General features: G+C 45.3%; 3 protein-coding genes across 4 annotated transcripts; 1 reads left to right on the forward strand and 2 right to left on the reverse strand.

Annotated features, from left to right (window-relative positions):
• Window positions 1-333: 333 nt before the first annotated feature.
• On the reverse strand, window positions 334-10,128 carry TAL1 (TAL bHLH transcription factor 1, erythroid differentiation factor). 2 transcript variants are annotated; one of them, XM_082483544.1, is made up of 5 exons: window positions 10,039-10,123; window positions 8,486-8,635; window positions 6,697-7,125; window positions 5,791-5,882; window positions 334-1,355 (listed from the first exon to the last, which is right to left on the reverse strand). In XM_082483544.1, coding segments are annotated over exons 2-5 (942 nt in total). In that variant the 5' UTR covers window positions 8,488-8,635; window positions 10,039-10,123; the 3' UTR covers window positions 334-936. The 2 variants fall into 2 exon arrangements, with proteins under 2 accessions (XP_082339670.1, XP_082339669.1); XM_082483543.1 differs by lacking the exon at window positions 8,486-8,635 and having other exon boundaries at window positions 10,039-10,128.
• Window positions 10,129-14,682: 4,554 nt separating this feature from the next.
• Window positions 14,683-35,223, reverse strand: STIL (STIL centriolar assembly protein; the record flags this gene model as incomplete). The annotated part of the gene is made up of 16 exons (XM_082483597.1): window positions 35,201-35,223; window positions 34,000-34,107; window positions 32,416-32,531; window positions 32,119-32,306; window positions 30,889-31,136; window positions 29,998-30,081; window positions 29,788-29,874; window positions 27,988-28,135; window positions 25,714-25,823; window positions 24,772-24,886; window positions 22,904-23,962; window positions 21,382-21,547; window positions 20,393-20,618; window positions 18,274-18,466; window positions 17,414-17,667; window positions 14,683-15,511 (listed from the first exon to the last, which is right to left on the reverse strand). Exons 2-16 carry the CDS (start codon window positions 34,089-34,091, stop codon window positions 14,683-14,685), a joined length of 3,915 nt encoding a protein of 1,304 aa, XP_082339723.1. The 5' UTR covers window positions 34,092-34,107; window positions 35,201-35,223.
• Window positions 35,224-36,247: 1,024 nt separating this feature from the next.
• CMPK1 (cytidine/uridine monophosphate kinase 1) lies at window positions 36,248-50,726 on the forward strand. The gene is made up of 6 exons (XM_082483795.1): window positions 36,248-36,461; window positions 44,932-45,078; window positions 45,977-46,129; window positions 47,648-47,724; window positions 47,810-47,906; window positions 48,381-50,726. The coding sequence occupies exons 1-6, from the start codon at window positions 36,387-36,389 to the stop codon at window positions 48,420-48,422; spliced, it is 591 nt and encodes a 196-aa protein (XP_082339921.1). The 5' UTR covers window positions 36,248-36,386; the 3' UTR covers window positions 48,423-50,726.
• The last annotated feature ends 19,814 nt before the right edge of the window (window positions 50,727-70,540 follow it).

Genomic DNA, 70,540 nt, shown 5'->3' on the forward strand with positions numbered 1-70,540 from the left:
AATTTCTGCCCCCCCCCCCTCCCCCCCCTTACCAATTCTGAACTTCATCTTCCTTGAGAGAAGCTCTGGCCCTACAGAAATCACTGGGAAAACTCTAGGAGAACACAACAGGCTCGGAGCTCACCTGCTGAGCGTTAAAACAGGGACTGGGAGGGTGACAGAAAACACCTATGTACCTTTTTGTTCAGTGGATACTGCATGACAGCGTTAAACAGAAGCAATCCCACGTCATAAATACAACAACCCCAAACGAGCCAAAGTTAGGCAGAAGGGAAAGGAAGAAAGGGGGGGAAAAAAAAAAAAGGGAAAGAAAAAAAAAAGAGAAAAAGAAAAAAGTCTTAATCCTTTTAATAGTTCTTTTGCTGAGGGTATTTTTTCACCTCTTTAAAAAGATACAGTCAATAGCTCTCAGACAACAGGAACATGTGGCCCCAGCTCCTGCTCGGACCACTTGTATATGCCACAGGCTGGAGAAATGCTGCAGCGCTGGCAGGTTTCAGCAGTCTCCAGTGCCACGTGGAGCTGGAAAGCGTCAGTGGCCTCCACCAGCAGTGAAAGAGGAGCTTCATGTCTCAACCAGGCGACTGTTTAAAAAGCAACAGTCGTCAGAACGGTCTGAAAACCCTCTAAATGCTGGAGAGGTGCTGGCCGCATCTCCCGCCTCTCCGCAGAGTCACATCATGAGCAGTATGTACAATGAAGATGACTTCAAGGCTTTTCTTCTTTGTACGATCACGTACCTAAATGCCGAACGTCCATCTGGTTTGGTCATGTCCTCAGCCAACGCGCCGGCCGCTCCATCCCAGGCTGGGGAGAACGGGGAGCCCGAGCCCCCATGGAAAGACAGAGTCACAAATCCCACGGGCACAAATTCCAGCATCCGTACGCTTGGGTTTCGCCTCCCCCTCGGCGCTTCGGGAGCGATGCGGAAGGTCATCACCGCTGCGCGTTGCCTTCTACGGGGAGAATGGCATGGTGGAGGCTCCGCGTGTGCTTCGAATCTAGTGTTTCGTGCTCTTCCGTGAAGCTGTCCGGGCTCGCCGCTCCGTCTAAAGAACTTCCACAGCTAGAGTTAGGAGACAACATGTCCTGCAGGAGGTCTTCCTGGACTATCCCAGAGTCTTTGTTCACTTTGCCCCTTTGGTTTCCTTCTTCCTCCTGGTCGTTGAGCAGCTTGGCCAGGAAGTTGATGTATTTCATCGCCAGGCGCAAAATCTCGTTCTTGCTCAGTTTTTTGTCAGGAGGGTGGGTGGGGATGAGCTTGCGAAGCTCTGCAAAGGCGCCGTTGACGTTCTGCTGCCTCCACCTCTCCCGGCTATTGGTAAAAATGCGACGAACCACTTTGGTGTGAGGACCTGCAATTGCAACCATGCAGAATTAGGAGCTGGGCGTAACAGGTCATTTATTACTTTGCTGGGTAGGTCAGCGTTTCCCAAATTAACCGATTTATTTTAGTGAGATCAGCAAGGCAGCGAAACAGGAGTTCCCAGCTAACCGGAAGCTAACTTGATGAACTGAGGTAGCCGTAATTTCTGTTCAATCCAGTGGAAGGGAAAAATGGAATTGTGTCTTTTCAGGTGTCTCCCAAAATGCCCAGATTTACCTCTCCAAGGAGGAAGGCTTAGGCCGTGACACGTGTGCAGAAGGCTGCTATAAAAATACCCTAAAAATAGGGTGTCTCAGCAACAAAGGTCCTATTAGGTCCTAAAAGGTTAGGTTGCAAGATGGTTTTATTTTCTATCCCAAAAGTGTCATAAGGACATACCATTGGGACAGGAGGAAATGAGCTTGAGCAGGGGCTTTGACAACTCTAAGATCCAGAGATCTTCCCTGATGCAGGCGGGATCCAGACTTGGCAAAAACCATAGGATCGCCACCAGCCCTCTGGGTGGTTTGTATGAAATGAGGTGGCGGGATTCACCCCGTGGCAGTGAGGACAGGTAGCAATGCGACCCACAGAGTGAAAGCAGTGTCCTTGCTGGAAGGATGACCACGGGTGGAGGATGAAGCAGTTTCCCAGCTGACCCAAGGACTGCCTGCTCTCTCTGCGCATCATGGCAAAAACTCCCCATCTGACAGTAACGGGAGAAGGGACTCTAAATTGCTAGAGGTGTCCGTTTGGCTCAGTTACATATAAACTCCAGTTAGATCCCTGTAATTTTACAGCCCTATTCCTGATGGGGCATGTTACATAGGATGGAGGCACAAAACGCACCAGTTCTCCTTTCAGATCATCGGGGTAACTCCTGCTGGCACAAGTGAGACATTATCTTGGCACGAGGAGAGACCCAAAAGCTTGTCTACCCACGAGTACTGTGCTACAGGAGTAGCAACACTATAAATCAGGACTGCATGTCCTTGGGTCCACGGAAACCAGTTCATGTTAGAAGACACTACCACAAGATGCTTTTATTATCACATCCTTTCCATCCTCACCTCCAGGAGACACCAACAGTGGAAGGACACAGCAATCTTGTGAAACTCTGGGACAATGTCCATGGCCGAAACCCCCATAGGATGGGAAGCATCACATACAGTGAAAATCATCACAAAGTATGAAGCAAAGACTTGCAGGCAACACATCCGTGAGCTGTATGCCAAAGGACAGGCTGTGGATATTCCCGTCCGCACTATCTGTCCCCTGTAGCCTCACTCTGAGACACTTTCCTAACTACTCCCTCCTGGTGGGAGCAAATCCCTGGCTGTGTTGAGCAGTTTAAGCCATAGCTCTGCCATCACCCAGTGAAACCAGCATCCTGAGGGGGCATCTAAACATCATTATTCTTATATAGCAAAACTCTAGGCTGCTTTGACTGTGGCAGAGCAGCTGTGATTCTGGAGGCATCCTAGTCAGGCTGCACCTTGACAGATCCCACCTTGCACAACACAAGGAGAGGAATCCCACGTTCCAGCTGATTAAACACCATCACACTTTCCTCCCTTCAGGGGAAACTGAGCCCCTTCGGTCCAGCACGTCACACGCAATAGCCCCCACCACAGAGTTTGCGTGGGGACACACTCCCAAGCCGGATTAAAGCTACCAGCTTCTCCAACGTGCGAGCATCCATACAACTCCTCGTGGCACGCTCAGGAGCGGGAAGTCCCCCAAAATCACAAAAAGCCCCTGGGATAAGCTGGGGGATGTCGGAATGAGAAACTCATCTCCAACCTCTAAGATCCCCTTCTGATGCTTTAATAAAGCAAATTTTCCAATCCCAGACAGCAAGTAAATTCCCTTCCCTATGAATTAATGTGCAAGAGCTCATGGAAAGGGAAGGTTTCTTGTCCCTGATATGCACAGCCCACTGTGCCATGGGGTGGTGGGGACTAACAGGACCTCAACAACACTGGGCTGCCCAGCACTGCTAATAAGGCAGTGGCAGAATGTGCTGCAACCTGCTACAACAATACAACGGTTTCAACGTTTAAATGCTCTTTCCAGAGCAAACAAAGCCACCAGCCTTGAAACTAGGAGGAGATGGAGCTTAAAATCTTTTTACTCCCTTAAGGGTAGGAGGGAAAAAAAAAAAAAACAAACCAAACCAAAACAAAAGCAATAAACAAAACACTGAGATGCTATTTATTTTCTAAAAATCTCAAGAGAATTCCATCCTTCACAGGCTTCAAACACACATCTCTATTCACTGAAAGTTGCCAACTAAGAGGCATCTATTCCTAAAATCTTGAAACCAGAAACAAGACCTGTTCATCTTCACCCGGGGGCACCCAAATCAAGCTCCACTATATAACACAAAGTCTGACACCAGTCAGATTTCTGATTCCTGCATCAACCGAATTAAACATATCTTTTAGAAAGAGATCAGGTTTTGGCCAAAACATGTCAAGCGATGGAGAAATTTAAAATGCCCCATAGCTGTGTTATGACAGAAGAAATTTATTTCTCATAAAGAAACTTGCCTCATAACTAATTCAAGCAGTCGGCTGAGAATTTTTGCCTGGATTTTGTTCCAATTGATTGACTGATGCTTTTTTTTTTTTAAATTCTAATTAGAGGTCTGAGGAAAACTAGCAAAACGACGAGCTTCCAAAGTTACAGAATATCATTGCAGATGCTTTTTTTACATTTTTATCTCCATTTATATCTATTTTTTAAGAAGATATTCAGTGCACCATAGTTTCCCAAAAATGGACAAAGAAATAGTTGCAAAAAAACACCACTCGCTTCCTTGTGAAAGAAACCAAACACCAAGTGCTCAGCGCGACCCTCCTGCCTTTCTGCACCTCCCGAGGGCTGAGGACCCACAGGAGTGATGCTCAGAGCGACGAGCAAAGCGCAGCAGACAGCCCAGATGCCTCAGCATGGGATGCTCGCCCCTATGAATTGCTCCTGTTTAGACAGCATCCTCTGGTACCTATCCCCCCCCCCCCAAAAAAAAAAAAAAAATTTTGAGCCTAATTGTGGAAATTCACCTGAGCCAGAACCTTCAGGATTGGACCCAACGTATACACCTGCATTAAAGCACATATCCAAAAACGTAGTACAACCAAATAGCTCTGTAATCCTTAATACCTAATTTAACAGCAAGTCAAAAGATTTAGTCAGACGCCGTGATTTGATGGACTTTCAACCACAGCCGCTAAGCCTCCCAGCTGAAACCCGGACAAAAAGACCTTCTGGTGCCGGGGGCTGAGGCGACCCCTGTCCCACGGGGCTGCGGTCTGAAGGGACCCTGAAGACGGAGGGGAGAGAAGGGCTGATAAACGCAGATAATGCCCCGAGCCCCTCATTTCGTACCGTATTATTTTAGAGCGATGCGGATTACGATTTGATCAGATTTTAGCTCAGCCGGGTGGAAGGGAAGGGAAGCGAGCTATGAAAGAAGGAAAATTAATTGTCTGGCGATTGAAATACGGCGTTTACAATTGCTAAAGAGAAAACGCATTTCAACGGATCTCGTCTGTACGGGCTGTTAACTGCAGATAAAGGCGGCAGCCACATCGTCCTCGCAGACACCCTTTTGCGTGGGCAGCGCCGCCTCCCGCAGCCCACGCCGGCTGCCGGGGAGCGGGCAGCGGGATCCCGCCCTGCCTTCTCCCTCCCTCCCTCCCTGCCTGCTTTCCCTCGATACCATCCTGCCGGTCCCGCAGGCATCTCCGCGCCTGGCATCTCCTCTCGGACGCCGGACTGTCACCCTCCCCGCCTGCTCCCAGGCGCCGCCGCAAGAACCGGCGCGGGGTATTTCTCCACGGCAGACTTTGGGTGCGGATATCTACCGAATCAAGGTGCGGAGAAGGTGGCAAAGGGACCGGCCACGATGCCATTGCGACCCTGCGGACCTTAGTATATAGCTCTTCTCTTCTAGGCGGTTTGAAGGCGGGTGGGATCTCTCCTCTCTCCGCCCGAGGCTGCGGTCTCTGCCTCCAAGCCTGTCCCCTGACTCGAAAGGGTTTGCAAACACAGCGTGTCACTGCGGTGGCCCTGACCCAGCCCTCCGCACTTCAACAAGGACTTCAATTTAGCGCCTTCCTTCGGATTTAATCTCTAAGCAATTTGCAAGAAACAGGGATGTAATTAACCATACGCTGAACCGCTTTGCTGCGTGAAAGCGAATCCACCGAGCAGTCTGCCGGTCATTAGTCGGGACAGAGACCCTCACCGGGGGGAGGTACCCCGCCACCGCAGGCGTCCTAATTTGCCCTTTACGATTTAGGGCTTTAATCCCTGCGGGTGGCACCGTGCAGCAACTTGCCCCTTTCAGCAGATGGGGACACCCCCCCTCCCAAAAAAAAAAAAAAAGAGAGCCAGCGCAGGGGGCGAAACGCTCTCACCGTCGGTGATCTCCATCTCGTAGGGAGAGGGTCTCCTCTTCACCCGGTTGCTGCCGTACATGGAGAAGGAGTCCGGTTCGCCGAAAAACCCGCTGCAAACGAAACGGCAGAGTGGCCGTGAGGACACACCGGAATCCTCCCGGCACGACACGGCCCCCGCGGGGGATGGGGGGATTGGGGACCTCCCGGCGCCGGTAAGAAGGCGAGCAGCTCCGTGACCTCGGAGGGAACTCACGGCTCACGAAGCACAGCACGACACGACACGCGGCCGCCCGGGGGACACGCACGGAGGGACCAGGGGGGATGCGGGCGGCGTGGGGCAGCCGCGGTGGCGGCTCCCGAGCAAAGCCCACTCCCCTTCCCCGCGGTTTTCTGCCCCCGAGCCGGGCCGGGTCCGGTCCGCACCGCAGCATCCCCCCGGAGAGGGCAGCGGGGGGTTCCGTCCCCGCACTTGCGGGCCGCGCTCTGCCACAGCGTTTTCTGTCCCTTGCGGGGATAGAAGGGGACATCGGAGGACAGAGCGAGCCCGGGGAGCTCCGCGGGTCTAACCCAGCTCTATCCCAGTGCCGCGTTTACTGACGGACCCTTTGCTCTGCCCGGGGCATTTCTACCGTTAACATTTTTTTTCCTTTTTTTTTTTTTCTTTTTCTAGGAACGACAGTTTTTCGTTTCGGGTTTTTTTGGTTTTTTTTTTTTTCCTCCCCCTTTCTTCCTTTGCAAAGTTGCATGCAAAACCCGCGATGACTAAGCCCCGAGCCCCGTGCAGAGGAAGGGCTGATGATGATGATGCCACTCTCCCTTCTCTCCCTCCCTCCCTCCCTCCCTCCCCGGCACCGAGCCCCGCAGCCGAGCGGGGGTCCCCTCGGGGATCCCGACCGGGGATGATGGGGTGGGGGACACACCAACCTGTTGATGGTGGCCAGCGGCTGGCCCAGGTTGTAGAGCATGGCCCTGCCGGGGGGCTGCAACGGGAGGGCGGGGGGGCTCAGCTGCACCATGCGGGCCTCGCAGGCGGCCTCGGCGGCGCGGCACGGCTCGGCGCCCGGTGCTCTCTGCATCGCCTCCCCCGCCGCCTCCCGGCTTTTTATGTCCAGGGAACCCCCCCGCCGCACCAGCTCGATGACGGGCACGGGGGCGGCGGGGGGCCCGGGGGAGGGCCGGCCCGCCTCCTTGGACGCCCCGTTGAGCAGCAGCTGGGGGTCGGACGGCGCCTCCATGCCCCCGCGGCTGCTCTCCGGCTCGCTCGTGGTCTCCGTTTCCGAGTCGTGCCGCCGGGGGGGGCGGGCATCGCGGGGGTCACTGGGGGGCGGCGGGGCGGGAGGCCTGTCCATCGTCCTGCGGAGAGAAACAGCGGTGAGGGGCGGCCCTGGTTTGGCGGGGGGGGGGAGGGGGGAGTACACCGCCCCGGGCACCGCCCCGACGGGGGGGAACACTTCGGGACTTGGGCTTCGCCGGCGAGAAAGGGGGGGGGAACGACGACAGGGAAGGCACTAATCACCCCAAATCAATTAAAATTTGCCGGTGGGACGGGCCCCGGCACCTCTGCCAGAGGGACAAGGGGTCCGCGGGGCCACCCCGCCGAACCGTGCGGCGCTGTGACGTCACGGAGCGCCCCGGCCCCCCGACGTGACGTCACGGAGCCCCGCGGAAGGCTGCGGCGCTCCGACGTCGCGCAGCGCCCCGGTTCCGCACGACGCGCCGCGCAGAGGGCGGCCGGGCCGAAACCCCCCCCCCCGCACCCCCTCCGGCTCCGCAGCCGCGCCCGGAGCCCCGCGGTGATTTACGCGGCGAGAGGCGGAGGTCCGACCCCATCAGGGCGGCTGATGCAGCCAGAGGCGCTCGGGCAGCACCGGGCGCGCCGCGGCGGCTGTGCGTTAAATTCCGGTCGGGAGAAGCCTCAGCACTCCGCCCTACCACCCCCACCCCCCCCATTTGGGGGAATTTCTCCCCGTTTTGGGGGCCCCGGCGGTGTTTGCCGCCCCGCGGAGCCCGCCCCATCGCGGCCCGGCCTGCCGTCAGCGGCCTCAGCCCCACGGGCGACCGCCTCTCCTCCCATCTTTATTTTTTTTTTTTTTTAATTATTATTTTTAAAACAGCGAAATATACCTGAAGCCACTTTTTGGGGAAAGAGGGGGTTAAAGCAGCCCGTAACGGCGTCAATCCCCCCGCGCATTCGCTACCGCAGGAAGGAGGAAGGGGCCCGGCAGCTCTCCATCCGCGGCCGCACATTGTCGCCCCCCCCTTCCCTTCTCCCACAGAACGAATACTGTCGCGACATGGCACCTCGTGCCGAGGACAGGCAGCGATACCGCTATTATTGCCATGCTGTTTCTCCCACTCCCCCCCTCGTTCGTTTGGTTTTGGGTTTTATTTTTTTTCACCCCCTCTATAAATAAGGGGCTTCGCAGAGCAAAGAGCTGCCACACACCGTTCTCCTCCCCATCATCTCGCTCCTTTACCGTGGGTATTTTATTTTTTACTCGTTTCTGTTGGGCTGAATTGCGAGAGAAAACCCATTTAAATTTTTTTTTCGGCCATATCTCACCATCTCTCTTGGGGGGAAAAAAAAAAAAGCAAAACCAACCACCCAACAAACCACCCGACCTAAAGCACAAATTCTCTGCCTTCCCTCCAGCCCTGTAGAAAGAAAAATCTAATTGCCTATTCCGATATTGTATAGGAAGAGATTACTCACATGTGTCATATTTAAGTAGGGACACCGCAAGTCTCTCCTGTTTCAACAAAAGCGCTCTCAGTGTCAGGCTGAATTTACTCCTCCCACCTCAAGGTACTTACGACTTTACAGAGAGGAAGGACACCCGCATCGGGATAAAACTGCTAAATCCTGGGAGGAAGAGAAGGGGGGGCGGGGGGGGGAGAAAAAGAGGAGAGGGTGGATCTCATGGGCCCGGATCGCAGGAGATCGGTGGAGAGAGGGGTGCAGGGGAGAGGGAAGGAGGGGACGGCACCCCTGGGCAGCTCCTGTTATAGGGGACAGCCGGTCACCCCCGGCTGTCGTGTGTGCCCCCCCCCGGTCCCGTCCCCGCCGCGCACGCACACGGGGCCACGGCCTGGCGTGGAAAACGTAAATAGATAAAAAAAGGAGAAAAAAAAAAAGAAAAGAAAAAAATAGCCCTATATTTGGGGAGCATTGGGCGGTATTTTGGACATGTTGCAAGCCCGGTCTCCCCGGGAGGAAATCCCAGACGGGGCCGGAGACGGAGTTGTTTTTCTCCCGATGGTCTCACGAATAGTAGCGGCGGCGGCGTTTCCCCCTCCACGCCCCGGTTGGAAAATTTCATTCCTAAAGGGATGAATTTAATTCCTAAAGGAGCCGGTTACCGGCAGCGCTGCCGCCCGAGGTGCCGCGCCGGCCGGGGCCGTGCCACCGGCGGGTGAGCCCGCTCCCCGCCGCCGATCAACAGGAAGGGGAGGACGGTTCTCCCCCCCCACCCTCCCCCCGCCGCTAAAGAAATCACGAAAAATAAGGTTTTTCCCTTCGTAAAAAAACGAAATAATCCCGATGGCGTGTCCTCCCGCATTCGTTAAAAACGAAATACACGAAACCGCAAAAATACCCGCAGCATTTTGCCTCCTTTTGGGGGTGATTTCGTTTAGAAAAAATAAACGGGGGGGGGGGGGGGGGGGGGGGAGAAGGAATTAATTCCCTGCCCGCTGATTTCTGCTCCGTAAAATCCTTTTGTTTTCCAGCCGCGGATCGGCAGGAAATTTCCAGCCCAGAAACGCACCTCTCCCCGCCGGTCCTTTGTAGGGAAATTACCCCAAAGCAGAGGGGCGGGAGCGGTATATGGGGGGAGCACCCCCCCCCGGAACAAGCGAACAGGCCCTGGCCGTCGGCCGGGCCGGGTCCCGGTCCCCCCCCCCCCCGGGAGAGGCTGGGGAAGCCGGGCCCGGCGGGCGCTCCCCCCCGCCGCCGGGTACCCCCCCGGCTCCCCGATGTTCCACCACGGGGGTCCCGGGGTGGGGGGCAGCGCACCCCACATTTTCAAAGGGGAGAGCGTGTTCTCTTCCCCACCCACCCCGCATCAAAGAAGAAGAAGAAGAAAAAAAAAAGATTTAAACCCAACCGCGGAAAAGACTTGGTTAGGTTTTTTTTACCCCCTCGCTTGTCATTAACAGGGGGCAGAAGCCCCCCAAGCACCCCTCGCTCCTCTCCTCCTCCCCCCCACGAATCCCTCCCTAAAACCCGCACCCACCCGCTGCAGGGCCGGATTCCTCTCTACTCACCATTTGCTTTTCATTGGGAAAAGTGAGTGGAGCCATTTTGTGGCCTACGCATCGCGGCTATATTTGTAGTAAGTGTTGGGTGGCTTCAGCTGGGGAGGCTCTAATTCCACATCACGTCCAGTTTCCTATTTAGTATGGAGAGCGGAACACTACTGCAATGTGGCCGAGAGAGATAAAACCCCAGCAGTGGCCCGCCTGCCCTGATAAGCTTCTAAACCCATTATTTATGAAATGATTCATTATTATTTGGCAATTTTATCGAAGGAAAGCGGAAAATTATTGCAGGGATATGCATAGGAATAACTCCGGAATGCATGCCTTCTAGCTTTTTATGTGTGTGTGCTTAGATGCTCTTAAAAAGACACTGAGAGGGAAAAAAAAAAAAAAAAAGAGTAATAAAAAATTGCACTGTGCCTGCCCGCATCTGAATAGCAATTCTTTATTTTAGTCCTCTTGGAGGTTATTATGCCCCTGCTTTATTATTATTATTATTTTTATTAAATATGGAACACCTACTCCGTTCTTAATTAAATTTAATGAGACAAAATATATTGTTGGAGATGTTCAGAGAGAGGGAAGGGGTGTGGGCTGCTTTGGGACAAGAGGAGGTAAATAAAGCGCACCAAGAGCAGATGTTTTGGAGAGAAGTGGCCCCATCCCCAGCCTCCCCCCCCCCCCCCCCCCCCCCCCGCTGTGTATTTTCGCTGAAGGGCTAAACTGGGGCGAGTTCCCTGTCGCATCTCCCGTGCTGGGGCGGGGGGAGGCTGAGCATCCCTGGCTGGTCGGGGGAATGCTGCGGGGCGGGCAGCGAAGAGGGTATCCCTTGCCCTTGGGAAATTTGGGATGGGAAGGAGGGGAGAGCCCGGGGCCAGGGCCGAGCCTGGAGCAGAGGAGCCTGGGGAAGGGGACAAAGGGCCCTTGGCCGCCCCAGAGCAGTGCGGGGCAACCAGCGGGGCTCGGGGGGCCGGGACCCACTGCGCGCCCCTTCGGGGGCTGTGGCTCAGACCGGCGGCGGCGGACTCCGGGCCCGGGGGGGACAGACGGGGGACACCCACGGCCTTCGCCAAAGCCGCCGTGCAAACGGAGCGGCTGCTGCGGGACGGGGAGTCCGGCGGGTGCGGGGGTCGGGTGCTCTACGCGACGGGACGGCTCTGAACCCCATCCCCGCACGGCCGGAGGGTCCCGGCAGAGGAAGCGGGGGGAGAGGCAGAGAGGGCTGGAGGGGTCCTGGGTCCGTTCCCCCGCACACCCCCGGGTAAAACCGTCGTAGAGGCAGCGGCGGGGAGCGGTTTTTCGGTAGCTCGAGGGATCGATCTACCCGGGCAGCCGAAAATCAACGAAATCTCTACCGGAGCGGGGCGGGGAGGAGGGGAGCGGGGCTGAACCCCTCCCAGGACCCCCCCCGGTCCTTGTTACGGGGTTGGGGTGAGGATGCGGCCCCCGGCCCTGCGCGGAGCCCGGAGTGCGGGGGAGAAGCCGCGGCCCCGTCCGTCGGCGGGGCGATGCGGAACGGGCCCCGCACCTGCCGTGTGGCGGGGGCGGCGGGGCCGGGGGTGCGGGGACCGCTATTGTGTGCCCCCCCTCCCTCCCTCCCCGCCACCTGCACGCCCTCCTGCAGGGGGAAATGCCGGAGCTGTTATTCTTCCTTTCACTCCTTCCCCTCAACCTCCCGCTCTGGACGCGGCCGTGGGAGAGGTTTCCACGAACCCTCCCCGGTCCCATCCCCCCCCCCAACTCCGGTCCCCCCGGGGGCGGCTGGGGTCGGGTCCCCGGTGGGCAGGAGCCCGCACGATGTCGGCAGCGTGCGTGGGGTTGGTGGGGCAGGGACGGTCACGACACGCTGGAGAGTCCGCCGTGCCTCCCGCCAGGAAACACGACCATTTTCAAGCCGGCTCCTCTAACCAACAGGAAGCGTTAAAGATAGAACAGCCGGGGCTGGGTGGGGGAGATTAGGAAGCCGAGCATCTTCTGCGCACCCAGAGTCGCTGCCGAGCCATTCCCACTGCTCTGCCACGGGTGGGCTGCCCGGTCCGGCCGAGCAAGCGAAGGCTCACCCCCTTTCCACGAAGAGGTAGAGAGCCCTACGGTCGGGAGCACCAAAATTATACAGAATGAAGAGGGCAGTGATGCTCTGAGCAGGCCCGAGACCTTTCGAGCGAGCACTATATCTTCCTTTAATTATAACAAAGGATAGCTGGAAAGAACAGAAGCAAAGAAGAAACCCCCAATAATAAAGCCTTAAACCGTGCTGCCCCTCCACGCGTGTCACTGCCCAACGGAGCCAGCCCTTGAGTTGGGTCCCCGTCGCTCAGGGTTAACAGAGCCGGACCTGGCTCTCCCTGCATTTTTGACTCCAAGCTGCAGTAGTAGATGCTTTGGGAAAAAAAGCTGGGCATCTTGAAATTACTCAGCTCTACAGGATGAAAGGAAAAGCCATTTTAGGGAAGCGGGGTTTTTTGTTGTTGTTTTGGTCAAGCAAATTAATGTTTCGTTCTCTCAGGGGTTGCTGTCCAGGATTATATGATTTGTGTGACTTAATATAACACCACACCCTTGTCCCGGGCTGTGTGCAAGTGGTTTGGCTTTTGTCTTCAAATTGTTTCTAGCCCTCGAGCATTTGAAGAAAGTCTTTAAAATATTAACCAATACAACTGTCATCTTCCTGTGTTTCCAGACATTTTACAATAGGAAACAAAGAACAAAACCTTACAACAATAGCTCAGAGGTATGAATTGCCTCATTCATCTCACTGGAATGTTCAAAAACATTAACTATTTTTTGACTGATTCAGCAGAAAACGTGCTGCCAGATAATAAGCTTGTGCCTGATCCAGAAGAGATTCAGGGCCCGAGAAAGGTTTTATTTTTCAGCACAGCAAAGCAGCACCTTTCCTGAAAGGAAGCAAATATTGTTGTTGATGGAAGAGGCTGTGTGAGAGGAGAGAAATTCTGACACGGCTTGAAGGGAGCTGCTGCCGTCCCCTCTCTGTACAGGCTCTGAAATAGCAAATGGCTTATTTCACCCCTATTTCTTAATCCACAAAGGGCCACAAGGGCAGTAGCTATTGGAAAAGGCTCTTGTGTCACTGTAATAAATTAATTAGCAATTAGCACCCACTCAAACGTACCATGAACTAACAGTGCAGCCCTTTGGATTTGAACGGGAAGAGCCTGGGACTTCAGCATGGGGTGTTTTAATCTCCAATTTAACGCTCTCGGAGCAGGAAAGACAAGGTCAGCACCACAGTGCTGTTGAGACAACACCGTCATTAAAGTTTGTTCAAACTCCCGTTAAAGCATGTTGATGCGCTACGGCCAGTGCGAAAACAGATGGCTGGATCGTCATTCTGCACTGTCCTCCCATCAGGGATGGTGGGAATGGGAATGAACTGACGCTTCCAGTGCTGGCCTCTCATTTCCAAGACCAAGAGGTCAGGACAGAGGCACTGTCACAGCACAGCCGCGCTCGCTGCACCCTGTCCTTATCCATACTGCCCAAAGGCGGGCAGAGCTGTCGCAGCCAGCGCTGGGCACCCGGGGTTTCCACCACCAGGGGGTTACTGTGGCACTGACAACATTATCCACCACAAAAATACCTACTGCACCAAAAAAATGACCAAAAGTCAAAGTCGTAACAGAAATGGAACCCTTAGTAAATAACTGAATTCCTCAGTTTGTGGAATATTATCATTGCAGGGTAATGGAAAAGGGCTCTTTCATTAATGGACTGTAGTGCTTCAGCACAGAGTATTTGTATGTTTATACAGAACAAAGTAGAAATCAATTATTTTTGCTTATTCCACCACCCAATACTGGAATTCTTGAAGTGTTCAGTAGCAAGTGCCACCCTCACACTCCCTGTTAGCCATTCTAAACAGGGACTGGGAAGTGGCAAGTGTTTTAAATAAAGGCTACATCAGACAACTAAAGATTATTATTTTTTTTAATGGAATCTTTGACCTTTATGAGCAATATGTACTTCTTAAATAAATAGAAAACATTCATTCATTAAAAAAAAAAAAAAAAAAAAAATCACAAAAGTTTTAAAAGTGCTAGGTTTTTCCAATTTCCTTCCAAAATTTCATGATACAGAGAGCTATATGTGCCATTTTGGCTGAATTTAAAATAATTTTACACAAAGTAAAGCCACAGTTACACTTCCCCTCCCACCAGACACCCCCCCCCCCATTAATCCAACCATTTCAGCAAATTTCTAGAAATTAGTGCTTTAGCTCTGTTACCTCTGCTCTGCCACACAGTGTCGATGGCTCACAGTTGGCACAAACATGTAAAAGTCAGTGTTTTAAAAAAGTCAAAAGAAGAACACTTAAATAAGCATCGTTGTTAAAAGTATATTAAGAGTACACCTTGGGCTCAAGTTGATTCACCTTTTAGATACTTTAAAAATCACACCTAACTGTAAACAAAAGTGCACACATACTTCAGTGCTGCTCAGCACTGACTCAACCAGGCATTTAGAGGTGGCTGTCCCCAACCTGGGCTGAAAACTCAGTTCTGCAAGTTTTACGTTGCTACAAGAGAGTGACCTCCTTAAAGATAGCTTAATCCTTAGTTTCCTGCAATCTTTTACAGAGAGGTCTCTCTCAGATTTGAAACAGCGGTTGCCAGCCATTGCGGGGGATGTTCAGAACAACTTTGGCAACTGCCTGAGTTGTTTCACATCAAGAATGGTGCCAACAGAATTTATGCTGTTTGACTGGTTTAACGTTTCAAGAGCTGGAGTATGCAGATTTCCAGGGAAGACCCGAATATCTCCTTCGTCTTTCCTGCCAGGTTGTTCAGTGAATTCAACCCTCCCAGGTAACAATTTGGTTTTTGATTTGAAACCCTTTAAAATCTGAACAGAGTTTTCATCTGCTTGATCTGCTCTGGGAGGACAAATTTCATTTGTAATATTTCTTAATACAGGGCTGTTCAATTCTGGTGGGGAAGCATTAGTAGTCAATTCTCTGCTGTGACTTTTTAAATGAATGGGAAGTCTTCCATCAATTCTTTTGGATAATTCAGTCCAGTGGTTGAAGCCATCCAACACAGGGGTACAGTTTTTGTCCAGCACGCTTTTGCTTTTGACAGTGCCAGAATTGCCATCTTGAACCTGCAGTTCCTCTTCGTCTTCACTACTGTCATTGCCCTGTATCAGCCCATATCGCTTCATGTACTTCTTGGTTGCAAAAGACATATTATTTGGTGAAATTAAGCTAAGACCCACCATGCTCTTGTCCATATTTGTATGCAACAGGTCTTGGAAACAGAAATCTGCAGAAGGATTTTGGCCTGAGCGACTGAGAGAAAGTCGAGATAACTGATTTTCACTGAGATACTTGAGCGCTATAGCGTTTGCTTCCATGCTCAGATCAACAACATTAGGAGTTAAGCCACACATGCTGACATTGGCAAATGACATATAGTTTAGTCCAGGAACCACTGCTTCAGGATTTATGCATGCTAAGATGCTGAAATAAAGCATAAAAAAAGTTAGTTTAGCATTACAGGAAAAGTACACATTTCACAATATAATCTGATAATTTCGTTTTGCTTGCTGTACTGATTTCTCCTTCCTTCTGAACACCACAGCTCAATTAGGTTGCTCAGTGCTGAGATCATAATGTTCCACAAACACTAAAAAGCAGCTCTCCAGCTACTCACGCTGACAGTATCCAAACACCGTGTTATAGAATTGATGGTACTCCCTTCCAATTCAATGCTAACCACAGCCCTCGTATGAAGAAGAGGGCTGCCTTCCAGCAGGTTTCACAGCTGGTTTTGTTTTTAAAGCAGGTTTGAGCTCTTGGTCTATTCTCACCAGTGAATGTGACATTACACGTCTCTGATGCTAAGACTTTAGACACTGCCATCCAACCCAAAATTTATACCTAGATAGAAGACAGAAGCCCAGTGACTGAGACCAAGAACATCTCTTTCCCAATGCATGCCGATTCCATCCAGGCTTTTTACAGAAACTCTGACGTAGTATCTGTTTCCAGAAGCCTGCAAGGTTCTAGTTTTTGAAGGCATCCTTCAGTAAGGGAAATGTTCATTCATGCTGTTGCTTGGTGCACCGATTTCTTGTGTGGTGTTTAGTTTAAAGACTGAAAGGACAAGCTCTGGTACACCGGTAGTGGTTATAAACCAGTGCACTTAGTACAAGCATCATACACTAGTTCATAACCCCAAACTCCTTGTGTTGAGAGTTAAAGTCTTCCTATTTTACCGCACATAGATTCTGAAGTTTGCTTAGGGAGAGTAAACTCCTGGCTCAGATGAGCAACCACTGATTATGCTATGGGTTTGCACAGTCGTTTCCTTCTCTGCTGAGGTGTAGACCTTTTCTCAGAATTTTTTATCAGTCATGAACATGGCAGAAGGAAGAATCCCACCCCACTCCCCAAGTTGGAAGAAAAAAAATCCCCAAAATTCCAGTTTTGTCTTACGGGTTCACTTATTAGCATATCATTAACATTAAAAGAACACTGACAGGCTCTCCAGCCAGGAAGGTAGCCTAGAAATTCCAGAAAAATGCCTGATGAAAATCAAAGGAAGAGGAGAGAAAAGAGCTTAGAAACTGTATGACTAGAAACAGCTTTTGACACAGAGCTGAAGAGAACCTCCGTTAGGAGATGGTTAGACATTTTTTTTGTTTACCTAACAGTTATATACTAGTATCAAAAAGACAACAAGGATGAAAGTGAAGCTGTACCAGGCAGTCAACCTATGCCTAAGCAGCTATGTAAGTAAATCCCTGTGCCTTAAACACCTTCTGAAGAAGTTACTTCTGCGCCGCCTTCTATTTCATCAATGCTGTTTCCCTCCCCAGCCACTGCAGCCTCCCTGTTTCAAGTCAAAGCACTCACAATAACAAGTGATTAGGACAGAACCAGTTTTGATTATACATCAAAGCCATGATAACAATTTCACTAATACTGGTGAAGCACAAGACAAGGGTTAAGAAGCAGTGACAAAATATACAGCTACTTAACATTCAGCCTCCCAAGTCCAGTGTTTCTCTGGAATACTTTGACATAGCCCAAAGGATTGAAATCACTCAAGCAGCTTTGTTATTATTCTAGGGAATTGTGTGCTACTGCATGCACAATACTTTAAGAATCACCAGATACTCTAACAGCTAGAGCTACTTGTGTTATATTTAAATAATCTGAGTTTTGCTAGCAGAGCTCTTAAACCTATCTGAAATACCCATAGCACGAGCCAGTGTTTCATCTTTGCAGAAAATGTGGATCAAGTTGCCAAACAAATCCCCAGTGGCAGCAAACACAGTCCCTTCTCTTTGCTCATTGAGCCAATCCTCATTTTTGGTTGGATCTACAAATTACTACTCAAAACAACCAGTATTTTACCTGGCATTCTCCACTTTGTGTGTATTTTTCTTCATTTTGCCAGGCGAGTCAATTGTCACTCCAAGACTCTTCAGTTGCTTGAGTGTAGCACTAATCACACTCTCTTTATCCACCACTCCCACATCAGTCTCTGAAGCCATTTCTGTTTTATCATCAATATCCTGATACTTAGGACCATCATCATTAACAAATTCTGATTTTACAGGCAAGTGATCTTGCTCTTCTGATGACTTTAAGAGGTGGTTTACTTGCCCCTACAGAAAAAGGGAGCAGGGGAGAGACCACGTGGACAAAAAGATCATGACATGCAGGAGCTGCCAAAAATGAAAATCCTGGTTTATTCTAATGCAACTTAAAATACAACAAGATGGGTTAGCAGCTTATTCTGGCAAAGAAGCCAAATTCAGATTCTGTTCAGACGCAATCATGTAAACTCACAGCAGTGTAGTCACACAGTGGAATATCTTGTATTTCAAGCTCTCTGTAAGAGTCTGTTCTGAGTTTAACCACATCACTTACTGATATGCTTCAAGATTAAAGTATTTGCCCTTTAAGGGACTTGAAGGTAAAATGCTGTGCTATTTTAAAGGGTACTAATTTGGGAAGTTAACAACTGACATTATCTTTGAACTAAAGAATTATTTATTAGACAGTACTCCATGTGTGCATGGAAAAGAGTGAAGTACAATAACCTTAAAAAAAATTTAGAACCACAAACTCTGAACTTTTCTATAGGGTTCTACATGTGAACTTGAAAACTGCACGCAATTTTCATTCATGCCAATACCACACCATCACTTCAGCAGCGTGCTGTTCTCACTGTTGCATTCAGTGCAGAATATAAAATTTAAATGAATTACCAGTAAGTCCTGGTAAAGCTTCTGATCCTCTGGCGGATGCCGAGGCAGCAACGAGGTGGGTGGCTCTGAGCTTTGCTCACTTGTTACCACCACGTGGTTGCTGGCTCCCTCTGTTGGCTCTTTCTGTAAAGACACGCCAATACTTTCTTCCAAGGTTGAACTGTGAACAAGTGCTTGGGAAACGTTTCCATTTCTGAAAGAGAACACCGAGAACAGAAAAAGCACAAGTATCACTACATGTGCTTTATCTTTTCATAAACACCAGAAGAGGAGTAGTGGAAACAGATCCCAACACTTCTTGGTTTGTCTGCTGCTTGAGGTTTTGTTGCTTTCTGCAGTCATTTTCTTACAAAAGTCATTTGAGGACTGAGGAAATACACCTCGCAGTGTGAAACTACAACAGCCTGACTAGTTTTTCAAAAGATGATTCGAAAATGGCAATGGCTTCTCTGGACCAGTCAAAACTCAATGACACTCTGACTTAACTTGAGTTTCATCTGCTTTAAGGTTATTAACAATTTGGAGTTTGTCTTATGTTTTCAGCATTTTTATGGACACTTAAAAGCCTTTAGGAGTATCTTCCGTACGTTCTGAAACATGACTTATTGAAAAAGCTGACTTTACCAAGGTGTGTAACTGATAATTAGATTCCTGTGGTAGCTTAAAAACGCTTGGAAAACTTCTCAAAGACACTGGCACAAGTGTACACACATATACAACGCAGACCGAGTATCATGAACTGAGAACAAACACCTAGTTGAAATATTTCTCAATAGCAGATGTGAAAGAGGAACCATAATCTATCCTGAAGTTTCCAGATAAAAAGTGTAAATATTCTAGAACGAGTTACAGTGTGATGCTCCGCATCCCCTTCAGCTAGCTGGTGTGTGCATCGCATAAACCTTTGGAGACCAGACATATCAATAGTACTATCATCCCGAGGAGATCCTTAAGCGACCCTCCTCCCCTTTCCTGTTCCTTCTCAGGAGACAAGTGTAAGATAAGGGAATTTCAGAACTCAACTGATCAATTGCCTGTGTTGAAAGTGATAAGATTTAGATCACGTGACATACTAGATAGTCAATGTAGGTTATCAGTTACTTTTACACTAGCGATTATTCATCATTCCCCAAAACGTTCCCCTCCTCCTCAAAGAAATCTGGGTGACGCTCTACATTCTTACTGTAGAATACTTATACAGCTATTTTACAGGTTTATGAATCCAAGTTGAAGAGAACCTTAAGATGGCATCTTTCTAAAATACAATGTTCATCAAAAGACTGATTTGGATCGGTAACATTTATAGTAGCAGTATATGTTTGCAGATGGTACTTTAATAAAGGACTATGAATATTTAAGTTATAGCTCAATTATCGTAATCTTTCCCAATATGATTATTTTAGAGACTTAATTTAACTGGAAGGGTATTCACCATCCTTTGGCTTTTTATACTTACAGAATATTATATCATTAAAAGCGCTAAATTGTTGAGCTATTCCCTGTGTAAAAATAACATCCATACAGATAATTAAAAATATTTTTAAATCGCTTCCCAAATTACTCGGAGGTTAGTCATTGCACTATACGGAATCTGAGCATAAAAATAATGTAATTAACAGCAGTGAAGTTGTACCTGCATTCACTACACACAAAGTAATTACGTGTAAAACAGAGAAATTCAAGAAAGTCATATAATCATAAATGCCTCATGCTTGGCTCCTCAGAATTAAAAGGGTTCTGAATGCTGACAGGGAAAAGCCACTGTAAGAAAACAACCAACTACATCAGGGTCCCCTTTCCCCCTCAGGATTTAAGGTAAGAAAGGGAACACTGCCAGCCCTGTACATGCTTTTCCAAGTTAAAGGGTTTTGCCATCAGCTGCTGCTGATAGGTAGGCTAGCTAAGCGTGCATGACTGATAAATGCAGACTCTAAAGGCAACTGTGTTTTCGTGAGCTGTACAATTCAAAATATAATTTAAAAACAAAGAAAGGAAGGAACACAACAACTGAAGTCAGGTGACTTTTTAATTCTTGAAAAAAAAAAAAATTATGAAAGTAGTAACTTACATAAGGCAGTACAGCTTATTATGTGAACACAAGATATTTCTAATTACTTACTGGGGAGCGTTCTGATTAGTTCCTTCTTCCACAAGATGAATACTGTCAACAAAGCTGGGCATGTCAACCACCTTTAAGGAAGAAGCAATACTTGTATTACTTGCATCTTGTTCAGCATTAATTGAAATGCTTATGTCTTCCTTAGAAATCTCTTCATCCTCTTTTTTTCCTTGTGGTATGGAGTCATCTTGTTTTTCCGAGGCTGTATTCCAAAATAAGCTAGCACCTAGAAGAGAATTAGAGATTTACTCTTTTAAGGAAAGTCATTACTATCTTCTGAGACCCTTTGGCTTTGTAAAGCTAGAGGAATCATTTCCTCACATTCATTTTTTTTTTTTCCATTTTAAAAGTGATTTAGGGTTTAGAACAGCTTAGAGTTGCCAAAACATCACTCAAGTCCTAGTTTCTTCCAAAGCATACTTGATGAAAATAAATGGTTGTATTAAAGCATTTTAATGCATTGACCTTGAGCCAGTTTGAAAATTTCCTCTAGACTAACCACAATATTTCCATGGATTTAACAGGAACCAATACATTAATATGTAACTCTACAGACACAGCTGCCTAACTTGCTAAAATTAAAGCGAATGCAGTTTCCTCACCATGCATGTAAATGCAAAACTCATAAACAACATCAATAATCTATTTAATAGTACGCCAGATGGGAGAGAAGGTATTACTTTTTAAAACAGTATATTAATTCGAAAAAGATGTGGATTTTTGTCTTTAATAGGGTGAAATTTAAAATATGCTAAAGCTATTAGAAATATAATTCTTCCAGTGATGGCTATCACTGCCCTTGCAGCCCAAAGACAAAAGTAGCTCCAGCCTAAACTTGCAAGTAACACCTAGAGGACTTTGTTGGTTTTTGTGTCTAGGTGCATGTGTATGTTCAGCATTTCTGCAAAACCTTCTCTCCATGCCCTAACAAATCACAGAAACATCCAGAAAAAGTGATGCCAGGCTATTTTTAAAGAATAAAGCATTACCTGTGCTCACAGCAATGCTCACACTTTTCCTCATTTGAGAACCCAGCGAGGCCTGTGTTTCCATAGAAACAAAGTCCCCTTGCTTCTCAGGCTGCGGAGTGTGGCTAGCTGCAGCTGGTTCAGAGGAACAAGCCTGACGAGCCTGTGCTTCCAATAAGCGTTGGATCTGTAACGGTTATCAGAAAGTTATAATTTTACAATAAAATATGAAGTATAACAGGCAAAAGTGAATTACTAAATTAGGCTCCTCTAAGGTCTGGATTCAAATCCAGGCTGCCACAGAAGCCTGATAACCTTCCAGTTCTCAGCAGTGCATGCAGCATAAATCAAACCAGCAATTTTGATGTTGGCAGAGCTAGCAAAGAAGAGGTTTTAAGCATGCTGGCAGAACTACACCAAGACAACTTGAGTAAAGCCTATTTACACTACACTTGTTGGAAGTATTCTCTGTCCCTTTCATTCATATACAAAGCTTATTACCGATTTACCAGCCAAACATTTATATGCCAACTGTCCCTACACCATGCTAAACCAACTTTGTATTAATTACAAAACCAAGCACTCAAATGATAAAATTAAGGTTGCCCAGGCAATCTTCACTCTAGTGTTTGCAACCACCCTGTTCACCCATTAGTTCACAGCTCCAAGGGGAAATACCGTAATAGCAGAGAAGGCTGCATTTATGCAATAAGGAGAGGCTTCCCTCTCTCATGCACAACCCATGCTTTTGAGAGCTTGATTTTACATACAGGAACTGTATCTAAAGCATATTTCATTTGTAATTTTCCAGTTTAAGTGGGAAAAATACGTATTGTGAGCAACTTTCCTATTCCTATCATTCATCACCAGCAGCAGTATTTAAACTCTGGCTCTTTAGCCCCAAATCATACCCTGCAAAATACAGGGCTGACAGTGTAGGTCAAGAGGCTGATATTTTGTAGAAACTTAACCTGGTATCAAAACAGAACTTAGCAAGACCTCCAAAGCTGAATTTTCCAGCGCAGCAGCAAACACCTGATGAATCCTGCCAGTCTGCTGCAAACAGACAACCGCAGTTTTCAAGGCAACAGCCTCAACAGCTCAGGAAACTGCAGGGTGGAAGGCGGGCAAAGCAACACGAGAGTGTTCTGTGCTTCACATGTATGCTTACAATAATTCCAAAGTCTATAGCCCATGCAGTAAAATTTTACATAGGTGAGCATATATATAGGAAAGCATTTGTACAGAAGGCTTATCAATTTGCATTATAAAACAGTGTGCTAAAAGGGAAATCTTCATGTTATGGAAACACAATAAAAAGAAATGCAAGATTTAATTAGGCAAGAGTCAAATAGTTTTAATCTAAGGGACACCAATTAGCAGAGCTAATCAGGATCCCCCTCCATCTCCAAACCGCAGCTGGTATGACAGGGTCTCTTGTTCCAACAAGGATAGACAACAGTTAATTTAATTCCTTTGGCAGGGGAACTATCAAAGCATAATCACTAAGAGGGCAGAGGAGAAAGCTGCCATTTCCACAAACCTGAGCTTGAAGTAATTTGAGTTGTCTATCTTGTTCTGTAAGAACCCGGTATGCATCTGGTGATAATCCCATCATTCCATTATCTGATCCTGCTTTAGAAGTAGGCATGTGCAGGCATGGTGAGTGGGCTGCACAAAACTGCGGACTAGAGGGGCTTGCACTTGAAGGCAGTCTTATTCCAGGCGATAAGCTATTGTCAAGAGAACAGCTCCCCATTTTCCCATGATATCTCATGCTTATAGGGCTGCTTGTGGTATATCCTGGATTGCAGCAAATATTTGGACAAATGATGTTTTGATGGAGCACTGTACATAGATTCTGTTGAGCCACCTCCGATTGGATTTCCGCTGCATGTTTGGGGCTCATTTTACCAATACCTTGCCACGAGTTTAGGGGATTATATTGGAGGGGAGCAGGAAACTGACAATTGCATGCACTGGCTGGACAGCAAGGTGGTACTTGAACTGGCACCTGCAGTTCTGGTGGTCTTCTGCAGCTCTGTGGTGAAAAAGCAGATGTGTAGAGGACTGGCTGCGTAACAGCAGGAAGCTGCTTGGAACTGGATACTGATGTTCTTCTGATTGCATGCTCTCCCTGCTGTGTGACTCCATCAGGATTTAATACAAGTCTTTCTGATGGCTTTCTGGGGTGATGCCCAGATGTATCCGGGGAAGGCACACTACAAGGGGTTGAAGGAGAAGAAGATCCAGAGCTTTTTCTTGATTGAGGGCAAGCTTTCTTACAGTGCAACTGTTGCTGTAGTAAAGCTTGCTTTCCCCTGGAAGGTCTTGAAGCTGGAATTTTCTGGTTTAAATGGTTTGGTAATTGCCTCAAAGGGGGATCTCCCATATTCGCAGAAAAGTTTTGCTTGTCTTCAGAGTGCTGGGTGGGGTAATATGTAGATCCCAAGCACCCTTTCTTTTTATTAGGCTGATGTAGTGCTGAGGGTAGACTTTTAGCATTTGAAGTCCCCATAGGCTTAGGCGATTGTCCTGATTCTATGAAACTCCCATCCAAAACAAGTGACAGTTCAGGAACTGAAGGAAATATCCTGGTAACCTGAAGGGACAATTACACAAACAAGTTAAGATCATTTTTAAGTGGTGTCTTTCAGCTCTCCACATGAAGAATTTCATCAAAGAAAATGTTTTAATCTAAAATCAGTATATGACCATTACCAGCTCCAAACCAACTACACATTGAATACTTTTTTAAAGTTGGAGAATCCAGATATAGAAAAAGCAGCAAGATCTCTAGGATCATTCTTAGAAGACAAAATTACTTTCATACGATATAATAGCCATGTCTAACAAATGAATGCTCCGTGTCATCCTGGAGTGCATTTCAGAGTATGGACCTTTCCCCTTCAAGAAGTGATATTCCCTCTTACTATTCTTGGACCCAGTGGATAAGTGCAACAGAACATATTTTATAATCTACATCTTTCTAGACCTATGCTATACGAGGGCTGCTATTTCATTATATTTGTATATGCTTCAGTAAAAAAAAAAAAGGACAGACCAGAAGATCTTGATTTCATTTACCCAGAAATACACAAGGAGTTCGCTGCCTCTATCTTTGCCTCAGACACCACAGCTCATCCATTTAATGGCACCCAGATTCCCAAAGTAGAACCTACTACCTCTGTACACAAATCCTAGCGTATACAGGAACTAAAGTGCCTACAGTCCCAGAAAAAAGGCAGGTTAACTTGAGCAGGAGTTGGGACTCAATCCGTTTCTTCAGTTCTGTTTTCCCCCGCTTGCACTTTGAGACAGAAGATTTATACTCTCCAGTCCCCTTACAATCAGTTTTGCTGCTGTAAGTGTCACATCTGAGATGCTTAGAACAATTATGTACTTAGTTACCTGTTGACTCACTGGGTGAGGACTTGGAATTGGTCTGGGGGATAAATCCTCATCTTCTACACCAGAGTCGTGATCACTTGCTGACAACTTGCTGGGTGAGCAGCCTTGGGAAGGACTAAAACCAACATAAATCAAACTAAGAATGTTTGCTTGTCAGATTTGGCAGCAGTAACATGAATCTTCACATTTTTCTCTGTGCCATCTACAGTGCAATATCAGCATAATTTTTTCAAGAAGCAGTTGCTATACATCTCCTCCCTGGTTAGCTAGGGAGTTTGCACAGCAAACAGCTCTAAGATCAAATGGTGAAAATGCAAACACTGGTTTTGGGCAAAAAGATACTAACCTTCCCTCCCCACATGCTCAGACATACCTTTTAAGTGACATTCTAACAGCAAAGCACCGATTTATATTAGAAAGATAAGGAGTGCTACAGTAAGGACTGTAACATTGCTTAAAGGAAAATAAAGGCCATCTTAAAGTCAAAGATAAATATTTGATGGATAAGTCAGGTTCTTAAAAACCCCTAAGTTTCAACCTAACCAGATCTTACACCTCTGAAAGTTGGACGGAAAAAGGAATTTTTACCAACTTAAGCAGATTTCAATTAGAGATTTGCTTCAAAGGACAGATCTCACAGAAAGCTTAATACAATGAACTAGGCTCCATCAGTAAGGAAGCCTTTTTAGAAACATCCACTGTATAAATTACAACCACCAGTATCAAGAGTAGAACTACAAATAGGTGCTCTTGGAATATGGTCAGCTTGACCTTCTTACTTGAAGAATATTAACTCTAAGAATAAACGAAAGTACATACAGAGATTTTAATGTGAGAAGATCACTGCATGCACAGCTAAACTGACACCTGGCAGAGCAGAAGTAAAAAAAAACTTCAAGAAATATTTAACTTTCATGTATAAATGACATCTGAAAGATTTACCTTCTGACAGGAAGTTTCTTGCAAACTCTGCTGAAGAACTCGGTTTCTGCATTTTGGTTTTCTGCACTCAACTCAAAGTGGATAGGGTTCTTATCTGAAGGTTCAACATTCTGGAATGAAATTTTCTGTATTTGTGAAGCATGAAACTTTCCACTTTTAATCACCGAGATGCCACTCCCAAAGAAATAATTTTAAGGACATTTATCTCCGATTATGTGCTGCTTGTCATCTACTTTCAATTCTCAATTCTTTCACCACTACAAGGAGGCAAGCGACTTCCCTTCCTGTTTAACACTGTTCCCCCTGCTACTCTAAAGTAGTTGGCCTAATTATAGCCATGACCAGATGCTTCCTTGCTGTAACTGCTTAGATACTCTTCCACAAGCCTTCACCACTATAGGAAACAGCAACTGCTCCTATACTGTTTCACGCACCACAGCTGCATAAGTTCTGGAGACAAGAGAAGTAAGCCTCTTACTAAGAGCCTCATCACCTTCAGAAAGCCAATCTGTATATAGGCTAAAGGTGGAAGGCGGCTCTGAACAGGGAATCAAGGAATTTCAGAGTTGGAAGGGATCTCTAGAGATCATCTAGTCCAACTCCCCTGCTAAAGCAGGATTGCCCAGAGCACGTTACTCAGGACTGTATCCAGGTGGGTCTTGAAAAATCTCCAGAGAAGGGGACTCCACAACCTCCTTGGTCAGCCTGTGCCAGTGCTCTGTCACCCTCACTGTAAAGAAGTTTTTCTGTGTATTTGAACAGAACTTCCTATGTTCCAACTTGTGCCCATTGCCCCTCGTCCTGTCACTGGGAACCATTGAGAAGAGCCTGGCTCCATCCTCCTTCAACCCACCCTTTAGATACTTGTACGCCATAATAAGGTCTCCCCTCAGCCTTCTCTTCTCCAGGCTAAAAAGTCCCAGCTCTCTCAGCCTTTCCTCATAAGGGAGATGCTCAATCCCTCAATCATCTTAGTTGCCCTTCGCTGGACTTGCTCCAGCAGTTCCCTGTCCCTCTTGAACTGGGGAGCCCAAAATTGGACACAGTATTCCAGTTGTGGCCTCACCAGTGCAGAGTAGAGGGGGAGAATGACCTCCTTCGACCCACTAGCCACACTCTTCCCTATGCAGCCCAGGATTCCATTGGCCTTTTTGACAACAAGGGCACATTGCTGGGCCATGGATAATTTACTGTCTACCACGACCCCCAGATCCTTCTCCTCAGAGCTACTTCCCAGCAGGTCTGCCCCTAACCTATACTGGTGCCCAGCATTCTTCCTCCCCAGGTGCAGGACCTTGCACTTGCTTTTGTTGAACCTCATTAGGTTCTTCTCTGCCCAGCTCTCCAGCCTGTCCAGGTCATGCTGGATGGCAGCACGGCCCTCTGGGGTGTCAGCCACCCCACCCATGTTTGGTATCATCAGCGAACTTGCTGAGGATACACTCTGTCCCCTCATCCAGGTCATTAATGAATATATTAAACAAAATTGGACCAAGTATTGACCCCTGGGGGACACCACTGGTTACAGGCCTCCAACTAGACTCTGAAATTCAGTTGGAAACAGAACAGCACAGGATACACATTACACTAGCTGCTTCTCTGCCAGAGCACAAAGCACATGTTGAGCAGATTAACAATTCAACTTCAGGTTCTGCACAAGCCTAGGAAAACACATAAGGAACTGAGATTTCCTAGAATTTCCTCAAACCTTGAGTTCTCTCCCAGACATTGTATCATCAACTTATTTCAAAGAGTTACTCTGCACAAAGATAAATTTTTTCCTGCTTTGTTACTGTAGTGCAGCAAGAGATCTGCACGTTAGTAACCACTGAACTCCCTTTTGCACTCAACTTCAAGCAAAGCCCAAGTTACCTAGGTTTGCTCTCCAGAAAGCACCGATATGCATCACCGATAGCAGTCGTTAGGTGTGTCCAGCATGCACATAGCATACCAGATTAAGAAATGCTATAGAAAATCAGAATCTCTGCTCGTAAAGCCAAAAGGTCACTAGTAAGAAGGAGCACTATGTTTTAAGAGACAGATTTGTAATGCTATTAGAAAAGCAAGGAGTTGCTGACTTTGGAGATCACCGCTCAAATTAAGAGACAAGCTCTAAATTTACAGTAATAGCTATAAAAAGGTAGCTTTATAGAGCTACATTATTTTCAAACACTGCAGTTCCATTTGGCTCACACTATAGTGACTCTTCCTTTAAGTGCTTATGCTAAAAGTACTTTAAAGTACCTTGATGCAGTAGGAAACCAAACCACTTACTTTGAAGAGGTGTACTGTTTCATTGCAAGTCAAGATCTGAAACCCTAGTTCAGTCTGTCCACTGCATGGAACGCACTCGTAAAATTCTGGCTCCTTGTGTGTCAATGAATAAAGCACAATAAGAAAACGCCCAGATTCCGAAAAAACCCTAGAACAGAAAAAAAAACAAATACATCTTAAAAGAAACAACAACAACAACAAAAAAAACACAATAGGAAGAAGGCCCTTTAGTTTCCCAACATACTGAGCGAACTACCACAGTTTAGCAAACTGGTAAATCACTGCATTTTGAGTGGTACTGAGCAGATGGACTTATGACTGATGCCACATGCAAGAATCAAAGCAAAGTAGAGAAATGGGAACAGTCCGTTTACTTTCTAGTTCAAACCTTTAGGATCACTGAGTACTTTAAATGAATTCTGGGAACACTTCAATCATCTCATAGAAGAAAACATCTGTAAAAATGATATTGCGATTTGTTTTGATAATTCAATTGAAGTTGTATTATATACAATTAGTGTTTCAGTTACCCCTAAATATTCAAAAAATGCTCATTAGCAAACAGATTTTTTTCTGAAGAAAAATTATATTGAAGTTTTTTCCACGGGTTAAGAACAGTGAGTAACAACAGTCAACATTTAACACAAGATCAAGGATAATGAAAATAACGTGCATTTCCAGGAAAAGATAGTACTACTTTCTGAACAGTTTTAATTTTTATAGCACTTGTAATGCACTTGGTGGGGGGGGGGTTGTTTATTTGTTATTGGTTTGTTATTTTTTTTAAAGTAATATATGTGATAAAGCGAGCAGTAGGAACAAGATGCTTAAAAAACAAAATTCACATACAACTTTAAAATTATACTTACAACTTTAGAGTTAAAAATGTATGATGCACAGATGAAGCAGTTAGTCTGCAGAGGTTAATTCTGTTTGCATGGTTCATCAAATCTGCCTAATCCACTTCCAAGATGAAATCAGTGAAAGTTAATGAGACTCAAGCATCTAACTTGCCTATCTAATAATCTAATTGGGGTCTTATCTGTATTCGGGCATAGTTAAATCATTAAGAGAAAAAGTCTATTCTGTAATTCAGACACATCTGTTCACCAAAGGCGGTTTTATTTCATAATTTAAGAACAAGTGTGGTCAAGCAAAAGAAATTCTTATGCATACAATGTATTTTGAAGTTTCATTTACCTGAAGAGCAGTTTTAAACCATAAACACCTGAACTCCCTCCCAGCTTCCACATAAATAGAACTTAGCAAATATTACAAGGGAAATGATGTAGATTATCTACTAACATCACAATGAAAAAAAAAAATCAGAATGCAAAAACTATAAAACCAGAATATTTAGCAGGAAGTCATAACAAGACAGTATTAGCTGCAAATCAATATGCTTCAATATGTTGGTCAGACACAGTCAGGGAGAAAGCCTACGTCAAAGAAAACACCCACGAGAAAAATTCAAAACCAAAACCCCACCACCGTTTAAACTAGCATTTCCTGCTTGCTCGCCCATATTTAAACTAAAATGCAGTGACCTTAATGACATTAGTGTTTACCCTCTTCTGTCTTTGAGATATCAGCCCAGCCTTCTAACACTTCAGTCACAGAAAATTTGTGAGGCAGAAGTCAAAACCAGAAAAACAATTAAAACAGATAGCCCCACCTTCTGTATAAATCACAAAATTCCCTCAAATATCTTTGAATAGAGCCCATGTTGTCATGCATTTCTGCGGAATACTTTTTTAGGCAGCCAACAGCTTCTATGTTTTGTAGATAAAAGTGACTTACCTTTCTTGAATTGAAGAACTGAATAAATATCGCACGCAACAGGCCCAGACTTGAGGATTACAGATATGAGTAACTCCACTCAGCCAACTAAAAGTAAGAAGAACTACCCAATTAGAGACAGTTCCATTACCAAGTTTCCACTATGAATCCCTCAAATACATCTCAAATCAATAGGTGTATTAATCTGTACAAACAGAGCCAAACACTTACACTCCAACTAATGGCAGCGTATAAGCCTTGGGATCAGACTCGAGCAGCAAAAGCAATTTTCGTGTCTGGTCCATAGTAAGGTAGCTGAAACAAAGCAGAAGTTGGGGGTTTTCTAGTATTTTGGAAGTCAGTCTTTCAGAAAAAAAAATAAAATAAAAAAATCACAGAGACAAATACCAGTTTAGAAAATACTGTAAGAAAGAAGTTTCCTCCCCCCCCAAAAAAAAAAAAACCAAAAACATTCTTCCTTCACACTTAAAGCAATTCCTCAGCTTTTCATTCATTCCCTGTGTATCAAAGAATTATCAAGGACCATATTTGCTTATTATTGGAGTTACAACAAATCCAGAATTGCAAGTCATGTTAAATTTGAAGAGTAACTTTCCAAGAGGCTTTCACAAAGTCCAAATAAAGTGACATTCATTTGCTTCTAATAATTTCTCTGCTCTATCCTTAGTTCATCCTACTAAATTAGCTATCAGCCAGAAGGATGTTTTCCCAATACTGTCTCATAAGCATGATTAACAGAAAAAGTTTGATTCACATTTGTCTGATTTTCATTCTAGAGACAGCATTGATATTGTTTAAAAAGCTGCATGCTCTTTATATTTACTATGTTAACTAGAGGTTTGTCCCCCTGCCCCAGTAGGAAGATCCTTCTACTGAAGTCAAAAGCGAGAACCAGTTAATATTTTTGCCTCACCCCATTTCCTAATTCTTTTTTATAACATCTTAAATTTTTCCAATTCCAAGAAGTTATGTTATTTTTATGATAGTTATTTTACTAAAAAGCAAAGCAATGGTTGACATCTTGCCTTCCTACCTGCTTTAGGAAACGCAACAAACTGCCAGGCAACTTTGATAGCTTTAGCATCATCACCCTTTACTTACCCACATTTGTAAGTTCCTTGAACTTGTGCAATATTCATAGGACTGTTCAAATTTCTTGCTAGGGCTGTGGGAATAATTGGGACAGACTTCACAGGTGTGTATTCCAAGATATTTGCTGCGGTAATAGAAGCCCAGTAGAAATTAAAATGCAGATTATCCAGGTTTTCTGTGAAAACAATGTGAGCTCTAACAGTGAGCAGTTTAGAAAGATCCAGTGATTCTTTACTGCACAGACTGTGCTGCAGACCCTAGAAGTAGGGAAAAGAGAAAAAAGTTAAATACACAAAATTGTCTTCATAGGACTACCATGATTCAAGTTGCATTACACTAGGAACTCAAATCACTCATCATAGGTATTACTGCAGTAGGCACTGTATAAACAGCCATTAAACCAGGTCTCCAAAGCTCACGGCTGTACTGAATATAATGAATAATGTAAAATACATTTGAAATTAAGCCATGCATATCTTAGCATTGCTTTATGATGTATTCAAAAACCTGGGGTTACTTAAATTATAAAAAAAAAATTAATAAAATAACAAGCAACTAGAAGGCTCGAGGTGATCTAAGTTTTACTGCTTGCATTCAAGAAATTTGTATTTTAACATCTGGATATATCATATTGAGAAAGTTTAGACGTGAAGTAAGCATTATTTGTATTATAAAATACACACAACTACAGAGAAACATTTACAGGAACAGAACGTGTATTTACTAGATTATATGTCTATGGCAGAGCACAGAAGGGGCGAGCACACATTTCAGCTATAACTGCTAACCTACATAGACTTTACAGGCTTTCTTGCAAGTCACTTGCCTAGCAATGCTTTTTATCAGCAATTGCATAAATACTGCAACTCATTCATGACAGATTTGAAAGAAAAGAACGTTTTTTCTTGTTTAAGTAAGTTTGTTGCAATTACTTTTGCTGTGCTGGTTTTAGCGGTCACACCAGCTAAAAAACTTTGGTCAGACAGCAAGATTTTAGTCCAAGATTCAAGACTCTGTGATCCTTAAACACCTGTGAAGGCTAATTGACTTTAACAGTTTCCGGTACACTTTTCAATGACAATTGAGCAGCTCATTTCAGACAACCAACTAAATAGTCTAGCTTCAGCCACAACTTTGCTGCGTTTGCAATTGATGGCACCTGGAAATCAAACCCTATGCATAATGCAATGTCCTGCAGTTTATTGTTTAAGAGACACAAAAGTTGCTAAGGGTGCCTACCTTGAAAGCAAAGCTGATATCTTCAGCACTATGCACTATAATATTTTCTGAAGAAGGTCCCCAGGCATTAACGGTACATGGAATCAAAAAGTCTCCAGGAAGAGACGCAGTTGGAATTTTGCCCGATCCACCAGCAACTTCTCGACCAGGATCAAAGCGGTCTATTGTTAGCGTTATGCCTTCCCCAACTTTAAAATAAATACATACAGTTAGAGTTCAAGAGCAACAAATCAGGCTCCTTGATAATGACTTACTCAACCAACCAATATTGTCTGTCTACCTGATGTTTAAAGTTACCTTCATCTACTGTAAGAGTCCCAAGCAAAAAACAGGAAAATAATTTCTTGTCATTCTGCTTAGCATGGCGATAGGCAAGTCGCAAGGTTTTCTCCATCATAGATAACTTTGGGTTTCTAAAAAGAGACAATAAGCATTTCAGACCTAAATTATTTTTAAAGCTTTTTTTTTAAAAGTATTTATTATATTCCAATAGCTTCCACATTTTTTGTCCTTTAAAAAGAAAATATACATAAACAGCCCAAAGCCCTAAACAACAAAAAGATAAGAATTAACAACATTATATACAATGTCAACGTAATTTTTGCTCATATTCTGTGCAACACCCCAACTATTCATATTCAAAAGAGCCCTGTTTTAACTGGAGCAGCTCCACAAAATGCTCTGTATGATCATCTCAACAAGAATATTTGAATTATTTTTATAGAAGGCAAAAAAAGTTAGAAATACTGAGACTAAAACACATAACCTCTAAAAAGTCTAAATTTAAAGAGCAGAATAGCTTAACTAATTTTGACATGGTATTATCTAATTTTAGCACAGTATTTAGTGTGGATGCTTTTAAAGCAGCAGCAGACTAGGCTCAAATACACAGAAATATAAGTATGGAGAAAGAAAGTAATTATAAAATCACTATTTAGTAAAAAAAGGTAATAAGTTTGGAATCTAGGGAAGTAATCACATTGACATTATTTTAGCTTGAGTTAGCTTATATATTTCTGCCTTGGAAAGAGGTCAAAGTTGAAAGTGAGGCTACTGGTTTATGTGAATACTGTGACGACGGCTCATATCCTACCTGCTCAAGATTAACTAAGTGAAGTGCCTTTACCAAAACAAAAGTAATTTAGTTTAAACTTTGTTAAAACTTGTAGGTTTTAATTATAACTCAAAGAGCACTATGTGGCAAGGACAAGTGGAGGCCCCTCTGACTCGCATATAAGGGCTGTCCACCATAACATGCACATGTATGCCTAAACTTGCTCATATACTTGCTTTAATAACTACAGTAAGATTTTTATAACACCTATATAAAAATTACCCAGTTAAGTTACAAGGATCAATTTTAACCCTCCATTTGTTTTACAAGTGAGGTTTGGAACATCCTGCCCTAGAAATCCACAAGTGCTACAGATTTGCCTACAGGCTCATTCTAAACAAACAAACAAAAAAATCACAGCTTTTGGCATTTTAATCCAGAATCCTGAAGCAAGAAAAATTCTTAGTTTTAAGTTTTACTTGAAGCACATTATCTATACCCAGTTTGTCAAAATATTTTTTCTCTGTAAATATTTAGAAACAAGAAAAGACATGTTAAAGAAAACTAGAACTATGCAGTTATTTTCACACCTTTCCATATGGGAAGGAAACTGTAAGTTACTTTAGACTGAGGCACTTCCAGCACAGGAAGGAAAACTCTCACATCTTTCCCATGAAAATCCCTATATATTTATAATGAACACACCTGTTGTTTCTTTTTCCTTTCTGTCTTGTCATATGCTAGACTCAAAAGATACAATGAGACTTGGAATCATATAATTCTTAATTTATTTTAACCTTTAGCCACTTATAAAAGGTTACTCATACCTGTAATAGGTGATGTGTGAGCCAATGACATCACCCATAGGGACTGGGTCCCAAAGTGCACACTTTGACAGGGGGAAACTGAAAGGGACCATCCTTTCAGGAACAAATCTGGGAAAAAGATCACAGAGATAAAAGAGGAAAATGAAGAAAAACAAATAGGATACATAAGCTGTTGGTACTTTTTTTTAAGTCCAGACCAATGAAGCACAAATTATGTCCTATGAAGTTGTCAAGGATATGAACTACAAAGTCAACACAAAATTTTCTTTTTCCACCTGACAGTTCCTTTGTGTAATCTTGGAAGATGCATAGGTCAAAATACAAGTCAATGAAAAGCTGCTCTGGACATATTGTAGGAAAGGAAAAGGTTCTCTATCATTAGAGACCCCCATGGCACACAGAAAATCTTGATTTAGCAAACTTAACATTAGATCAGCTTCCAAAAGCCCTGTTTTAGTCACTTTTTAAAGCCAGCACTCAATCCACTTAAATTTTGAAGAATTCTGAAATAAAGCCATGGCTCAACTCAAACAATATAGTGCAAAATTTGCCATCAGACTTCAGAGGACTGAAGAAATTAGTACATAATCATGTAAACTTATTTACACAAGCAGGATTACAATTTTTAAGTGTTGCCTAAAACAATTATGCTAGGTAAAATACAAACCATTTGTCAGTCCACATCATTTAGCAGTTATCTCAACACTTTTTAACACATAAACAAGAAGTTCCTTTGTATGTATTTGAAGCCTCAAACTTTGGCAAGATGTTTTCTTTGCATTTCCCAGGAGAGAGCTTTCTCTATTTTTAAGGTGGTCCTCTAAGCAACTCACCTACCTCTTGTGTTTCCAGCGACAGTTAATTGATTCCCATTAAAAGCTAAACGCCCATCAAAATAAGTCCTAATTAAGGCTTATAAAGGGGGAAACTTTTTTAAAACCCCAGTTTTCACTAGTTTTTGGCAAGCCCCAGTTTTCACTAGTTTTTGGCAAGCCCCAGTTTTCACTAGTTTTTGGCAAGCACGAATCCGAAACGCAGCCCCACAGCTCCTTATAACCAGAGCCCCACTCGCAGAGCGGCATCGGGCCCAGCGTGTGCCCCCAACGGGCTGAGGGGCGACGCACCACCCCCCTCCCCACCCCTCGCCACCAAGGGGACAGCGGACCCTCTCGGAGCGGTTTTCCCGACGCGGAGCGGGTACCTCAGGTCCGAGCCAGGCAAAAGGGGGTCCGTACGGGGCGGTCGCAGCTCTGCCCCCTCCTTTCCTCCCCGCCGTGGGGCACCGGTGTGAGGCAGCGCTCGGGCGCGGGGCCTGCCTGCCACAGCCCCTCCCTCCGCCGGGCGCCTGAGGGGGTCTGCCAGCGTCCCCTGAGAGAGAAGGCGAGGGGCCCGTGACAGGCCCTCGCCAAGAGCCCAACGACCGCCCGGAGGCACCAGGAACCCGCCTCGACTCCCGCCACGGCAGGACCGGACGGGACCTGTCCCGCCCCACTCCGGCGCCTTCCTCAGCCCACGGCCGATCCCCTTCGTTCCCCGCCGCCAAGGCCCACCAGCCAATCAGAAGGCAGAGCCGGCCGCGCTCCCGCCCCCACCTCCTCCTCCGACCCAATCGACGCGCGGAGAGGAACGGGCTCGCTCAACCAATCACAGTGCGCCCCGGGGGAACCAACCGCCAGCGCGCGCGCAGGGGGTTTAAAAATGCCAGCGGGCTCACAAACGGTCAGTGGGGAGCGCGCAGGCGCAGTGCGGCGCGGCGGCGTTGCCATGGCAGCGCTCCGCCGCCATCGCCGGGCAGGGCCGGGGCTGACAGGACCCTGGCGGCTGCCGTGGGTTTCAAAATAAACCGGTACAATCCTCCTTCCCTCCCGCCTGCCCGGTCCTGCGGGAGCGTCGCTGGGGCCTTGGCTGTTCCTTGGTGTCTTGGGGGCGTTGAGCCACCTCCCGCCCCCGCGGCTCAGTGAGGGCACGCAAGGCGGGTACGCGCCAGTGACAACCACCATCAGGGCTCGGTGGTGGGGTGCGGCGTGTCCCTCATGGGGCGGACCCCCACCGGCGGTGGCGGTGCGGCCCGATCCCGGCGGCCGCACAGCGAGTGTTGACCTGAGGGCGGTGCGCTGCCGGCTGCAGGCCGCGCGGCGGCTGGCGGGCCCGGAGGACCGCCGCATTGCGCACGTGCCCGCCCCGCCCCTCCCGGTGGCCGCGCGCCGCCGGGGACCCGGAAGCACTTTTCCCTCGGCGGGGACAGCTCAGCAACGGGTGCGCGGCGGCGGCTCTGCCTCATCCCCGTCCCCGGTACCCGCCGCTCCTCGCCCGCTCCACGGCCGCCCTCTGGCCGTCGCCCCGCCGCCGCTGTCCTGCTGCTGCTCCGCCGCCGCCTCCTTCTCCTCATGAAGCCCGTCGTCGTCTTCGTCCTCGGCGGGCCCGGGGCGGGCAAGGGGACGCAGTGCGCTCGCATCGTGGAGGTGAGGGCAGCCGAGGGAAGGGGAGGCGGTGTTACGGGACTCCTCATCCCGGTAGGCCGCGGGGCTTCGGCTGCGGGGGACGCTGCGGGCGCGGCACGCCGGGAGTTGTAGCTCCCCTCCCCCCGCCGCCCGGTGGGGTCTGTGCCTCTCCGTGGGGTGGTCGCTTAGGGAAGCGTGTCCCCCTTCGCCTGGCGGTCTGGGCTCTTGTCCAACCTCGATCCGCCCCTTGGAGACGGTAAAATAAAAATAACTGACCCGCATCTCACCGTTAGCTGGTGAAGCAGTGGGGGCAGCCCCTGCTCCAGCGTCTCTGCTTCCTTTCCAGCCCCTGTCAGGCAGCTTTTCCAGGGACCGGCCTTTTTTCTTCTGCCTTTTCTTCCCTCAGTCCCCCCAGGATCCCACTCTACTGGTGGGTTTGCTTGCGTTGGCACCCACCCTGGGCAGTGGGAGACCCACTTGGGGCTTGGAGGATGCCTCGGTGTGGCGTTAATGGCAGCGGTTCAGTGGGAGTTGCCCACTGCACCTTGGCAGAGGACCACAGCCCCCGAGAAGTTCCTGGTGCGTTGTCAGGCCGGTCTTGCAGCCCAGCCTCCGTGGGCGGCTCCGGACACGTCTGCGTGGCCACGTAGGTGACTGCAGGGCTGCCACCCGCACGCCTCGGGCTGCCAGGTTTGTGGCCTGGGAGTGGAGGTGAGGTGGTTTACATCAAGTGTGTAGGATCAAGGTCTATGTCTTCTGAAGCCTGTCCCATAAACGTAAGACCTGGTGCAGTAGACATTGCAGGGTGTTGCAGTAGACATCACAGGGTGTCGGCATTCTGACCCAGTGCCATCTCTGTAGGTTGTGAAAGTAAAGTTTTGTTCTATGACAGAATGATAGAGGTTAAAGGATGTCCTGACCCCATAGAAGGTTAATCTTGTTCTCTCTTTTCAAAGAGCCTAAAACTGGCAGTATTGATAGAGAAGACTTTCTGCTATATTTTTCACACTTTCAGTTTTCCAAATACATTTTTATAGCCCTTTGACATAGAACAAGTATCTAAGAAAGAACGGTGAGTGCTACGTGGTGTAGTACTGTCCTTTTAAAAACCAAAAAATGCAGGCATAATTGCACTGTATTCAGGTGGATAATTACAGAAATAGTTAAGGTTGAATCCTTCCAAACACATGCGTATGTTGGATTTGAAACAGCTTTTTTTTTTTTTTCTTTCTGAGCAGTTGTATATATTTTTCTTGTTGAAAGTCATGTAGGATCAAAGTTTATCCATACCCGCACTGAAAGAGATGACTAAGAATTGTAGCAATGCCTGTGTTTCTAAAACTATTAGCGAAAAAAACCTCAGCCCACAACTCCTGGCACAAGCACTTTTTGTGTGTCATTTGTTCTGGTGATGCCCTGGCAGTGCTGTTACAGTTTATCCACGCTGCCATTATATCCCAGTCCTCGGTGTTGTATAACTAAGTTATGCGAATTTAGTCCAGACTGAAAAATGCCGTTATGACTTTAGTTCTGAAGGAGTTTAACCTCAAATTACAGACTCTCATTCAAACAGTCTTATTCATTAAATTAAATTGTGGAATGAAAGGTTCATAGTGTTCATGAAGCCTTTTTGGTAAGGTCAAATTCTGCCCCTGGCACATAGCAAACAAATGAGCTTAAACTATAGGGGAATCTTGTAGGCTGTCATTAATGGCTTTCCCCAAACCATTAATGTAGCCTCAGGGCTGAAGTACCTTGTGTGGCTGCTGGCCTGTGTTTAGAAGTATAAATGCCTTTGCTTGATAGGCTAATATAATTGGATAAAGACCACTTTATTAGGAGGAGTTCCAATGAGTCATTGCTACTCAAATTGTATTTGCAGCTAAAAATGAAAGAAGAAAGTTAACTTTTCTTGTACTGTATATATTTTCTTTTCTAAGCCTGGAAAGGGAAATACAAATACTAATAAATGTAAACTTGCTTTAATTGTGCTAATCTTGTTCGCTGCATGGAAAGAAGTTCATTGAAGTCAGTGGGCTGACAGTAGAAAGCACTTGGACCCGCTGACTGCATTGGACAGCCTTTCTGCTCACTTGGACACCTCTACAGGACCCATTGGCTGAATTTTTAAGGGAGAGAGGGTCTGACATAGTTGGAGTGATGCAAGCCTACTGGAAAACTTCAGAAAAAGGGAACATAACAGGGAAGCGTGGATGAAATGCAGCTGAGGTACTGCAGGTACATGTCCTTGGCCTGGCCCCTGGCAGCCCCCCAGAGAGCCCTGCTGCAGGCAGTTGAATAGCCTGTATGCAGTCAATGCTACCTTTAGGTTGAACGTGTATTTTTGTTCAGATTTTAAACCCCGTTGGCATCTTGCCACAGAGAAGAGGGACTGTAGCTGGGTAATAATAAACCTCATTCATCCTTGTTGTAAATGGACTGAATAATATTGGTTTATATTTGGAATGAATCAAACCCAGTATCTTGCTGTAAATCTGAAGTTTTTGCTCAAGAAAAAGTCAGTATGAGCTATAAATACCTCTCGACTGCTATTCATACTAGAGATTTAGGACGGAGCACATCACATGTGGAAGAAGTCTGGGGTGAGATCTTGCATGATTTTAGCACTAAGTGATTCTATTAAAGAAACAAGAGTAGCCATTAAGTGTTTCGTAGAGTAAAGGGGGTATTACGTACTACCTGGGAATGATTTCTCAAAGAAGTGTTGTAATTGTTTTGCTGACGTTCCCAGAAAAGGGAGATGGCTATCACATGTTGTAGGTGAAATATGTATTTGTTAAGTACTAACCTAAATCATAACTGCTCAGTATGTGTGTGCTGGAGTCCCTCATTCCAGAGAAGGCATGTATTCATGCCAAATTTGGAACAAAATGGAGAAATGATTTGAGGGAAGAAGATGCAGTAACAAGCGGATATGAGTATTGACACAGTGTATGAAAGGGAACAGCAGGTAAGCGATTAGGTTTCTTTATCTTCACAGATAAGGTTGGAAGAGACAGCTGAAGCAGGCTGTTTTTCTCCGATACGGAGGGAAGACTCGTGTGTATGTTCCACAAACTTGCAGAATTGTCCCTGAAATGCAAAGGCAGCAGAACTGCTGCTCTGGACCAGTTCCTCCTATTTAGGAAGGGATGAAAATTCCCTCTTAAGTTCTTATCCTCTCCCTTCCAGCTCTGCAGATTAACTCCTGAAACCTTCCACAGCTGTGTGAGGTGGAGTTTGCCATCACTGGGGCTGCTGCATAGTTTGTCGTGTGAGGCAGAATATTTGAGCAAGTAGTTGAGTGTCATTTGAATGTGGGTTTTTGTAGGACAAAATTAATGTATTTTATTGCTGACTTCTGAACTTTGCTTATAAAATGCTTATGGTAAAGTCAAGGAAAAAAATGCATTCTTCAAATCTGCACAAACTATGCTTTCATGTAGTTAAATTTTAAATCCTTAACAACCTTTGCCTGACAAAGCTCTTTGGTTGGGGGGAAGAATAATAACTAAATCATTTGGCTTTATTCCAAGCATGATTTGAGGTTTTTGTTTTTTGTTTTGGCAAGGTGTTTCTGTAGGGATTTGGGGTATGCAAGACATCCCTCTCTGTGTACGCAAAATATAATTCACTTTCACCACAGCCCTATCCTGTATGTTTGTGGTTAAATCTAAAATTAATCCAACAAGGTGGGATGCTGAGCCTTCTCCTTTTATAACAGAATATGTTGATCTCCAAATGGAAAAAGCTGTTAAATTGCTTTGGGATATATGATAAGGAGATTTTTCTAGGGTGAAGAAAACAATGCAAAGAACTGATTGTATCAGAAAGTGGCAGTGCATTTAGGTTTTGCTGTCATATGTTAATTGTCTTCTGGAAGTCTGCTGAGAGACAGCATTAACTTCCTTGAAATAAAAACGTTTCTAAAATTGTTTGCTTTAAACTCAACTTCTGAAATATCTTTCGAGTGTGCCAAGTATTAGTAGCCCACTTAGCCTTAAGTTCTCATAGTTGGGTTTTGGAATATAAATGTATGTTTCTGAACTATCGAGCTTTTTTAGAACATGGTGAATGATCATATAAATCTGCCTTCCCACCCCTGAAGATTTATCCCAAAATGCTTCCATTTTGCAGAACGCAGGCTCGCTCACAGGGCATTGAATTTTGGACTTTCCCAAACATACTGGGTGCCTTTTATTGAGTTGAGCGTTCCTGAAGCACTAGGGTGCTCTGTTTGCCCCTGCTTCCATGTGGGCACTGTCAGTGGGATCTCCTTTGTGCATTTTGTTTTGTTACTGTGTTTTTTTGTTTGTTTCCCGCCCGCCCCCCAGGCAAGAACATATTTCAAATTAAGAAAATGTCTTCCTTTTTTTTTTTTTTTAATTGGAATAAGCAGACAGAAGGTCTATTACTGCATTATAGTTTATACCCCAAAGTTCTAATTTCATGTGCTAATTGCTAATAGGATGGACAAAAGCTTTTTAGGTTAAAAAAAAAAAGAATATGAAGGCTGCAGGCTTTACACAGTTCTATTTTTATTTTAACTGCTTCTTGAATGGTGTATCTGAGAACATGTAGCAAACTTTGGTTGTTTATTAAGGTTGCCCAAGATATGACAGGTCAGAACTAGGGCAATAAAAGTTTGTATTTTATGTGTTTAGATCTTAAGCCCTTTGACTTTCATTTTCAGAGTAACAATGATAAGCCAAGATAGGAGTCAAGGTCAAAGTAGTAATTTGTGTTTCTCTTGCTTTTTCTTGGCTTCTGCTCACTTAAGGAAGTTTCAAGCTGTGTGTGTAGTGGAGAGATGTGTTGCTGGACCACACAGGGCTGAATCAGAAATAAACCTTGTCCCCCTCGAAAGCTGTCTGTGTAAGGAGTCCCAGCAGCAGCTGCTGTACACTGCTGGGCCTTTCTTACTCCTCCAGAAGATTGCTAGGGCAGATTTCCACCTTATTCACACGTAGCGCAGATATGACTCGTGTATTTTCAGTTGTAATCATCTATGTATTCTATTTACTGAAAGCAAAGCATGCTCTGTCTGAGGAGTGGAAGCTGCAAATCCCGGCCGACAGAGGAAGGCTAAGGTGGCTATAGGACAGGGGAGAGAAGGGCATCCCAGGCAGGCTGCTGTCTCAGGCTGTAATTTGGAGATGTGACGCATACAGCTTGCGTGTCCCAGTTTGTCCTGCTGAATGGGGACATGATGATTTACCAGGTCCCTGCGTGACAAACAAGCAAGCAATGATTTGCTCTGCTCTATACAGTACAGCTAAGTGCTGTTCTGAGTAACGGCTCTATGGTGGGATTGATGGAAACTTGAGCTCGCCTTTCCACAGCGCTGCGATTTTTTTCTTTTTTTTTTTGAAAGCAAAGGAGGAAGATGTCTACAGGGGGGCTGAAAACAGCTGGTTTTTATCTTTTTCATTCACAGTTAATTTTTGTAAGAGATGTTGATTATGGTTCTTTGAATATAAAAATAGTTTTAAAAACAATGACAACTTGTGTAATAGCAATTTACTGATTTAATTTTTTTTTTTTCTTCTTATAGAAGAGCATGCCAGTCCACTAGCATAGCATAGCAGAAAACATTACCTCTCAAATAAGTTTTGGAATAGTTAAAGCTGTATTTTCTTTTTTTTGTTTCTGTAATCTAAAAATCTGTCCAGATTTTAGGTGCTTGGCATCTAAGTATTTGGAATTACTTTTTTTTTTTTTTTAACCTGGTTTCTATTTCAAGTCTTTCTTTCAGTCTGACATGATGAATCTGGTGTATATGCATTTGTCAAGAACTGGAGAAACTGCTTTTTCATTGTTTGGCAGCCACAGTCCTGCTCCCTTTCTGATTTCAGGGGAGAATAATTAGGGAGTAGTTGCAACAAGTCACGTTCTGGGGATTGCATCAAGATGTACTTGGCACTGCTGGAAAGTCGTGCTGGCACAATGCAAACCTTGGCAAGAAGCGGGAGTGTTTTGCCCCTTTTTTTGTGCAGTTACATCACAGTCTCTTTTGCAAGCTTTTGGGGATGTGACCATTTTCTCCAATTCAGGATGCTTGCCGAGGGTTTATCTCGCCGAAGATGAAAGAAAACTTTGTGCCCTGTACGAATTGATTAGAACTGGCAAGAGTAGCGTGAGCACTGCATCTCTGAAGCCTTCTGTGTACGGGGCAGCAGCCAAGCCTTTCTCGGTGCTTGTTTGCGTTGTTTAAACTGACGTGTTGTCTTTGGCTCTTGACTCAGTACAGTTAACAAATAGATGTTTTGCCCCTGAAGGAGAGGTTTGTTTTTCTTATTGCCTGGTTAATCCATTCTGAAGGTTACTCTAGAATACAATTTACTGTTATCTAAAACAAGTCTATTTATGGAACAACACTTTAAAACCCTTCTATCTTTTACTTTCCTGTTCAGTTGTTAAAAAAACTATTTCAGTTTGCTGTTGCAAAAGACCGAGAATTCAAAAAATTGTCTGACTCAATTTTGTTTTCATGCATGAAAAGGGAAATGCCAAGGAAAATTAAATGGTTTGGTAATCCTCTAAAACTGAAGGGATTATATTTTCCTCCTGTTTTCTCTTTTGCAGGAACTTGATGTTAAAAATATCATCATTCTTTAACTCTAGCAAGAAGAACTACATGTTAATTTAGGGTTCAGCAGAGTAAGGTTTCTTGCTTATAAGGAAAGATTTATTCTGGTCTATGGTTTCTGTAGTTCATAGTAAATATTTAGATTTGCAATTAAATAGGCATATCCAAATGTAGTGCACATTAAAGCAGGAATACAGTGAGCTTATAGAGGATGTCTGTGGAGCTTTTCCTTCACAGTTATTTAGAGCAAAATCTGGCTTCCTTTTTTTTGCCAGCTGTGTAGAGTTTTGGAGATTTAGGTAATTATATCCCTTCTTCAATTATGACTATGGCAGAACTAACTTTCCACGCTTTTGTGAGTGAAATTGGAAAGCGACTGAAATGTTTTTAAAGTCACTTACTGGGTTGTGTAGTATTTCTGTTGTACTTAGTCCAGCAGCCAAGTTTTTAAATCCCGAGTTCACAGCCTTAAAAAGTGTATAGCCATATTATTATGCTGCTTAGACACCTTTTTAAAAATTCGCTTTGGATGTTGCTGCAGCCAAGCTGATAACCCTGAAGTTTTTTTGTGTCTGCTTTTGTTTTATGTAAAAACTTTAGGATGACTATGTATAGGTGTACTCTGTTTTGGATGTATAGCTAGCTTAGGTAATCACCAAGGAGATGTCTTTATTGCCTGTTTTTATGGACTATATTTGGTCAAGGACCTTAGTACATTTAGTTTTCTTGTGGTGTTAAATGGGCTGCAAAAATGATTGGTTTGTGTTCTGAAATTTCCTTTATAACAATGCATTTCTCCTTGGTAAAAGTGTATGTTTGCAGTAGGTGTCTCTTTATGATGGCAAATGCCTGAGAAATTCAAGTGTAATAAATGCTTTTCATTGCTATTTTGCATTAGTGTTAGCAACTTTTTTTAGATGTAGTTTGAGGTGAAAGAAAAGAGCGATAGTGTTTGCTGTTCTCCTGCATACTGGTATCAAACTGGTAGATTTGGACCTGATCTCTGCTCTCTTTCTGTTTACTGTGCATGGCGTGACATAGGGTGGCACCAGTGTAGCTGTTTACCTTCATCTGCCATATCATCGTTAGGAGAAGGCACTCGGCCGCCCTCCCGGTTTGTCGTGTTCATCCTGGGGAAGGAGGTAGCAGGGGCAGGCATGCAGGGCTGGGTTTGGAGGGATGCATGTGTAGGACCGCTTGTGCAGCCACGGTGTGAGATGTGGTGATGTGACCAAGGCAGAGGAGGCAGTTGGTGCCAGAACTGCAACGGGAACATAAGGATTTCTGACTCGTGCTGTGCTTGAAACGTTCCTCCAGCTCCAAAGGACCTGGAATCACATCATGTGCTTTTCTTTAGTAAAAGTAAAACTACAAAATAAAAAATAAAATTACAAGCCTGTTGCATAAACAGAGCAAGAAAAGGCACCGTCTCAACTTTTTCACTTTGTAAATCAAGACCTGACACAGCAACTGATAACCACTGACAATTTTTAAGTAGCTGAACTGTCAGGATGGGGTACAGCTTGTATCTAGTTTGGTGATTGTTAAATGTCGCATTGCACAGTGTAACGTTTCAGGAAGCACTTTGAGGCCTTTAAGACAGTCTCGTTTTCAAACATGACAAAATTACCTTTGAAAACAGGACATGAGTGCCCAACCAAAGGCCCATTGAGCATTTTAACCAAGAATCTCTCTACTGCTGTGCTTTCTGTGCGCACAAAGTATGCTGTATTGTCAGATTACACACTGACTGTGGAATAGATCTGTCACTAGTGAGATGCTGTTCCCTGTATTTTTCTGTTGTAACGTGAAGGTAAATGTGGTTGACACCACTGACTGATGTTAACTTTGTACGTGTACTAATTCAAGGAAGTCTATGCCTGTTTGTTTTGCATGTTTCAGAAATACGGCTACACGCACCTTTCTGCTGGTGACCTCCTTCGAGATGAACGAAAAAGGCCAGGCTCACAGTATGGAGAACTCATTGAGAACTACATTAAGGAGGGGGAAATTGTACCGGTTGAAATAACAATCAGCTTGCTGAAGAGGGTAAGGAAAGGGCTATTTCCTTGTTCGTTCACTCTTGCAGGCTAAGCAACAAAGCAGGGGCTGTGTATTCTGGAAGCATTGTGTTTTCTCCAGTGTGAGCAGTATGAAATGGCAGACACGGGTACACATTGTGTACTGGGCTTCTCTTAGCAATTACTCGTATTTCTTTCTGGCTGGTTGGAGGGCAGTAGGTCATGGCCTCTGATCCCTGGGGGTCTGTGCCGGTGGGATATTTTTTAATTTTTTTTTTAATAATACTTCTAGGGAAATCAGTGAAACTCTGTATGTCTTATTCCTCTTAACTAGCTTTTGGACCACTTGGTCAGCTCAGTCATATTTGACTGGAGAGTAGAGGCCTTTAGGGTGCTAAGTTTCTGTAAGTTTTACCAAAATAGATAGCCTGGTGAAGGAGAAGAGCACCTGCTACTGTTCCTTTCAAAAGAAAAGCTCCAGCTTTTATCCTTATTAGATGTCCAGGAAAACATATCCTTTAATAAATATCTCCTTTAAGATAGAAATGGCTTCTGTTGCTCATGGCACTAAATTTTTCTAGAGTTTTTCCATTAGAATTAACTCTATATTGGGGATGTTTTGGCATCTTATTGTGTAACAGCACTTTGCAGTATCTTGTAGAAAATCAACTTTTAAAGCTGAGATAGTGTGTTAGGAGTTTTTGAACTTTATGAAATAGTGAATTCAGTTTGAAAGAAGGATACATTGATGTATCGGTGAATTAATTAGCATGCTTGAAGGTGAAACAAAAATACATTTTGTAAATCTGCAATAATTCCAAGATAAATGCTTCTCAATTTACTATGTCAACATTTTGGGGGTAACTTAATAAGTAGATAAGTGGTAGTATGTGCAGGAGATCATGAATTGAATTCTCTTTTATCAGGCTATGGATCAAACAATGGCTGCCAATTCCCAGAAGAACAAGTTTTTGATTGATGGATTTCCCAGGAATGAAGATAATCTTCAAGGCTGGAATAAGACTATGGATGGAAAGGCGGATGTTTCTTTTGTTCTCTTTTTTGATTGTGACAATGAGGTAATGAAGTGTGTTATTCTGTAACTTCCTTTCTTGCTATATTGTGAGACTCATTCTAGAAGAACAATAAAACTCTGTCAGGTAGTAAATGGACTAGTGTAAGTGGAAAACTTGTTGTGTGTGTTTCAAGGAGTTTTTGGCAACTTGTTTTTGCCATGAAAAACTACATGTTTTTGAAATAGCAGGTAGCTAATTACACTTGCTCTAATCACGTGCGAATAAATTATATTGAAGAAGAGCTTCAGACAATTGCATTCTTAGGGAAAATTTATAAAAACTTTAAATGCATTATACAAAATTATTTGGTTAACTTTCAGAAAATATTACTTGTTTGCTCTTAGTTACTGTTGTTTATTCCAAAATGAGCTTGATAGCAATGTCTGCTTTAATTCTAAAGTGCTGGCAGCAGCAGTCTTTAGTTTCATACTTATGAGCTGTGCTATAGTATAGCCAGTAATCAATGTTTTATTCAGCAAGTCATTAGATTACAAGGGCATTTTGACAGTGATACATTATATTCATTTAACAAATGCCATGATATGCTGTCTTTTTAATATATCAGTGCCCTTGAGGCATAAAAACTGATATGAGAATCCCAGCACCTTAAGCTGGCTTTCTTCCTGTTACCCTTTTCCCCAATTTCCTGAGAAACTCTATTACTTTTTTTTTTTTACTTAATTGCAATTTTTTTTTAATCTCAAAGTGAGGGGTTATTTTTTTTTCTATTTAAAAACTTAAATAATATTAAATGATTTTTTTCACTTGGTGGGGTGTTAATTTTGGGGTTCTAATTTTTTTACTGGATCTAAAACCAGGCAACTATGTCTAAATGATATTCTGGATTTTTTTTTTTCTATGAGCGTACTTTGTAGGAAAAAATAATTTTTAACGATAGTCCTTTTGCATGACTAGGTTAAATATATTCATGAGGTGTACATGTGTCAGTGTTGCTTACTTCATGTTTCAAAACTTAGTTCATTGGGCAGCTTTTAACTATGGTTAGTTCTTCAGTTTTTACCAAGATTTTGATTTTTAAGTCTTCATTGTAGCAATGTCAAGTAAGAACATTTTAACTTACTATAACTTAGTATGGAGCCTTACAAAATTTTGGGGATAACATACAGTGACTTTCCTTCAGTGCAGGCATTTTTTAGTAGTCTAATTTGACGTGGTGCTTTTCAGAAAGTCTGAATGCATCCTTGAGAATCAAGTAATTTTCTTTAAATGTCTCAAGTTGGAGACCCAGTCGAACCACAGACCTTGATGTTGCTTTCACTTCCACTGCCCCCGTCCCATGTTAAGAGCCCACACTTTAATAAACTGATGAAGTGTAAAGCTATCATCGCTTTTCTCTGGAAGAATCTAACTTTCCATACAAATTCTGGTTACATCCACCAGATCTGGACAGTATTTTGTGTGTCAGGCCTATTTAGATTTTCAGGATTTTTGCTTTGTTCTTCCTTTCAAGATAGCACCTTGTGTTCTTGGTTGTGATCATCCTTTTGATGTTTTTTATAGATATGTATTGGCCGCTGTCTTGAAAGAGGCAAGAGCAGTGGTAGGAGTGATGATAATCGGGAGAGTCTGGAAAAGAGGTACTATCTCCAAAACTTTTCAGTTCTCTTCTGTTTATATTTTACTATGTAATGCTTTTTTCCCCCCCCCTGTGTTTTCTCCTAGAATTCATACATATCTGCAGTCTACTAAGCCCATAATAGACTTGTATGAGAGAATGGGAAAAGTCAGAAAAGTGGATGCCTCTAAATCCGTTGATGAAGTAAGTATATAAGCCAAAACACCATGGGGGATGACAGTGGCAGGGTGCATATTTTTGGCATTCTTCTGAGATGTGTGTATGTGTGGTTAGTGTGCTAATTAAGCACTGATGTGTATTACTGAGGGAGGTTGTGGGACTCTCATTTTGACTCTTGAAGAACTAATTAAGATGTGAATAACTTTAGGAAATCAGTTCTGCTTGAACATGAGCTGGACTAAACACATTTTCAGTGTTTCTGTGTTTAACAGTCTTCTCTTTTTCACTTTCGCGATCTTTTGCTTTTCTGAAGTAGTATTGCTCTTCTGTCTCAGTTTCCGAGAATTTATGCCAATTTCACTATTAAAGAATTAATGTGAATATTCAAATAAAAACCTATATATTTTTAAAAATATTTATAATTATTGTGTGTGCTGGTTTAACTTGAAATAACTGACTAACACTTAATAAAATTAATATTCTTTTCTGTCTTTTTAGGTCTTTGAAAAAGTTGTACAAATTTTCGACAAAGAAGGCTAATTCCAGCTTGAAAATTCATTTAAATTTGTGCTTGAATCTTGCTTGAATAGCTGCTACTGCAGTCCATTCTTTGTAATTGTTTTAAAAAGATTTTTTTTATTGTTTTTCACATATCTAATGATGATTGGAAAAGCAGTTAATTACAAATGGATCTATTTTTTAAATAGGAAATCATTTCTTGTGGCTGTAGTATACAAATTTCAGGGTTCTCCATTAGTACATGTTCAGTTACTCCCATGGCAAAACCACAGTTAAAACATCTCTCTCTCTCGACTATTTATTCTGTCACAGTTCTGTGCCGATCGTGGGCAGCCCTTCTTATTCTTTATTGCCATAAACCTTTTTTTTTGTTTTGTATTGTTTTTTTTTTTTAAGGATTGACTAAACAGCAGCATTAAGCAATGAGGGACCCATGTGCCCTTGTTTGTTTTTCGGATGCTTGGACCAAATTTAGCAGTTATTTTTTCAGAGTATAATTTTGTCACAAAGTTCCCTATTGTCCCCAAACCTGAATTCTATAAGTCAAGCTACAGTTACTATGAGAATCTGTTTTAGCAGTTCTCACAAAACTATTTAATATACTGTTCAGCAATAGACATACAAAGTACGTTATGGAAAGTGGTGCTTTCTTATGACGCTGGATGTAAACTGTCTTGTAAGTTCTTGAGTACTTGGATGATATGCCCTGGGCTTTTCCTTGTCTTCATTTGCAAAAGGTTAAGAATATAATTTCAAAATCAGGTCAGTATTTCCATACTCATTTATTTAAAATGATAGTTATATTTTTAATTACAGCATGGTCTTCACAAGATGGCAAAACTCTTAAATAGTGTACAATAAGCAAAATCTTCTAACAGTTCTGTCTTTTGTAACAAGTAGAAGGGATTTTCTGTGTTATTATTATTATTGAAATACTGTGTTACTGAAGGCTTTAAAGTTTGTTACCTGGGGAAATATTTTTATGGTTAAACTAGTGAATTTGTTTCCCTAAAATTGTATCATTTTAATAGCTGTTTGTTTGAAAAAAATATGTAAATTATTGCACTTTTGTTATGATGTGGTTAACCGAGGGGGAAGATACCTGCAGAAAAAAGTTCCATTCACTTAAACAAATTGGATTCTGCTTCATCATGTTCTCTTGAATTAGCCAAGTACAGTCAGCAGCAATAGTTGGGATAAGCAGATAACTAGTTGAAACAAACCGGTTTAAGTGTTTGCACAGATGTGGTGTAATTCTGCCTTTTGTTTAAAGTAACCTTTTCTCTCCCCTATATAGTATGCATAGGTCTGTGGGGGCCCAACCATGCATTCCTTGCATGCCCTAAGCTTTCACTCATGAAGGCTCCAGAAGATGAGCGTTTTAACTAAACTTAGTGATAGAGTGGTTCTTCCTACATTAACTGACACTGTAATTGGTTTGTGATATGCTAATAGACATTACAAATTACAAGGAATTGCAAGTTGGAAATCTTGGTGTTCAGCTTTTCTTTATTGATGACTTTCTCTATTTAGGAAGAGCTTTAAATTAAGCCTAGCTTCTAATTAGAATCAGATGTGGTGGTCCTCCTCCTGCAATCTGATCTGTGTGGGCAGATTTGTATTTGCCTGAACTCTCATCTCGCTGAGGTTCTTGAGACTGCTTGGCTGGGGAGGAGATGGGTACAGAAACAAAGGGTGAACTCCAGTATCTTCTATGGTAGGAGTTCAAACAACGGATTGAGCACAAATAGCTGTTTACTACTGCAGAATATATGGACCATGACAACTTTTGTGAGTGTGGGAGGCTAATGCTTTTGCTTTATGAATTTCCTCTTAAAAAAAAAAAAAAACAAAAAAAAAACCAACAAACCACGAAATCATGGAATTTAATTCTTATTGTATAAGTATGCTGACATAGGATAGGATCTAGCGAAACTGCATGTTTTGATATGAAGGTTGGAATCAGGATTTTTCCCAAAAGACTTCAAACAGTATTCTTTAATCTAATTAGAGAGATTTAATTATCTTTTGTGTCTAAGTTACTGTTTTTTACAAGTTCTGTTGAGAATAGAGTATCTGTTTTCTCTCATCTTATACTTTTCTGTGTATTTAAGTGCTGCAACAAACAAAAAAAAAACCCTTTGGAGCAAGTTTTTAGAAAAAAAAACAATGTTTTGGCAATATTGAATTTGGAGTGGATTGTAATGTGTCTGTGCAAAGGCTAGACTTGTTTTTGTCGTCATTTTATTTATTGAAAATGCCATTAAATGTGTTACCAATTCTTTCAAGTTGGACTTATGATTGAAATAAAGATTAAAGGCAATATGCCAATGTGTTGTGTCCGTTTAGCAGCAAAACTGCAAAGAATTTGAGAAGATCCAATAAACTTTGTTCTGTGGCTTAAAATGAGTGCTTGGCTTACAGTTATCTGTCACATATATTTTTCATACATATCTATGTAAAGTGTGTATTTATTAGTGTTATATATTTTTGCGAGCCTGCATACAGCCAAGTATGTGTATAAAAGTTAGCTTTCACCATCAAAACTGAAGTCCTGAAGACCATGTTAGGCACAGGATAAGATCGGGCAAATGCCTGTGGAATTGGTACCTTTTCTTGATTATATAAGGTGCGTCAAATCACTCTGTATAATTGTGCAGTGATAATTCATTTGGCATGTCTGTGAAAGAAAGGGGACTTGGGAAGTGGACTAGGAGACACAAACCTGTTGCACAGCTGCTGTTGGAGACACTTTTTCCCCTTGACTTCTCATGCTTCCTTGCTTAATTACCAGCTGATTTCTTGGATGCCATTCTGCCACTTCGCAGCCGGGGACTGTGTTCTTAGCGGAGATGGGCACACATAATGTTCTTTCAAAAAGAAACGGAGAGATTGCCAGGCTTATTTAAAATAAGCCTTCACGTTTTGCATAAAGGTTTGTCACAAAATGGGTTCTCAATTCATATGTAGGTTTTTAGGAAACATCATGTTGCACTTGAAACCTTCCTCTGGAAAGATTTGCAGAGCTGGCCCTGCATCCTGCATCCTTTTCTCATCCCTGGCATCATTTGCAGGGATGAGAAAAGCAAGGGCCATTCCAGCAGTGTAGGTATCTTTCTGCTGGCGAAACTACGTAGACCAAATGTCTTTTTAAAACTATTTTGCTGAAACTTCATCCCAAGGCTGTAGAGTCTCCTTGGGAATTTCCCACTCCCACAAGTGGGAGGCCGGAACTGAAAATTCCTGCCCCAAAGGTGCCAATTTTTTGGAATGGGGGCAGGCGGAGGAGACGCTATTGTGGAGAAGACCATAGCCATGCAGTTGAGGATTGCCTCAGTGTGAGACATTCCCCACTAGCAGCATTTGTCCTAAATAAGATGAGATGGTTCGTGAGGGAGTTCCAAGGTCTTGTGTGAAATGCTGTGTCTTACAACAGTGGGGACATCTGCGTGCCGCTGCCCAGCCTGAACTGGGGAGAATGGGAGAGTTAAATGGAAAAAAACCTCAGTTCAGACTGGAGCTGCCAACTGTTGTTACCGGTTGGCAGTTTCTAGCTGCCAGCATTTAGGAAAGTTGCAGCTTAAGGGATTACTTTTCCGTTTAGTTTGAAGTTCAGTACCAGTTCGGTCCCTGTTGCGATACAGATGTCTCTGAAAGCTGTGATCCGTGACTACTCAGCTGGCCGCCTGCTCCGGGGGAAGGGGGGCAGCCCTTGGCCCCTTGGCAAGATCAGGATGTTTCTTCAAGCCACGGTGCAGCAGGACTTGGAGACGGGGCACCAGGGGCTGCGCGCTTGCCGCAGTCCAAAGATCCCGGGGTTAACAGCTAATAATGAAAACTGCAGGGTGATGCAAAGAGGATTCAGCTAATCAGGTAACAAAGGAGAGAGTAACAAAAATATTAAGACTCATGGTTTCTTACAGCAGCAGTGCTCACACTCTTTTGATCTGCAGACCTTTGTAAATCTTCCAGTGGAGATAGAGGGGCAGAGATGAACTTAATCTTGCTGCTCTCCGCTATTTTTCATGGATTGCTTAGTTTGAGATGGTGGTTTTCAACCTGCCGTCTGTAGAGTATTTCTGTTGGTAACAATAGGTGTCTTTATTGAGTCTTCTAATCTGCTCAGCTGATATATTCTCTATCCTCTTTGCTTTCTGCCTTTTAATGTCTTTCCCTTACCTTCCTGAATTGCAGATGCTCTTTGGGGTGGGGAAGGGGCTGCTCTTACCAATCTCTATGTGCCTTGCAAAAGAAACAAAATCTTTAAATACCTTCAGCTGGAGCAATCAGAACCTGTTTCTGTGAACGAGCTTGGGACATAATCTACAAAACTGATGTAAAGCACATTGTGCTTTTTTTTTTTTTTCTCAACTACAGAAAATCTCAGTGTAGTCCCTCTGCTCTTTTCTCCTATATGAGTGAGATCAGATGTGTCCGTCTTGCTTCAGCACAGCGCTTAGCAGCAGTTGTATGGGAAAAAAAAAAAAGCCCTTCTCAACCTCTAGATGTTAAACTAGCAATGACCTGTTATGCCTCAATGGAAGCAAGTGAGATGATTGAGGAAGGGAGGAAAGACGCTTAACGAACCTCAGTCAATTCTTCTCCGCTAGTCAGACTTCAGCTTTAGATACGTATCTGTTCCGCCCAGCGGCGATGCTTGTATTTGGTCTAGCTATTTCATGATTATGCTGGACGGAAATTCATACAAAAAGCACACCTTGCCTAGAAGTTGCCCGTCTCTCCTCATCATCTCCGCCACCTTGAATTCCAGGGGTTGTGGGGAGAGGAATTTGTCTTCAGGGTAAAGCTGTAGAAGCTAAAGGGGCCAGGATGAAGGCAAGTTGAGCCATGCTGGTGAAGAACGAGATGCACAGCTTATTCCACTGTGGGCAGCAGTGCCAGGCTATTTTGTCATCCTGGTTTATAACTGCAGTCAGACAGCAAAGCAGAAATTTTCTCTTCCCCCTCAAATGCTTGGCAGAAAGCTTGCTTTTGTCTAAAATGCTTCTTAAGCACTGTGCGAACCATTCAGTCCTAAACCAAAGACCAGTTTGAGTTGTGCTTTTTCTTTCTAATTTACAAATAGGAGGGTTTGGGTTCGTTTCTTGTAATAGCCGCTGCAGCGAGACAACTCTTGGAAAATACAAGGCGCCATCCCAAAAGATATTATCTGCTTTATTCTGGAGGGCTTTTTAGCACAATGCAGTTTCTTTGTGGTAAGGAATGGCAAAGATTGCTGGATTGTTGTGCGACGACCAAAGTGTAACGATATGTGGATGGTACGTGGAAATGATTTCTTGTACGGCAGCTCTGCTCGCATGAAGCTAAATTCTTGTGCTCGGCACACACTTTTATTTAGTGCCATGAGATATGAAAAGAGATTTTTGGATGGCGTCTCGAGTGGATCAAGTCTTAGGAGTGAACCTTAATCTATTGTAAAGGGCTGCAGGGACTCTCAGGATCTATCAAGGTATTTGAAGGATGTAATATGTGGTGGTCCTCTTTCCTGACTGAGCATAGAGTTATCTCTTTAGGTTGCTGTTCAAGATGTTACCACTGTTCTCTTCTAAACCAGAGCCAGCTGAAGTCCCCAGCTGTGGTCAACAAGTATTCTGAGGTCCATGTTATCCCAACTACCTCTGTCCTGGTCTGAATACCTCCTGTGGTTTCGTTTGGATATGATGGAAAACACCAGTGACTTTATTTCAGGGGGAGGACTGGCACAGTCCAAAGTGGAGCTGCTGCCCCACCTCATACTCCACAAACACGAACTTCTGTGAGAGGAAGATGCTCTCTGGGAGCTATAGTGGTTTCTTTACTTCCATTTTACTTTCCAGGCTGTGCATCCTGGACAAACAAGATTTCCCAAGGTATAGTAGTATCTCCTTACTCCGAGAGGGAAGATGGTAGCTGGACCATGGGAGAAGCCCTTGGGCATAGAGGACAACAATGGCGTGAAACATCCTGGATGCATTTTGCAAACGAAAGTATAATCAAGCAGCCACATTTTTACCGGGTAATCAGAACGTCTGTGGAAAACAGAAACAGGGATAATTTTACCGTGTTCTTTCTAATTTAAAATTTTCTGCGGAAAGAAAGTGCATTTGACCGCTTCCTTGCGACAAAGCTCAGGGTTGTAAGTGCTGTTCCCGAAGCAAGGATTGCATTTGGCTTACCATGTGCGACTTCTTGTGAAGCTTCCCTGGGATCTTGGATGCTGTTCTTGCCAGCGAGAGCGGATTGCTTCCAGCAATAAACATCCCACAAAATTATGTATGTTCTTTAAGAAAAGTACCGAGATTTTCTGCTAATTGCAAAAATACATAATGGATGCCTTCAGCATCTGTTATTTATTCTCTAACCAGCTTTCATCCAAAAGTAACCTTTAAACAAACATTAAGATTGGGTAGTTTAACTGTTCCAATGTGTCACACACATCTACACCCTCCAGTTTAATTATGTTTGAAACACATACTTATAGTTGACTTCTAGTGAGAGGGAGAAGTTGTTTATATCTCTAGCTCGGAGACATTCACAACCTGGAGAAGGCGCCGCTCGCTCGGTGCCAGAGGTGAAAGCATGTCTTGAGCGTTTAGCTGTGCTCTTTTTGGAAGCCAAAACCCAGCGGAGAGAGGATTTTGTTCGCACAATTGCTTCAATCTACCACAAGGAGGGGTGCAAGGCTCGCAGAGGAGAGGATGCAGCTTGAAAGTGTCATTCATAGGCTGTACAGTATTTCCTGAATAGTGGAAGACATAACTTCAAAAGAAAAAAAAAACAAACAAAAAAAAAAACCCACCAACTTTTTTTTTTTTTAATGATGTAACGTAAAAAAAAAATCCCTATAAAGAAACAGATATTTTTGGATGGATTTTTTGTTGCACTGAGATCTGCTATATTGGTAACTTGGCAACAGTGAACGTTGTGCTTTTTTGTCAGTTTATTTAATTGCGTCTAATGAGAACAACTAGACAGGGCCAACTTAATTATTGTGGCTGTTCTGTGCCACTACATTCGTGATAGGTTTGTCATTCCCATCCTGAACCAAGCAGGCGACTTTCCGAGATTGGCTTGGGTGAGAGCTTTCCATTAGCGAAGGAGCCGCGTACCTGGTACCACCGCTGACAAGTATTCCTGGTGTCTCTCCATCCCAGAGTGCCTCAGAAGGGAGATCTGTCCTGGGCTGGCAGAGGGAGCACTAAATGCGAAGCTGCTGGGAAAAGCTGAGCGGTAAGCACCCAACCCCCTTTCGGAGGGAAATTTTAGAGGGAAACAACTGTAGCTACACAGTCAAAAACCTAAATTGTTTTGTCTGTGGATTGATGTTTTTTTGGCAAAATCTAGTTGCCCTTCTATCCTATTATTCCTTCCAAAGGAGCCTGGTGGAAAAGTATGGACTAGTTTACTCCTTCAGCCACAGCGGTACGGATGCTGTCTGGGCATCCTTCAGCAGTAACAGCCCCATGCTGCCCAAAAGGACCTCAGGGTAGGGGAATGGGAAGAGGCAGAGTGGAGTTGGCATCGTGGCTGGTGGAAGGCGGAGAAGGGGAGTCTGGAGATGCCGACAGGGTTACACCGACAAAGCCTGGGGCTGGGTCACAGCCAGTAACTCTGAGTGTGGGGCACGAGCAGGACTGGTACCAGCAGCGGTCTCCTGTGTAGGCTCAGTAGAGGGGACTTGCAGGAAGGACCAAGTCTGAGCAGAAGGGGAAGGTGTCTTGCAGGCAGTGCAGATGTTGGAAGAAGGGACAAGAGTTGGCTTGTGGTTTAACAGATGGTTTTGCTTCCTGCAAAGCCTCGGTGCTGGGCAGGCTCTGAGGAGGAGCAGCAGGTGAATTAGGAAGGACAGGTTTGCTGCGGTTTAGGAGAACTTCATTGCATCAGTTCAACGAGTCAAGAGTGATTTACCCCCAAAGTTATTCCAGGTGTTTGGGTCAGGATGTTAAACAAATCCTGCTGTTTTCCAAAGTATTTAGGGGTGGTATTTTTTTCAGGGAAACTTATCAGTGCAGTTTTTTAGGGCACCTGTTCGTGCTGGAAGAGAAGTGCCTCAAGAACAAGTTAACACATTTGCGGGCAGACTCTGAGAACCAAAACCAATTTGGGAGTCCAGTGCCCCTTGAGGGATATGACATCTCGCAGCAGTTATGTCCAACCAACTCACATCCATCTCTGCTGCAGAATAAAAGACTAGATAATTAGGCTTCAGATAACATGTGGTTTTAAAAGTCAATAAGAACATCAGTTGATTAAAATGATAAGGCACAAGTGACCATAATAATAATAAAAATATGAGGTGATAACCTTAATTTTGAAAATTAGTGAAAAAATTACATCCATTAACTGACACTGTGATAGGGAGAAGGAGAAGGAAGATTTTGAGTTCCTTTGGGAGACCAGGTAGGTTTCTGCTGTCTGAGTGGGCACAGGGTCACCACAGCAGCTAACGGCAGTAGACAGGAGGCATATGAAGAGCCTTAATTAGCTTGGTTGTTATTCTTCCATCACGAGCAATTCGTTAGCTCCTGCCTCATCTACCCTGCTGTCCCCTCTCTGAACTGCACAGTCCCATAAAAATATAAGCTCTGGGAGAAAAGGATAAAACTGGGGAGGAGGGAGCCCCCACAAACAGCCCAGGAGATGCTGAAGGGCACAGAAATGGGTATGATCATTGGAAAAAACCCACATGTGACAGTCATTGGTACAAACGCAGCATAACCCTGATGTGCTACTAATTGGTCTAATTGGTTCCAGCAGGCAACCCAGCCCAGGTGGGTGAGGACAGGCACTTGCTAACTAGGCTCCTGCTGGTCCCCAGAAGTTAGTGCAGAACTGCAAACTGGAGCCCGGGACTTCGTGTGTGGGGAGGGAAGCACTGGTTCTGCAGCCCCTGCTTTGGGATCCAGGGAAGGAGCAGAGGTGAGCTCTGGGTTTAGTTACTACTGTGTTGGTTTGCTCGGGGCAAAGCTGTTGGTTCTTTTGGACTGTCTAAGCAGAGAAGGTGCTGGGGGTGTTTTTGGGCAGTGCCAAGGACGTGTGGCTGAGTAGCTTCCTTGTTTCTCATCAGGTGTTGCTGGAGGCAGAGCAGGGACTGGAGCACAAAACCTTGGGATGCTTTGGGCAGAGGTCCCCATCAGCTGCAGGGCTTTGCTGTGCTGTCTGTTGGTCCCTATCCCCACCAGTAAATGCCTCAAAGCTCTCAAGTTGCTGAGAAGTTTGATGTTACTCAAGGGGACTTTGGTGCCCCAAAGCCTGCGTGACTGGAAAGCCTGCCAGGCACTCAGAGAGCATGAAATTTGGTTAGAAATCATCTGAAGCTTGTATTTTTTTCTTTGCTTTGTTTTTCCTTGTTTTGGTTTGTTTGTTTCTGTCCCATAACCACAAGGAGTAGGAAAGTTGTTTTTCCTTTTTAAAGCAGACTCAGTTTTCTGTATCATCTCTTGGAGCTTCATTTAAAGGGGAAAAAAAAAAAAAATTAATCCTACCCAAGTCCATCTAATCCAGTATTGCAAGCCTTAAGGAAGCATTGTTAATTAAACTTAAACTGAGAAAAAGAGCAAAGGATGAGGTGTGAAAGAGAAATGCTGGAGGTTAAATGAGTGGCCAGATGCCTGCAGCAAGTCGGTGAATGTCACTTGCTGGAGGACCTGCCCTGGTTTATCGGGCTGGTGGCAAGCTCTGCCTGCCAGGGCTCAGCTGAGGAGCCGGGATACTCTGTTCTTTTTTGGCTAAGTATTAAGTCAGAGCAAGCTCTAAGCAACAGGAAAGTGAGCTACAGGAGGAAACCCTGCCCCCTCCTCTGCAGGGCTGTGGCACACACAGTGGAGGGGAGACAGAAAGACCATGACCCCATATTGTCCCCTGACCGCAGCAGCACCAGCCCCGCTCTCTGTCTTCCGTGCAGGTGATGCCATTACGGATTTTCTGCCTCAAAAAGGTATTTTTTTAACACCTGAGAGGAATGACAGAAATGAGAACTGTTTGCCACGGTGCTGAGCTGCTGCTGTGGACTTGCTGGGTCTTGCTGCTGCTGCTGCTGCTGTGCCCAGCTGTGGGGACAGACCCTCCATTCCCCAACAAACTCACAATTTGAGGCTTGATCCTCGGTGCTTTTAAACCTGTGATGGTGTGAGCAGAGGAAAAGGGTTGTTTGTGTGCTTAAAATTGGGTGTCTACACCAAATTGGGAGGAAAGGAGGGGTTGTGCTGCTGTGGGCAGTTCCAGGAGGAGAGGCTGCATTAGCCTGACCCCCCCTGTAGGACATGTATATGGGGGATAGGACACCAGTGGCATGGCAGTACTGGGCTGTGTGTTGTAGGGGTGAGAGCCTGTCTGGGGGATGACTTGATCGGGTTGGCATCCATGGGGACGTGGGACCCCTATCTGGGCTCTGCACCTGGATTTCCCCCCTCCCTGCACATCTAAACTGGTGGTCCCCAAAACCGGCTCCTTTAGGAGTAACACTACTAGCGTCCCGTAAGGTCTCCAGGGATGAAGCCACTGCCAGGAGAGTGAAAAAGCCTTTCTGAAGGTAAATAAAGCCCCAAGCTGTCCTATTATTTTAAAAGGAGCTGCCTCCCGCGTGTGACCTTGGGGTGCGTGTTGATGGGTACCTGCCACAAGGGTTTAGTTTGAATCCAAATCCCCTCTCCCTCTCCCTTTGTCCCCTGAAATGGGAGTGTTCATTGCGCTCCTCAGTCTTTTAAGTCAGTCTGAATGCTGGTTGACTCTCCTCTTTAATAAAAAAAAGTCTCTGGGATGCTGCATGAGGTGGTTGCTCTGTTTTAAGGTGCGCTCTCGCTCACTTTTTAGTATTTGCCTGGTCTCCTCTGCCCTGTGACTTGGGTGAAGGTGTGTTCCTGGTGAAAGGTTTATTTTAGTGAAACTGGGGGAGATGGCAGGGCCTGCAGGTCTGTGAATAGACCTGTTGTTGAGGCCACTGAGGTCTCTTAAAATGGGCACCCATTGGTTGGGAGGGAAGGAACGATGGGCACCCGGGACGGCTGTGGGTCCTCCTTGCTCCATGGGCAAGAGGAGCCCCTGAGGTTACCCCTTGCCTCCTGGGTGAGAGCATGGCTGTGGGCTGGATGAGGGTGAAGCAGGTGGAAATCATGATCTTGCCGGTCTCTGACAGAAAACGCAACAGTGAAACTGCTTGAAATACCCATCGTAAGTAACACAAACCCACCAGCAGCTGCCAGCAAGATGTTGGGGATGGACCAGCAGTGGGATGTTCGCTGCTGAGCCCTGGCTGGAGAGTACTGGGCTGGTCTGATGGGGAGGCATGTGTCTCAGGTGAGACATGATCCCCCTGCCAGGGATGAAATAAGCTCTCACAGCAGGTACTTTTCGCTGCTGACCCGTGGTCTTCTCCCTTTTTGGCACCAGACCACAGCCTACTTGATGGGGACACCTTTAAGCAGGTCAATCAAAGGGCGGTGGTGGAGAAGAGAAGGCAAACAGGAAGGGCACAGTGGAAGGGCAAGTTTCAGAGTGACCTGATGCCGGGGTGGGGATGCGAATCGCTGGAGCGTGTGTGAAATGAATGGCTCCAGCAATGACGTGATCAGTCTTCCGGTGAACATGAGGAGGGGGGAACCGTCTGGCTCCAGGACAATACCTGGCGACTCGTGTAGAGGAAGAGCCCTGGCACCAACCGGTGCGTGAGGATGATGAGAGGTGATCTGGGCAGGTCATTCAGAAAATCTAGTTTGCTGGCCCTGGGGGAACATAAGTTCCTTGGCCTGATGTTATCTGAGAGGCCGTGTGTCAAGGAGGAGGCAGCGAAACACGCAGGTAAGCAGGAGGCTCTGGCTCAAACTCAAGCCCTGGGGTCCCAAGGAGGGGTGGTGCCTGGTGGGAGAGGGGATGTGCTTTGCCGGTGTTGGTGCTGGAGAGGGATGCGAAGTGTCGGAGGAACGCTGACGTGAAGCGGAGCGCTGGCTTGGCTGAGTCTGGTTTAAGCCAACTCAACTTTCTGTCTCCTCTGATGCTGGGTGCAATACTCTTCTAAGCACGTTGTTTTAATGTGGTTGGTACTTGAGTCTCCCTCCCCAAGAATGAAATTTCAGCAAAATCTGTAATTTTTAGGAAAAGTTTCAATTTTTTAATGCGTACATGCATCTTTGAAACTAGAGATTAACATGGCACAGATCCTGGCTGGGCGAGGGTGAGGGCTTTGGACATAACTGTGCGGTCAGGTGGTCCCAAATCCCACAAGATCCAAAAATATGCATCTCTGTGGGAGTTAAGCATCCAGCTCCTGATAAGTTGCGCTGAAATGACTTTCCCAAGAAGGGTTCTGGGGCACAGAAGATAGAAGATACCAAATCTCCCAACCAATGTTGAACTACCAGAGCATCTTGTCTCCCTTTTTGGTTTACCTTAACAGGCAACAAACTCATGGTAAAACCTTGTTCGTATTGGCTGGTTTAACACAGAAATCGGTGTATTTCTAGGGTAATCACAAAAATGCGTTGACTTATTATTATTTTCAATGACATTCTTATTTTCAGATAGCAACGTCCTGATTAGAAGGGACCTGCTGAATAAACAGCCATTGCCTTTCTTTGTGAAGAGATTATGTTTTGTTGTGCTTGCAGAAATGACTTCTGCTGCCATGTGTTGCCCTTTAAAAGCAAAAGAATAATAAATAAGCAACAAAAAGCCTCTCACTTAGATGCCTATTTGGAAGGAAAAATCAGGTTTGGTATGGTGTGCGTCGTTCAATTTATTTTATATTAATTTGATATCTTTTTTATTTTTTAATTTTTTTTCAGTGCAGCCTGATTAATTCCACATGTTTTCCCCCAAGGTTTGGACAGTAAAACTGCTTGTCTGAGTCATCAACTAGATAAATAATTGGCAACTTCAAGGGCCCATCTCCTAAATCATTCCACAGTTGCTTGTGGCCCTAACAGAGCTTGGTTGCTTGTGCGCTCGAGTCAGCTGTAAAGTCTAATCTGGGCTTTCACTGGCCCCGGGAGACCAACAAACTGCCGATTACGGAGCCTCACGTTGGCTTGTCTTGGCACATCTGCTGGAAGAACACAGCGAGCCGCTGGGGAACGTGCGGTCGGGGTTGGTATTTATTGCCAGGGCGGAGGAGCCTTCCTGAAATGGGCACCCCGGGGTGCACACCTGGCACCCGCACCACCCCTCCTGCAGGGAACGGGGGTGATTCCCTGCGCGGAGGTGGGGGCACTTGTCCTTCCTGGTGGGTTTCCTGAACCCATGGCTTGGGAGGTGCTGACCTGCCATGCAGGGATGCCACGCTGGCCTCTGCGACTTAACAGGCTGATCCTAAAATGGGCCATCCCAGCACCTTTATCTTCTCCAAATCCGTCCCAGGTCCAGCTGGCCTGAATATAACCCCAACTTGTGGATCCTCCAGAGTAGCCCACATGGTGGGAAAAGAGAAGCACAGCCTCATGGGCTCTGTACAGCCCTCTCCTTGCTGGGCTCCAGCCATACGTGAGTATCGGGGGATTTAAGATGGGTATATACCTGCTGCTTCATGCGTGGTGGTTATCTGGTTTCTGAGAGACGTGAGTCCTTCTACTTGAATAAGAGGAATGATGGACTTTAGCTCTTCTGTCCCAGTGGGTTATTTCTGGCTTGGCTTATTTTTTAGGGGCGTCACTTGGGTCTTGTGGAAATGAGATCCAAAGTGTAACCCCATTATGGTTGCAGAAGACACTGCTGTCCTGGGAAAGTAAGAGGAGCTAAACTGGATGCTCCCTTGCCTGGATAAGGGTGGGTTTTTTTTGTTTGGGTTTTTTTTTTGGGGGAGGGGGGGTATGATTGCAGTTTAAAATGCAAGAAGGTGCCAAAAGCAGGATGAGAGACAGCTCAGAGGCGATGTCTGAGCTTAAGGAAAAATAGTGTAAATCTGGAACAGACCCATCGTCTTCAGAGATGGCTCCAGGCTTCTCAGCAGGAGAGGCACAGCTTCTGCTGGATTGGAAAAATAAAGCAGCCCAAATGCCTCTCGTGAGAGGTCCTGGCCCCTTGGCTTGTATCAGGCATGTTTGGAGCAAGCCTGGTGCCTTGGGAGGGATGCCACTGAGCCCCAAGGAGGTCACTGGGAGTGGTGGGCACAGGGGGAGCGGAGCACCCCCTCCTTTGGGTGGCATCAAGGAGTTAAAGGTAAGTGAAGCTGAAGGAGAATGAACAGATTACGCTTTGCTGGAAAGAAGGCTCACATTAATACGCTGCAATGTGCAACAGTGACACCCGGGAATGTTAAATCAGCCCATTGAGTTAAAGCTGAGCAAATTGGTGTGCTTTTGTGTACTTGTCCCCATCACAATTTGAGCTACCTTGGCTTATGTGGGCATTCAAAGCTCACATAAGTCAGGGAACTGCTGGAGAGGGTGCAGCATAGGGCTACCAAGATGATTAGGGGACTGGAACACCTCTCTTATGAGGAAAGACTGAGGGAATTGGGTCTCTTTAGTCTGGAAAAAAGACGGTTGAGGGGGGACCTGTTCCATGCTTATAAATACTTAAAGGGTGGGCGCCAGGAGGATGGGGCCAGGCTCTTTTTGGTGGTGCCCAGTGAGAGGACAAGAGGTAATGGGCACAAACTTGAGTATAGGAAGTTCCACCTAACATGAGAAGGAACTTCTTTACCTTGAGGGTGGTAGAGCACTGGAACAGGCTGCCCAGGGAGGTGGTGGACTCTCCATCTCTGGAGACATTCAAAACCTGCCTGGATGCGTTCCTGTGCAACCTGCTCTAAGGTGTCCCTGCTCTGGCAGGGGGGTTGGACTAGATGATCTCCAGAGGTCCCTTCCAACCCTATGATTCTATGATTCTAAGTCCTTGTTTGACTGGAGCCTGGTTCGGACAATGGGTGCAGACACGGACAGCATGGACACCAGCTTGGCTGGGGAAGGTGACTGAGATCTTGCAGTGGTGCTAAGCAGGAACCATAGTGCAATCCTCCTGTTTAATGCCTATGTAATCCCAGGTAATACAATGATGAGAAAGTCGATGGGCACCTTCCTGCGGGGGCTAACCCCTGGTCTGCGATGGTTTGCCTTTGGTCCTCTCCATGCTTCCCCTTTTCCCGGGGAGAGAATTGTTTGTGCACCGAGTACTTTATTTTGGTAAGGCTTGCTCTTGTTTTTCTTAATGGGATTTTGCTGCTTGAGGAATGGTTTCCAAAGAGAGCACACTGTGTATCCATGTACAGCATGTACTGTGGGGCTGGGGAGGGGGGAAAGCTTCACCCAGGTCCTGGGAGTGTCTGGGGGGTCCCAAGAGCTCATCAGCCATTCTGTGCAAGGGGGGAAGGAGCTGAGCCAGTCCCTTTGGTGATGGATATTTCCCATATAAATGGTTAACCCCCATTTCCAGCCAACTTAGAGGCAGCCACCAGGTCTCATTCTTTTCCCCAGGTGTCCTCTTGTACTTAATAGAGGCTTTCTTACCTCTCCCTGCTCTCTTGACATTTGGATCTGGGTCTAGGTCTAGCTTTGCAGAGAACAGCTCTCTTCTCCACGGCTGCTCAGCTCCTTCTCTTCCTCTTATTCCAGCCCTGGAAGGACTGAGCTGGTTCCTGATCTCCTTGTGGGGCTAGAAGGTCCCTCCATGTACAGTGAACATTTGGTGGTAGAGAAGGGTAAAAAGCAGAGGACTGGAAGCAGCATTTTGGCAGTCACTGCAACTGGCCAAGTCAAATTATGTGTTAAAGTTTCCCAGTTGTCGGTGTGTTTAGTATCTTGTACCATTATAAGATTTTAGTAGTCCCAATGCAGATTTTCTATCTTTTGTTTGTTGAGATTTGTGTGTTTTTCTTGTAGAAAGAAAACTTGCCCGGCAATTTGCTGCATGGGTTTATGCCTTTTTTTAATGTAAAGTGGAAACAAGCATCTGAAATCATTCTTCTCCTTCTGACAGCAACATCTGTAAAACCTTAAGGCTGGAAGGAGGCAGGAACCAAGAGATTTATAACCCCCCACTGAAATATTGGAACGACCTTATTTCCCGGCAATTAGCTTTGCTCAAAACATTTTTGTTTCCTATTAGAAGCAATCTACTAACATTTACATTGATGTGTTTAATAGTTGTTGGCCATCTCCGAATTCAAGCAGGCAAAGCAGGAGGAGAGGGGAGGAGCAGGCTTTGTAAACTGTGAGAGTGTTTGTGTTGCATCGTGTGTTTTGTTTGTTGATAGTGGTGAAAACATCCATCATGCTATGTTCCAGAACAGGGAATGACATATTTTGGGAAAGGGAAGAGAACTCGTGTTTGGCCAAAGCTTCTCTACCACCATGGTGTATCAAGATTAGCTCCAGTGCCTCTGCTGGAGAGTGGATCTTGATTCAGCTGAAACTCACGAAGGGTGGAGAGGTGAGGAGAGAAGATGGAGGGGCACCTACACGGAAGCTGCTGTAGGAATGAATAAGGGCTCTTGTGGTGATGAGTTAGGCTAAGGAGCGGGTGGATCGCTCCCCTTCTTCAGTGGATGCAGCGATGTCCAGCAGAGCAAGGAGCTGGTGACAGCAGCTCCTGAGACCTCTCTGGGGAAGTCTGGGAGAGAGTTTCTCACAGCCCTCAGCAAGAAATGGATTTTTGGTTAGGTGGCTGAGTTGTTTTTTTTTTTTCTTTTCTTTCTTTTTTTTTTTTTATTTTTAAGATGTTGAGAGCATGATGTAATGGATGAAACTGAGAATCAGATATTTTAGGTTGAGTTGCAACGTGAGGAAAGCATTAGGCTGAGCATATTGATAGTCTGGGTTGGACGCGGCAGCGAGTGGTGTGACAGTATTGTCTTGTAAGAACAGAGAAAAGAAATGCTTATTTTCTCCCTAGCTTTGAGACCAGGAAGATAAATGTTGTGTCTAGATAAGGTCCTGAAAAAGGATCTGAAAAAAGATTAATGGTTTAATTGTTGAAAAAACACAGTTCTAGGGATGTTGAAATAAAGTTGAACTTGAAATATTGGGGATGTTTAAGGCCAGTGTCTTGTTTCTTTGTTTTGAAATTATTAACGTGCCTTGAAAACTGAAAGAACAAAAAAATGACAATTTCAGATAGTTAACTGGCTGTGGGATGTCCCTATGGCAGAGAGCATGGAGGAGAAGCTTTCTGGGGAAACGTAGCCCTGCAGGTGATGGATGGTCCCCCTTGGCGTTCTACAGGGGTTTGTTGTTTATTTACTTTCTGGAGGTTTCTTTCACCATGAGCTATCATTTTGTGGAAATTTGCTCCAGGATGGGCAGCAGATGGTGTCAACTCAATTTCATTTAAGTCGTAGATGATTCACTTACTTTGGCTGAAAATGAGCTTTTCCTGGCCTGACTGCTCCTCCAGCTATGCCACAGTTCCCCGTCCCCTATGCTGTGCAGTTACAACCGTTTTATAAGGCTGAGCGGTTAGCTGGATAACCAAACGGTCTGGGTTAAAAACTAATCCCTTTTTCAGGTGGAGCAGTGAACCATAGCATAGAGCTGTGGACATCAAGGATGGCAATTTCTTAACCTGGTTTTGCCTTGGGAGCCAAGGCTTTATGTAGTTATACATGAATATTCAGCCATTCAGATGATGTCTCCTGGTGGCTGAGATGCTGTCCTCAGGCATGTATGAGCTTGAAATAGCCACGTACTAGCAAAACCCAGAGATGCACTGCAGGTGGAGAGGGTCTTTTGGCAACCTTGGAGAGCAAAGATGTGTGCCCCAAAGAGGCAATGGTTACCCCCTCTCCCTAGCGCCCTGGAGACATTGGCTGGGTTCTCTGTGGGGTTTGGGGCACCTCTGCTGAATCTGCCTAGTTGGGGGTGGGGGGTGGAGGCTGATATATCTCTTTGAGGTATCACAGCAAAGTCCACCTGGTCCATTAGTCTCCATAGATGGCTGGAGCATGCCAACGCAAGCTGAGGACTGGGACACCAAGCCTCCACCAGTGGGTGGAGACACCGGGGGCTGAGATGAACTCTCCCCTCCTGCTCTTTGCCACAAACTCGCCGCGGAGGGAGGGTGCTGCTGTCAGTCGTCAGCCTGTCTCACCCCAGGCATTCCTGGCACAAGTCTCTTCAGGCTCTCCTCTTTGTGCACGGTCTGATCATTCCTCCTCCCAGGAGCTTATTTGTCTTTTCTTTTTCTTTCTGAGAGGCCAGGGCAGCTCCCTGCTTCCCATCCGTCCCTCCTGAGACATAGACTGAAAAATCCCCCTCCTCTTCATGCCTTGGGCTGCCCTGGATGGTCCCTGCCCTGCCAGCCCCCTGCACCAGCAGAAACGCCACATCCAAGCACTGGCAGGAGCAATGCTGCTGCTGAACACCAAGGGAGAGGAGGAGGAGGGATGTTTAGGAATGATGTTGGTTCCCCCAAAAGGGGATAAACTGGCCATGGATCATGTTATGCTGGTTTTGGCAGCAGAAGGTTGTGCGCTGAAGCCAGTCACCCACTGGACTCTGGTGGGTTGTTTGGTTTGGTCCTTGTTCCCAGAAGTATCATCTGGTCACAGGTGATGGGTAGCTGGGAGAAAGGGTGGAGAGAAGGAAACTGGTCCCAGTGCTTAAATAGCTGGTGGGATTTGGGGAAGACGATGCTTTCATTTCACGTGTGGCACCAAGGATTCATCCCAGGCAAAGCTGCTTTGCTCACAGCTGGCCCAGGACAGCTTCTACGCGTTCCCCTTGGGATGGAGGGTGCCCTGCCTCACTCCCCACCCGCTGGACAAAGAGGCTTTTCAGCAGTGGATTATTCTGCTGGAGATGTCATAATTCAAGCGTGTATTTCAACTGATGGGTGTTGCTCCGTGCTTTTGGGGGTTCTTTTGTGCCAGTAACTGGCACACAATGTCTGGGAATGTCCCTTTTCTCCTTTCTTGAAGGGCAGGTTTCTTTTCACCTCCCAGCTGCAGGCAGGCTCAGCACACAGATTTATTCGGGGCTGGGGATGTGTGCGTGCACGTGTTTTGTTTTTCTCTTTTTTTCTTTTTTTTTTTTTTTTCCTTGAAAGAACAATGTTGTGGCCGCCGACAGCTAATCCTAAATTTGGGATACCTGACATCGTGATGAGAAAACAAACCTTCTTGCACTTAAAATGAGTGACAGGCCAGTTTTGGCCCCAGCAACCTTCAGAACTGGTTTGACCTTGCAACCAGACCTCCTGGGCTGACTGACAGCTTTTTACAGCCGCATTAGAGCTGAGCTGACCTTGTTTATCTGGGGATTCACCTGGGAGACAGCAGACATGTCCAGGGATATTAAGTCTCAAGCTGAAAATGTTTGCTCAGGTATTAGGGGGAGAGTTAATTTAGACTGAATACCTCCTATGTGGCACCAGCCACTGCTCCAAGGGACAATGCGCCCCTCGGCTGATGACAGTTGGTTTAGACTTTCTTTAGAAATTGGAGTCTCCTTTGAGTGGAGCCATGCAGAGTCCTTCAACTTGCTCTGAATTTTGCTTCATGTTTAATATATTTTGGGTTTTGTTTAAAAAAAAAAAAAAAAAAAGCCCAGGTGAAGGTGCAGGTTAGTAATCCCTGCAGAGGGGTCTTGCTGCTGGCACCGGGGGAAGTGTGTTGGACTTTTATTTTATAAAACAGCCGATATCTGTCCCAAGCAGCTGTGTGGCTGATGTCCCCTTTCTCTGATACTCACTGAGCCCTTCCTTCCCACGCAGAGGGATGCGCTTCCGCTGCCACAGCGACTCAAGAGAGGGCTGGGGACCAGCAACTCTTCCCCTTCCCTTGTGTGGGCCCAGAAGAAGAGGACCGAGCACTGGAGATGCCCTCCTCTTGCATCCTGAGGATGGGCAAAAAGGAGCACCCAGCAGCTGGTGCTCGCCCTGTCTGCCCCTGTCTACACAGCTGGGAGCATCCAAGGGATGCTGCCTAAAGCCTGATTCCCTCTGATGTCATTCCGGGAACTAAGTCGTCTCAGCAGAATAATTTCACCTGCTGTGGTTGCAGTGGTCGAAACCTCTGATTTACACCATGCACATGCTCTGGGCCGATGGTGCAGCACCTCTGGGCTCCAGGGGAGACGATTCTGGATGCAGGGAGACCTTGGGATTTTATTTTTCTAATTCTTTCTTTAGGCTTGCAGATAAACTAACAGCTCTTCATGTGTGTATGACCGCATGAGTGGTCCTGGCTGCATCCCATCCCTGGGGAAGACCAAGTTTTGCTGTTCCCTGAGGTCAGGCAGGCACTTTTGCCGCTGGTCTTCCCCAGGTTTTCCTCAGCTGCTTTTTATATTGGATCACTACTAGTCCCTCCCTTTTCAGATACCTCTGAAAAGCTTCTTTTCCTTCACTGGGACCATAATCATTTTTCAGGAGTGAAGGTTTCATGTGCTGGGATCCCACAGGTGGGTGTCTGGTCTCTGCTGGATGAGGCTGGACTCATGGGAGAGAGGAAGATGGTGGCTTGTGGGAAATCTGGAGCTGATTCTTGGTCACAACACAGATGTCCATGGTGTGACCTCCCTCACAGATGGAAGCCCTTCCCTGGTGTTGAAGGAAAGTTTTTATTTAGTTAATCATAGAAGGGTTTAGGTGAGACGGGACCTTGAAGATCATCTAGTTCCAACCCCCCTGCCATAGGCAGAGACACCTGCCACTAGACCAGGTTTCTCAAAGCCCCATCCAGCCTGACCTTGAACACTTCCAGGGACGGGACATCCACAACTTCTCTGTGCAACCTGTTCCAGTGCCTTACCACCCTCAGAGTGAAACATTTCTTCCTAATATCTAATCTAAATCTACCCTCTTCCAGTTTGAAGCCATTCCCCCTCGTCCTATCACTACAAGCCTTTGCAAAAAGTCCTTCTCCAGCTTTCTGGTAGGCACGTTCAGATACTGGAAAGTTGCTATAAGATCTCCCCGGAGTCTTCTCTTCTCTGGGCTGCACAACCCCAACTCTCTCAGCCTGTCCTCATAGGAGAGGTGCTCCATGTCCTTATGTTGAGGGCTCCAGAGCTGGGTGCGATATGGTGGAGTCTCACGAGAGACTCCAGGTGGAGTCTCACGAGAGCGGGCAGAATGACCTCCCTTCCCATTTTCCCTGCTGGTATCACCAACTTTACCTTCTTTTCTGCTCAGGTTTCACTGCTGCCCTCCCTCTCCCCTCCCTCATGCCCTTTTGGAAAAGTTGGGGTAATAGTTTGCTCTCTGTATTGCTTGCTTTCACCTTGGCACTGGATTTTTGGGCCCCAGCCAAGGTGAGAAGTTAAAATGCCTGACCTGTGTGGGAGAGACAACCTTGTTAGGATCCTCACAGAAGCAGGAGAAGCTGAAATCTCCTGGAAGGGAAGCCTGAAAGCAGCTTTCTCTGCAGTTCATGGAGGCATGGCAAGGGATGCTTTCCTTTAACTGTCTCATGCTTTCACAGAAATTTTGAGACCAGATGGGACAACTTGAAATCCCTCATTATAGGCTTGACTTCATTCAAGTATCACACATTGTGCTTAAGGATGAGTTGCAAAGGGAGAACCAGCAGCCAGCCACCGAGTGTCCTGCCTGGGGAGCAGCACGAGAGCTGTGTCCCTTTCCCCTGCATCGCTTCTACCTCGCTCAAGGTCTTGGGTCCCCAAGGAGCCTCCCCTGGGATACGCAAAGACCCTCTCCCGAGGTCTCCAATGCCCCCATGGTCACAGATGCTGCCCAGAGGGGGGAAGGCACAGATTAAAAGCTCCCAGGGAGGAGGAGGAGAAGGAGGTGGTGGTGCATCCCCCAACTGCAGAAACAGCAAGAGGCCCATTGGGTTATGTAAGCACCCCAAATCCTGAATATTTGCTTCCCTTCCTGACCCACCCTACTTTGCCTTCCTCTGTGTCGAGCTCCAGCAGGTCTCTAAAGGCAGTAAGTTCCCAAGGGCAGGAAAAGCCCTTCATACCGACCTGGGAAGGATGCCCATGCTAACTGACGTTCCCACATTTTCCCTTCTGGGAGCTGGTGGGAAACATAAGCTGGAAGTGCCCTCTGGATGCGTGGATCCTCAGCATGGCGTGGACACCGCTGTCAGTCCCTCCTGAGCTGGTCAGCCCTCGGTAACGAGCCCAGCAAAGAGGGGACGCATTGAAGCAGTTTGGCCTGGAGGGCTGGAAATGCGGCTGCTGCAGCGTGAAGCCTCCCCGTGCCGGGGGAGGCCGGGATCCTGCTGCTGAGCTATTTATTTAAGA

The sequence above is a fragment of the Vanellus vanellus genome, assembly GCF_965231255.1.
Source record: "Vanellus vanellus genome assembly, chromosome: 5".
NCBI classification, from domain to species: Eukaryota; Metazoa; Chordata; class Aves; order Charadriiformes; family Charadriidae; genus Vanellus; species Vanellus vanellus.

Excerpts from the sequence above, each read along its gene's own strand:
- CMPK1 (XM_082483795.1), top strand. The coding sequence starts at position 36,387 with ATGAAGCCCGTCGTCGTCTTCGTCCTCGGCGGGCCCGGGGCGGGCAAG. Across the intron at positions 36,462-44,931 it reads AGTGCGCTCGCATCGTGGAG|AAATACGGCTACACGCACCT; the intron begins GTGAGGGCAGCC and ends TGCATGTTTCAG. Across the intron at positions 46,130-47,647 it reads TTTTTGATTGTGACAATGAG|ATATGTATTGGCCGCTGTCT; the intron begins GTAATGAAGTGT and ends TGTTTTTTATAG.
- TAL1 (XM_082483543.1), bottom strand. Across the intron at positions 5,883-6,696 it reads CCGCTGGCCACCATCAACAG|CGGGTTTTTCGGCGAACCGG; the intron begins GTTGGTGTGTCC and ends TTTCGTTTGCAG. Across the intron at positions 1,356-5,790 it reads CGAGATGGAGATCACCGACG|GTCCTCACACCAAAGTGGTT; the intron begins GTGAGAGCGTTT and ends TTGCAATTGCAG.